Consider the following 53764-nt stretch of genomic DNA (forward strand, 5'->3'; position numbering starts at 1 on the left):
TCTTTCTTTTCATGACGTGATTTCGATTTCTTCCCCATTTTCTAAACCGCGTGATTTCGGCGACAGTCTGATAGTACTATATAGTACAGTGTAGTCTGTCTCCACAGCCTGTGTTGAAGATCTTTCAAAGTTTTGTCGAATATTTCCCGCTCCACAGTGCATCGTGTGCGCTGGTGCGCCAAAACTCGAATGGTCCGAGCTGGCTTTGTTTGGTTTGGTCTTTTCTATGGTTCTCATCCTCCAAGATGTGCAATGTTCTAGCAACAATAACTTGACCTCCGAGCTTGACCTTCAGCAGTTTTACCTTTCAAATATTCTTCTGCTATGCAGTTGAGGTTTAAGCGAAATATGGCTGTCAATACAAACTCTCGCGGTATATTGTAAAGATAATTATGAGATACAAAAAAAAAATGTAAAGATTTTTTTTTTTGGCCATCAAAATGTGCATGAAAGATTAAACGTGCATGCAAGCTACAGAAATTACGCACTCAATGTGTGTCTGTCACGCATAGTCAATGGTGGGAGAGAAGGACTTTATATGCACGTCAAAATTCAATTTCTGTTATTTGCACAGCGCAGTTCGTACTTGAACAGATGTTCCACATAATTCATTAAATTTCAAAAGCCATATTTCTTTTTCTTTTTATGCTTTGCCTTTTAATTACAATCTTTCAAGATGCTTTGTTAATGAGTCATGAATGTAGTTTGAAAGAAAAATGTCATTTGCTGTTCGAGTAGCAGAATTTTAAATTCTTGTTAATTGGTGCTAAATTCACAACTACACATTTTCAGAAAAATACAGTTCCTGTTCCCCTGTCGAATTTGCACTATTTTCAATTCAATTCAATTCAATTCAATTTATTCATTTCATAAAATCACATATAAAATATTTACATAAAATAATGTGTGAGTCAAAGGAGGAAATCACGCAAAAGCCTAAGGCTTGGAAATGGAGATTCCCTTTACAATATAGTTTAAAATCACAGTTTTGAATCCCTTATACATAGCTGCAACAAAGTTCATGCTGTATTCACCAACGGTTTATTTCTTCACACAAATTTTCGGGCGTCTCGCCGCCCTTTCTCAAGTGTTGATACAACACTTGAGAAAGAAATAACAAGATATCTTTTATCAACACTTGAGAAAGGGCGGCGAGACGCCCGAAAATTTGTGTGAAGAAATAAACCGTTGGTGAATACAGCATGAACTTTGTTGCAGCTTTGTTACTTATCTTTTTATCTTGCCAACACGTGGACTACCTTATCAACATATATATATATACATATATATATATATATATATATATATATATATATATACATATATATATATATATATATATATATATACATATATATAAATATATATATATCAAAATAGAACTTAGATTAGAGACCGTTACAAAATCAACAATATATTACGATGGAAACAGGAAACAAAACAACGACTGAACTAATACAATATATTACAATACAATAAAATACAAAACAAAACAAACATGCAGGGTATTTGTCAAAGGTTTGTATGGGAATTGCACAATTTTCATCATTCATTCATATATAACAAACAATCAGTACAGATTAAGACAAAGCTGCTTATATTGAGTCATAAAAAGATTCAATGTGTTAGCAGTTTTCAGTTTCATGCTTAACATATCCCACAATTTAGCCCCTTTGTACTTTATTGAGTTGGATTGACTAATTTTCAGACGATAAAATGGTGAAACATACCATTATTTATTTCTGGAATGAGCCAGTTTCTTTCTGATTAATCATGCAGATACGAATGAATCTAACCAGTTTCATGTAGGTTTTCACTGGTGTGATAACACTGGACTGAAACTCAAAGGTGCAGAAGAAATTATGAAAACATAGTCACAATAATGAATGTATATATATATATATATATATATATATATATATATATATATATCAACTTGATGTTTTATCTTTTTCTTTTATGCCAGAGTTTCCTTTGGGAAATATACTTAAATACGACGTTGGATGCACTGCTTTTTCAGCAGCCTTTAGACAAATTAGTATATAGACAACATGGCTGTATGTTTATAAAATTTATGCATGTGTATCTGTTTGTGCTCTACTGTTGAATGAAACTCAAATACAAGTGTACATGTATCAACATGTGTATTGAGAGATTGCAGCAGTATTTGTGGAACGCATCTGCAAATTTTGACGAAAGTCGATCATTTCTTTGTAAAGTTATGTAATTTCGGGGCAGACACTGATGGAGAAGAGTACTACATTTTGCTAGAAAAGTAAAAATACGTCGAATATTCTTTCTTTTTCATGTCGTTTATCATGCAAATGGTGTAATCTTCTCATCCAATGATGGCGGCACTAACACTTTAAGAGTTCACAACTTCTGAAGATGAATTGTCCGATTTCCCTCAAACTTTGAATTAATATATGTGTTCTAAATGATATTATGTTGCTGCATTCCCTCGATATATATATATATATATATATATATATATATATATATATATAAACAAAGAATGGAAAAACTGACCAGAAACAAGGGATAAAATAGTAACAACTTTGAGCAAAGAAAATGGATTTCCATTTTCCTTTTTATTTCCATTTTCTTTGCTCAAAGTTTTTACTATTTCATCACTTGTTTCTGGTCAGTTTTCCCTTTCTTTGTTTGAATATATTACTAAAAAACAAACAAACAAACAAACAACTGCATCGCTTTGGCAATCCCTCGCATTTATTCCAAAGTTGATTTATATCCTTTGGGTTTATGTCAGGTTAGTGTGTGTGGCACACATACACACGCTATAGCTTCTGACCACACGAGTAAAGAGAATCAAGGGTTTAATATATGTGACAAACACCGAACTAGAACTTCCTATCAATTGCCTATGGCTCAGTCGGTAGAGCGCTGGACTAGTAATCTGGAGGTCTCGGGTTCGAATCCCGATGGAAACCCATTTTCTTTGCTCAAAGTTTTCACTGTAGTATACATAAATATTCTCCTCTTTAATGCAAACATCCTGGAAGCTAACAATACTTTGAATGACTGTTGAAACTCAGGGGAAAAAGAAGAGTCATTTTGAACAGGTTTATTTGACTTTTTCCTGAATTTTGGTCGTGTTTATGCATACATTACATCTGTAGAGTTGGAACTATTAAAGCATGAATATGTGTTAGGGATAATAAATATTGTTTTAATGAACATGAAATGAACAATTATCAACAATTGTATGTGTCTTGATTACTCTTGTTTCTACATGTATTTTCATGTGAAGAGTTATGCAAACATGCTTTCACTCACTACTGTACACACACACGCACACACATTTAGATCATGTCCTGTCATGAGAAAATAAAACACTGCAAAATTCACGACGAAATATCAAATTCAACAACTATAAAAAAATACAGTAAGCTATCAAAATATGTATGTATATACTTTATATATAAATAAATAAATAAATATATATATATATATATATATATATATATATAAATACATTTATATATTACACGACACTATTAATCACAATGCAGATGGAAGTACACATTTTTCACAGCAAGTTTCTATTTATTTAACCCAAATTCATCAACATACATATATAATGTAGTACATAATTCAATTATGATAAAGATACCTGAAATTGCAACAATAGTTTAACACAATTGCATAAACTGAATAATACTATGGCACTGCAAATCTTTTTTTTTTTTTTCATTGTGCAAAAAGACAACTCCTAAAATTAACTAAGGTTGCACTAATTATGGTGGCCTTCATGAACACACAAAAAGTACTTTGATTTAGAGGGATAGAGTCTAGATGAAGCTGTACATGTACTATTTAGTATAGTAATCAATATTGCACTTTTTTCTCTATCTCTATATTCAATACACTCTTGGGATTTTAAATTGAATATACAGCAGAATCTTGATGTAAAGCATATAAATACAAATTCAATAAATTTAAAATGACATAAATAACAATGTTAATGTTAAGGAGAGAATCATTTTTTCTTTTTTCATAAAGAACAACAATCCAACTCAAAGTCATAGCAACCAAGATGCTCGGGAAACTTCAGCTGTATAATCAACACTCATGTCATCAAAATATCTATTGATATCTGACCAGCACATTTAAAACATTTTTTTTTTTAAAGAATACAAGGTACTAGCAGACAAAGAAACAATGGGACAAGCTGAAGCTTATGCAGTGGAACAGTAAAATTAAATGTCCAACATTTGCTTCTGTAAAAATCACCTATCTGTGACTGTTCTTCTTTGATAAAGAATAAAAGTTTCATATTGTAGGTGATGTATTCATATCACAAGCATTTAGAAATTACACATTGCTAACCTGTGAAACTGTGTGTCTGCAAAGAAAGTCAAATGAAATTTCTTTTGGCACTCTCCAAACAAATATATTTCTCAAATTAACGAAATTCACCAATTTCTTTATCAAAGTACAACATGACTACAAAGTAGTACATGTATTTCAAGACTAAGTGTCTTGCACAAGGTCTTCATATCAACATTTTGTTTCTCATTTGAATACAAGGTAAAGTGAAAACATTTTCGGATGCAAATGAACTTAGAAAGAGCACAAGAAACTGCAAAGGTTTCCAAGGTAAATATAAAGTACAGGCCTGCAACTTTCACATTTTCAAGGACGTGTGATATCATAACAATCTTTATATTTCTGGTAAATTAAGGTAAAAGAAGAATTTGTCTCTGATCCAAAATTACAGTTGTACAGAAAAAAAAAAAACTCAACTATTATTACAAAGTGTAAATCTTTTATTTTCACGATGTAGTAATTTGATCTTGCCCTAACTTGAACTGCTACATATCTACAACGAGCAAAACATGTCCATTCTTTTGAATGCTATTTTAGAAAGTGATCAAAATCTGCATCACTATGGGTATATTGTGTACACATAAAGCTACTATTTAATTGCATAAATATTTTGAAAAAATCAGACAAGTACCTTTCATACTAATGTGGCACACTCATTGGGTATGCGATTACATTTCTGTCTAAGTCTTTTTTTTTTTTAATTTTGAATCAGCAACATCTCACTTTAAACAAAATAAACAAGTGCACATGTACATTATGTGAAACAAGAAAAATGCATATATCATTACTTAATCATTGTTCCTTTAAGCTCTTGACCAAACATGAAATGTTGTGCAGTAAACTAAATGTTCGAATGATCTGCCGGACTTTGTCAAAATGAAAATAAGAGGAACATTGACACATGTTAACCATGACATGTTTACCATCCTATCAGGAATATGTGTGTACATGTCAAAGGTTGTATGTGTGTCATATTTGTGTGTGTGTGCACACATGTGTGTTTTGGACAGGATCTAATAAGGATCTGCTCTTCCAGACAATACTCAATACTACTATCCATGGATCATAGTGTATAATCTTGTATCTTGTCACTTATATATTCTGTACATTTGTATCTTTTCTTTTATGTAATACTGAATAAATGAAATTAAAACTGAATTGCCAGAAATCATGCTTTTGCTAGTGAGGTAACATAGAGGAAAGGAGTGCAAATGAACAGATGTCTAAGATCAAGACAAATATTTTGGGGTGTCTAACGAGTGATGAATATAACATCAATAGCATATGGTGCTCAAAGTACATGGCAATGTACAAATGTATTGCATACACTGTGTGCGATTGTGAGACTGATTGATGTTCACATGACCATAATGCTTGTACATCATAATATTGAATTCCATTGCGTGCTTTGAACACCGATTAGCATAGAAAACCCCAAACTGTTGAACACACTGTCCAAAGTCCCTGGCACAGAAAGGGTTAACCTACTGGCCCAACTTCACGAAGGTGGTACAAATGAAACCATGGTTTAAATCATGGACAAAAACCATGGAGCGCCAAGTGTCGCACGGAATATTTCGTTACAAAATTGGACATTTCGTCGATGAAATGATTATTTTGTAACGAAATGACAACATTTTGTACCTAAATGAACATTTCGTCCATGAAATGATAATTTCGTTAACGAAATGGTCATTTTATCGACGAAATGACCAATTTCGTAACAAATTGACAATTGGCGACAATTGGCGCTCCATGGTTTTTGTCCGTGGTTTAAACCATGGTTTCATTTGTACCACCTTCGTGAATTCGGGCCATTGAGGACGGGCTGATTTTGCTACAACACACATTTCCCATAGACACTTGCCCAAGTATACTCTGGACTCGTCTTTAATGGGTTAACATCTAGTTTGCCCACCACCTCAGCAGACTTTCTCTGTGGTTGGATACCTAACTTGAGGGCTGAAGAAATCATCACACTACCCTTCTTTCCATGATATTTGCCATTCTGCAGACATTATGCACTACCAAGACAGCAAGCCAAATTAGTAAACACTATATACCAATCCTTTATTAATTTAAGCACATGTGCAGGCATAAATGTCCACTCAAACTGTCGGCAAACACTTGTGAAGTTATACAAGTTTTGGGGTTTTTTCACCTTGACTAGCATGCTAGCAACCTCCCCACCTCCCCCCCCCCCCAAAAAAAAAAAAAAAAAAAAAAAAAAACAGCATAGAAGCAAAGAAAAGAAATTCCTATGTTGGATAGATGTCTGATCATAATATTCTTAAATCAATGAAAATACGTAATCTGAATAAGGAGGTCCAAAAGTTCACATCTTCAGTAGATGAAACAGTGTCTCAGCATGCAGTAATGGTAGTGATACAATTAGTGGTAACTACAATAGCACTAAAATATGCACTTATATAAATGACTGGCAAGCAAAATCTTAACCCATTAGTAACTGAACTGCACAAAATCACCCATCCGTTTTTTCCTCTACTTTTTATGCTTTACCATTTTTACTGTTTCATATAGAATTTATAATTATGTATTAGGTCAAGTTTGAAGGGACGTAATAATGAAATGGCTTGGCAAGTTACACCTGAGTGCATGGTGCATATAAAGAACTTTTTTTTTTTCTGCCAGTGACAAATTTGCAAAGTTTAATCGCTATATTTCCTGGACTCACAATGAATCAAGTACTGAAACATTTCTATTTTCCAACCAAAGTAATGCACAAATACTAATGTGCTTGAATACAAGTATGCCATGAAAAAAAAAAAAAGTTACATAAAATACATATATGCACAGATGGAATGGTATACATACCCTAACATTGCATAACTAAAGAATAATCAACAAGGTATACAATGTAGCAACTTTGTTTTAAAATGTCCAATAACTTACACATGATTATATGACTTTAACCAAAGTATAGCTTTAAAGGGACTGTACAGTACTGGTTGAGGTGGGGATTCGTGAGATGATGAGAAACCTCTTATGAAATATGAAAGAGCATGTAATATTGAGAAGAATTCAAAGTTTATTTGATGAAAATTGGTTTTCGAATGGCTGAGATATCCAAAAAAGTGATAATAATAAAAGGCGACAGGCCACAACTTTATTAGGATCTCTTTGTTTCACCTTGTTTTTGGATATCTCAGCCATTTCAAAACCGATTTTCATCAAATAAACTTTTGATACCCCTTAGAATTGCATGCTCTTTGACATCTCATAGAGTGGTTTCTGAATATCTTGCAAAACATTAAAAGCTAAATCCTCACCTCGACCAGAACTGTACACACCCTTTAAGCAATTTATTATATGTTCAATCAGTTATAATCCAGCTGGATAAATGTTGCAATTTCACAGGGGTATATGTACAATTGAGAATTTCTCTATCCAATTCATTCTATTTTCTCTGCACTTTTTTGTTTGTTCCACTTCATATTCACCAGAAATGCCTTTCGTTATAGTTCTTTACATCATCATGTCAACATTTTTCAAGGGCAGCCACAGTGCAAGATATTGTAAAACCAGAAGTTATTATGAGCATAAAAATTGTGTGAATTTTGCGAGGAGCCAAGATTTGCGATAGTAAAAATGCCCATGAAAGTGTTGTCTACACAAAGCATTGAATGGCACTGATGATTCACAAAACATTCAGTGTATTTGGTTTTACAGTACACTTTCAGAAGTGTTGTAGCAAAAATCATATTGCATCAAAACTGGTGTATCATTTGATTTTTTCCAAAGGATTTCATCATGCTACTTACATTCTGTGGAATTCATACTTCATTGTGTCTAGGCTGAATGCTGCTGTAATTTTGTATTCTTTTTGGAAGTGAATGTTTCACATACACAGTTTATTATTATGCATAAAGCTGGAATCAATTCATTACCGGCAGGAGAGTCACCAATGTTGACTGCTGTATTTACTAAGCGAACTTTCCACCCCACCCCCCACAAAAAGATCATCATGAGACCATGTGGTTGCCTGGCAACGGGTCAGACCAGCCAGCTGTTGCCATGTACATTGTATTTGTAATGTTTACACTCACAATACCTTATGGCTAAAAAATCAATAATGACATTTACAACCCCAACTATTTACCCTGAATGTGCTTCCAAATGAAAAAAAAAAAAATCAGCATTGTCAATCTACCATTTTACTTGGTAGGAATCACAGAAATAATCTAAACAGTATCATAGACCAAAGCAAAATGAATGAATGAATGAATGAATGAATGAATGAATAAATAAAACTGCATTTTGATCAATGTAATCCAGTTTCAGAAACATAAGAAGATCAGCCTTAAGTGAAAATTAATTGCAAAATAAATAAGGCCAACTATTCTAATTTGTTACAAACAGATTATTCATCATGCAATGCCTTCCCCAGCTGATCAAATAAACTTTCATGTGCACAATTACTATTAACCATGAGTTTTCATGTGTGCAATTCCATGGATAGATAAAATTACTTGGAGAATGTGTCTAGCTTATCAATACTGCAAAGCCATGTGTTAGTGTTAAAGTTATTGTTCCTCCTGTTTTCATGAGGGGATAAACACAACTTTTAAAATTCTATATATATATATATATAAACACCCAACAATTTAGGATGACAGATCTTTGGCAAGTGGGAAAAATATGAATAAATGAGTCATTAGGTCAGGAAAATACAAAACAAAGAAAACTTACAACCTGAAGAAATCCTCCACAAATCATCATTTAAATGACTTTTTTTTAATCATACTATGTAGGATCTTAAATATGAGCCAAGCCCAGAGTGCGCTGATAGAGACTTATTACTGTACCACCCCCTCAAAGGCAGGTCACTGCTAGTGCTCGTAATCCCCAACCATCATGCTGAATTATGTTGGTGTTGTAGATGGGTTCTTTCTTGGCACATACATGTATGTTGAAATTGCACATTCTAGGTCATAATTTGCCATACTCTTTTTCCCAGTAATGGAATCACGATTACACAGACGTTCTTGTTGGTGAAGACATGTATGAACAATTCCAATGTCTGCAAAACACGAGCAAATTGTTTGCTACATTGTTGTACATATACGGCTGCCAATATTCACACTTCCAAACCAAAGAGATTCTCCACAGAGCATTCATTAAGAAGATACTTGCATGTCACACGCATTTCAGTGTGCAAAGACATTTCCCAAATAAGGGAGAGTCTGATATTCTCTTACCCAGATGTGAAAACATATTGACGTTTTCAGGAAACCTCCTGCAGAATCACAAGGCCCGGTCAGACTGACAAAAGATCAAGAAGTTTAAGATCGCGATCTTTAAGATCATCAAGTTTTGCCAGAGAGACCAAACTTTTTGCGAAACTTCCCACTGCAACTAGGGATTTTCCCCCCCCCCCCAAAAAAAAAAAAAAAAAAAAAAAAACTTCTCGATCTTTTGCCAGTGTGACTGCTAGCAACTGAAACTTCGCGATCTTTTTCACGTGACCAGTCCACCACCTGTTTGTGGGCAGTGTCTCCGAAGTGCAAGGTCATTAAATTGTCACATGCAGGTGTACATTGTTATGACCCAATCACTAGCCACAGACGGCTTGCTCTTTCTTCTTTCTTTACATACTAATGACCCAAACTTCTCAATCCAAAGATCGAGAAGTTTGGCCACTAGTGTAACCACACAACAAAAAATCGCAAAGACTTTGCAATTTTAAGCTTCTCAATCTTTTGCCAGTCTGACAGCACCTGTGCCCTGCAAGAAATTACTCAGTCCCACACACACGCATGCATTTCACTTGGAAATATTTAGCATTTAACATCAGCACTGCAGGTGCTGGCATGGCATTATGTCATAATGGCAAACTTCTATTAAACCCACATTGATTTCTTTGATGCCCAGACTCTCCAGTTTAGCCTTACTTCATTCCAACAAAGGTGGCAGTCTTCATTTTTTCTCCCTGGTATGATTGATTGCACTTGAACATACTATAAAATTGCTACTTTTGATGGGACTTGTATTGGCCAGCACCATTGAAAATAAATCAATTGCCATTTCTATACAATTGTAAGTGATACAGCACACTTTTGCATATAAGCACTTCATGAAAGGAAACCTTAACAAAACTTTATACAGTGGGCTCCCATTATAAAGAAGTCCTCGGGACCGGCAGTTTTCTTTTGTTATATTGAAATTTCGTTATAACCTAACAAATATAAAATGAAAATACATCGTTGTATCCGGAATTTCGTTACAACCATGTTCGTTATAACAGGAGTGCACTGTATATTTTCTAGATATATATCTTACATTTCAAGACTTTTCCTGAGGCAGTAACTGGTCACAATTTTGTCTCCAATGCTGCATATCTCAAAAGAAAATATTAAAGCTAATGATATTGCATAGTGGGCAGCACGCACTGAATCATTTCTATGTTATAGAGCAGGACAGTCAAATATTGCCTCTTTCAGCCTACATAGCGTACATCAAGTAAACATGGTCCAAGTTTTGTAATTCACTGATATTCTTCAATGTGCTTCTAATATGCACTGCATCATGCTAATGTGTATGAAAAGATAAACCTGTTTAGCATTCCTTAGTGCATTTTGAAATTCACAGATCTCATATTTTACACACTGCCTTATTTCAGAAGCCAGGAAAACATAAAATTCAGCCTTCACATGGAGAAAAAATAAAATCTGGATGACTAAATATAGTACTTGTACTATAATGTATTTAAAAAGCAACTTGCAAACACCGCCACTTTACATACATAATGAAAGAAAACCTTCCATAGCATGTGGTGTTTGTATCAATTCACATAACACATCTCAATCACAAGGTGTATTTCCTACAGTCAAAGTATGTAATGGTTTATAGCATTTGCTATAAACATTTACATTTGTTGTACATTAGAAAAATCACTCTGTGTCATAAATGCATTCACATTGAATTCATGAACAATTTGTATAATCAGCTCTTAAGGTAATCTTAAAAACATTACTTCATATCAATGATATTTTTTGTTGATGTTCTCTTTTAAATCAGGTCTCTACCTTGACCCACTCATTTTCCATACAAATTGTTTACCAACATTTTCCATTAAATTTGATTTGTGTGTGAGCAACTCATATATTTTCAGATAATATGAAGAGATCATAATGGTGTATAATCTATTCATACATATAGTCTATTCATGCATTCAGATAACAACATCTAACTAGTGGAATGTTTGAAATGGGGATTCACATACAAAAACAGAACAGAAAAGAACAGGACATTCTTTATACATAAAGTATGAAGACTCAAGTCTGATCAGAGGATTATTCTATTTAATGATATTTGTACATGTACAGGTAACAGGTAATTTACCTGTGCTCATATGTTCATTCAAATCAAGTGTTCCTTTAACATCATACATAGGCTATACAAACATCAACATATTAAGCTGACATCTAGACTAAAATCAAAATAGCTACAAACTTAGACATGTCTTCAGTGAAAAAATGATATCAATATCATACTACAACAAAATTCATTCAGGTTTTTCTACACTGATTTGTTCTACATTCATGTGCTGCCGTTACAAATGTTGACGACCTGTTGAGCTCTTTTCTGTGGAGCGTGTCTTGGTGGAAAAATAGACAGTTTGATAACATGTTCTTCCTGATATCAAACCATTCCTTTCACTGTTTCCTACATAAAGTTTACAATCAAAGAATGAGCAGTTCTTGTGCTAGCCTGTTGTTTACATCATCATCATCATCATCACCTCCACTGTCTTTTGTTACCACAAGCATCCTTCTCAACTAACCATCCCTTTTATACAAACTATAGTACAGGCGACTCCCGTTATAACGACGTCCTCCTGACGGGCAGTTTTCTTTCGTTGTACTGAAATTTCTTTATAGCCAAACAGTACTGCATAATTTATAATGATATAATACTGTAAAAGTGGAAATTTTTGCGGTGTTGAAATTTTCGCGCATTTCGCGCAACCAGAAACTAGCGCGAAAATAAAAGCACACAAATAGTTTTGCTTGCCATGTGTTCCAGTAGCTGATGGCTTGATTCCGCGACTTAAAAACATGCGAAACTCTTCTCACTCGGCCAAGCGCGAAAATATCCACTTTTACAGTACACAAAAAGAATGTGATAATTTTGGGACCGGAATTCTTACTTCGTTGCAACAAGAATTTCATTGTAACCGTGTTCATTATAATGGGAGTGCACAGAAATTCCTTCCACCTACCTCTTGCTCAAATCACCAATATTTGTATCAGCACCTTCCTTCAATTAACCACCACCACCACCACCACCTGCATCACCATTTTCTTCCGTGGCTGCATCTGAGTCGGGTCCCAGATCCTCCACCCGGCTCCATCGGCCGACCGTCTCCAGTACCTCTTGGCTCCCGTCCAGGAAGTCGTCCTGCATGAAGATGGGGGCGTACTGGATGTGGTTGCGCGGGTGGCGCCAGGACTGCACCTTCTGGTAGACGGCCCAGGCGCCAATCAGGATGCTGAGGGAGATGAGGATGATCACCACGACGATGCCGGAGACGGCCCTCGGCGTCATCTCAAACTCATGCGGTTTCTGGGTGCAAAGACAGGTGAGTTAGGACACATTCTTTTCTTTACATTTGACTCATTTCAAGTCATTATATTTGGCACATCACATAATCTCCAGAACATTGCCACATTTGCCACTTTTTCATGGGTGTACTACATTGCAAATTGCAGCTCATAAGACAATTTCACGAGTGGTTGAATTCACGATCAACAACAATATTGCGGAATAAAGAAAGAAGTATTATTACTCTTCAAGAGAAATGTGAGATATTTCCCACTTAATCGACAATTTTATACGATGCATTTGTGTTAAAGGAAGTTATATCTTCACAAGTATGTAATTTGGTGAATATGGTTCCACTCGCAAAGTTCGAGAAAGTAAAATCACTACGAAATATACTACCTGGTATGTGTACAGTATTTGGAAATCAAGACTTGTGCACAAGGACTATTTAACAGTGATCTGTAAGTATTCTTTCACCATGAATGTCAGATAATGTCCTCTATCATTCTAGTGTCAGTAATTTCATGAATTTGACATTTTTTTTTTCTTTCTCCAGATTCTTAGCTTTCAATCAAAACGTAATTTGTCCCACAATTTTTCACAGGAAAACAGCAGGCAAACATAGAAAGATAAGGAAGCCATACAGTAGTCACAAACGAAGAAAGTCACCTTTGAAGTGTAGTTGGAGTCAAGCTTGAAGTGATTGCAAAAGAAATATCCCAAATTTTTAAATTTCAAAATATCCTTCTGGAAATAATAGACCTTGAAATTAGAGAGCAAAATAAGATTTTTTCTGCATTTTTTTTTCTCCAGATGAATGCCTGTGACTTTAACATTTATGATAGTAATCCTTCAATGCATGCATAATACAGTGTCAAACACCATAAACATAGAAGGTTCAACAATATCATGATATCAGTGAAGATTTTCCTGGATGTATCTGTCTGAATGAAGAGTATTAAGAATATGAGGTCTTACACAAGGCACGACAAAACACAGCCTCTGCATTTGACTCTCTTTATTACAATGATCGCTGATCAAACATTTTGGAAACATGATTAGAGTGAGCAGTACTGCAAAGATTTGTGGTTTAAAGATATTTGATCAAATGTAGTAATTTTTTTTTGTCAGACAGGAAAAAAAATGCAAAGCTCCCTCGTGTAAATGCACAAGATATCCCTTTGGCCATCACATGATGAGAATTGGCCAATGAAATGATTAGGATTGTGTTCGATATTTATATTACAAGTTCATCCTCACCATAATGGGCCCACTGGAGTGAGTTTTCATCACCTGCTCGGATGTTGTGCCCATTCGGGCGGGGAGATGAGATTCAAAGAGGGCACGGACAGCCTGCGCCTCCGACATCTCCAGCTTGTTCAGCAGAGACTCAAATGTTCTGATGAGACAACATCAACAAACATTCAATGATATGTGATGCCAAAACAACAACAACAACATCAATGATAATAATAACAGACTGACACTTATTCAGCGCAAAATCAATTAAAACTGTTCTTAATGCGCCTTGTATACAGCTCTCCAATGTTGTTATTCATACAATAAAAATAGGTATTGCAACTGATTGACAAATTGCCCTACATCGCTGCATGCTATAAGGATTAAGACTAACACTTGCTGTCGGGTGAAAGCTCGGTGGTCTAGTGGAGTTGATGCCTGTCCGGTGATCAGGAGGTCATAGGTTCGAATCCTGCTCGAGTATGCACGCCCATGATTTTTTGTCATGGCTACTACTAAAACACTGATCAATTCAGTGCTTAATTATGTCGATGTAGGGCAATTTGTCAGTCAGTTGCAATGAAAACATCTCAACAGAAGAATTTCATGAATTTGAATAAAAATAAGTATGTCTTTAAGTTTAAAACAAAGAAATAAATCGAGATTAGCAGACCCCCCCCCCCCCCTGCAGTGCCCCGATATAAACTGCCATCATAACAAACAAGAAGAGAAAAATGGGGAAAAAACTACAAACATTGCACTAGTGTGTCACAGTGTCTCACCTTTCAGAATTATCAAGAGCCGCTTACAAAAATAAAAATAAACTGAGAATAGCAGACCCCCCCCCCCCCCAATGAACTGAAAAAAAGTACTGTGTATTACTATTGTCTCAAACAAAGAAAATGGGGGGGGGGGCACTAAAAACATTGTACTAGCAGAGTATCACCTTTCAAAATTATTGACTGATTTTTCCATAACCCGCTAAAGAACCACAAAACCCAAGGCAAAGCATCTCAGTGAACAGATGAACGAGAAAATAACACCTTGCAGGGAGAAAGAGGACATATCATCCATCCATCACTGTTTTAATAGAGATGCTCATGAAAACAGGAACATAAGGTTAATAAAGCTTCCTCTTTCCTAAAAACAACAACAATAGCAGCAGCAACAACAACACCAACAACAGCAACAACAAAAACAAACTAGGAATAAGTCTCTGGTATGTAATCATTATCACTACCATACACATGTCAAAGGACTTACTTCACTGGATCCACCCACAGATCTGGGCTGCATTTTACCAGTGTGCTAAGAGCATCTGCCTGCATCTGGAAGGAAACAAACATTACAATACCACCTCTTTAACAGACATCCAGTAGTAATACTCTGTTAAATGACAACTACCTCTAGTATGACTGCCTTTCCTAAAATTTGAATGTTACAATCCTCTGGTTCAAGGAGTTGTGTCATTATATTCCTTCATAGCACACTGTATCAAATTCTTGCCAGTAAAAACAAACAAACAAACAAAGAAACACACAAACACACAAATAAAAGTTTTCCTTTCACATACTTATTTTTTTTTCTTTTCTTGTTCCGTTCCTTTTTCTCCTCTAAGCACCTTTTTTCATGGATTGTTGTTCTACAGAAATGTTTACTAACTATTCATCTTTTTTCTTCAGATGAAGAAAAGTTGTTTCCCAAACTTTCAGTGTATTATCATAATCATTATAATCTACTCGACCAAGAAACAACGCAGTACATCAGAACAAATACAATGATTCACACTTGTGTCTTTCATCCAGTGTCTTTAGATACTATATGTGACCCTGCACCACAAAACACACAAAAAAGTTGCCAGACATGGATTTTTAGTTAAGGGCAGATTCTGAAAGTGCAGACTCTAAGTTATAAAATGATGTACACGTGTATAACTCAACTCAAATGGACTCTGCTATTAAACCTATCTAAATACTAGAAAGAAAGGACACACTCTGGAAAAGAGTGAACTGACAAAAGAGGCTCAGAAGTACAGGGTCTATTCAAGCACTTAATCTTCACGAAGCCGTGCTAGCTGTGCAATGAAAGGGACAAAACACAGGAAGTAGACCACCAGAGCAACAACAATGAAGGGATTATCAGATTAAGCTGAAATTGAAAATGTTCTATCAACACATTCTGCCCATGATTACTGCCAACTTTCAATGCAGTAGAATTATTCAGTCAAAAGTTCTTGGACATGAAAGTGAAGAGTGTGTAAAGGATTTCAAGAAATAAAAAGGGGACTGTAAGAAGTACCTAATCATTCTACTCTCCCCCAAAAATGGGTTTTGGAAGAACTGCTGAAAACACACTTTCCCATTCATGTTATGATCCCAAACTTACACATACTATAGAAGAAGAATTGTTCTCCCAGAAAATATGGAAAACCCAAGATTGACTTGGTAGACCCATTTCACCTTTTTTGAGTCCTCACGTAAAATCAAGGGTGCGATTTTTTGTTCGTTTTGTGATGCACGGTCACATATTGTAGATAATTTTACCATGCCTTAGCCTTCATACACCGGTATGTATTCCTCCCTTACCCTGGTACATTTAGATACTGTATCACCAATCCTGAATTGTTATATGGACCATGTACTCTTATTTTGTGTATTTTTGAATTACCAGAGATATTTCAGTAAAGATTTATAATGTCCTACCTCCATTGTCTCAAGTACAGCTCTGCTTTCTTTTCAAAAAGTCATTTATTTATCTACTCTTTTTTTTATTTGCAAAAGACAGCACAGATAAACTTTGGTCAAAACATCAATAACTTTCTTTACTATGGGTATTGATAGTAAAAATGACATTTTTGACACCAAAAATTTTGGTGTGTACTTACACATAAGTACATCTATGAGAAGAAGTTGGTTTGTGCACTTATCTAATAAATAAGGTACATAGTTTTCAAATTTGATTCTCCATAATACTTTGTTTGATGTCCAGTCGAGCCACCAGGCTTCATGTAACACACATGAAATGGATACAACATCAGATATTATCCTCAAAACTTAACAAGAGCAATAATAAATTTATAGGGAGAAAAGTACATATTGCAGCACATTTGACTAAATCCAACATAAAAAAGAAACAAAAATTTTTTGGATCTAGAAACTAAGAAATAAATATCTCAACCTTGTATGTAATGCTTGTTACCATGGGCACCATAAATGCACAACTGATATAAACTGCCAATACAATGCATGTGCTAAACAAGAATTGATGTTCATCTAAGGAATTGTTCAAAATGTCATTGATTACTAGTTTTTCCTGTCATACAGGCTCTCAAAAAGACCTCCGGATAGAGTATTTTGATTGATTTCAGACAAAATTTTGGGAACCATGTCATGGTTTCATCCATTCACCAGTACTGCAAAAGTAGGCCTACATGTGTGACTGTTACTACCCACAAAGCTGTACAGATGAGGAACACTCAAGCGAAGTCCCATTATCCTTGAATACCTTTGAAGAGGTTGGCCCACTTAGAACATTCCATGCTGTGATGGTGCTGATGATGCAGCTATCCAAACCAGATTCTGTGGTATTTTCACCCGCAGTTGGACATGTGGCGTTGTGCAGGACCTGAAGATGACCTGAGACTCTGGTTGCCGAGTCCTCATCTTGGATTAGCAGCTGGGAACAGTGAAAAAGGAAGCAGGAGTGATGTATACTGTACATTGCTTTATGTAACAATTGTGTTGGATGCCACCTACAATCTAAACATCTTACTCTAATAGCACATATTAAGTTCTTTGATACTACATGTAATTCCTTTAAAAACATGCAAACTGCATGACAGTGTAAATCCACTTTGAAATGTAGTTATAGGGATTAGTGGGCTCTTTTTGCTTTCCATTTGATACAAGTTATGTTTAAGACCACAAATAATTTCCCACCATGAACCATTTGATACTGCATGTTCTAAGAAGGTCAAATAAACTAAAAATTAGGAGATAGAATCTGTCTTTGTGAAATTTGCCATCATATCTGAGATAAGCTACTTTTGTGTCCTGGCTTGAGGCATCTTATTGAGCACCAATTTACTTCACAATCTGGAAAAACAGACAAAAAGATGTAAATTATCTGCAAACAATTCAAAATGAAGTAAAATTTGCATATAAATTATTGATCAGGTCACCATACAACATCATGACATAGATCTCTACAGTGTATTTCACAGCATTAGTTCTCACAAGCATTGCAGATGAATAGTCATTACTGGATGTACATGCCCACAACAAACAGGAAGACTGACAATATGAGTGATTAATGTTTACCTTCCCCCACCCTGTCATGGTTGAAAAAGGTTCACAAATGGCACCGGTAAAGCAGCAGTAGTCAAACCACCAAGGTTCCATGCGTTCCGGAGACAACTCCTTCAGGTCATCCATGGCGTAGCAAACGGGTAAAACTAAAATTGATGACCGATTGGAGGAAATTCGCGACCATCTTGACCTAACCCAGGGCAGCTGTGCCCTTCCCTTCTCAGCAACTCTCGCACATTCTTTTGTCACTCTGCATTTTGGCAGCCATTTGCTGGAAAATTCTGCATAGTCTGCGACGACCTGCCTCAAGATTACATCACCATGGTTCTCGGCACTATAACAGGCAGGAAAACCTACCTGGCCAAAACACCTTGACCTCATCACATTTCCGAAGTCAGAATTATTAAATAAAGAAGACGGTCTCGCTGTCACGGGTGCTACCTTGGCCTGTGATCTTGGCACCGGTACCCTTGTGGATTTCCTGCGGCTTGGCCAGGGGCCGATCTCCTCGGGCGAGCCGTCTCGCAGTGGAGGACAGGCACTACGATGGTCATTGGTGTTATACACGGTGTTGCTTCGGCGACCAACTCTGAAATTCAGTGCAGATAATTTTGAGGCAAACTTGGCGAAGAAATAACCAGGCTCAATAGTTTCAGTATCATTTTCTTCAGTACCACCTGAACTTATCGCCTGATTAGTCAACGAGAAGTTGATGGAAATTATAATCGAAATGATGTAAATGTGACGTTTCGGCGTCATCCTGTCCCTGCAGAACTGAGTTCCGGTAGATGTTGACAGCGCTTATCGCTGGCTCCGCATCATCATCCAGTACATGACAGCACACACATGCACACAGCACATCTCTTCTGTTTTCATCGATTTTTATCTATGCAGATAACAAAATCCTTCGATGAAGACCCCTTGAAATTTGTCACATGATATTTTGTAAAAGAAATCACTTAACAGTCACTTTACAGATTTATAGAGGAATTTTATGTTGGTTTCACTTACGAAATTGGAATTGTGACTTATACCATAGGTATTTATTGATGAATAATAGATAAATAAAAGCAAATTTTTAAAGCAAGTTTTCGAAGGGGTTTTCAAGGAGTAAGAAGTAAGACTAATCATCCTCATATGTAATGCTGTCTGATTAATTATTTTGAGTATTAAAGAGGAAGTATAAAACCAAACTTGACAGAAAATATTTACAAATTTTGTATTCACAAGGAATAATCAATTTTAATTTACAAGTTGATTTCATTTTGATATAGAAACTACTGTTGTATATGAAAATATTCTGCTTAACAACAGTTTATAGGAGTTGCTTTATTAGCATTCCATAGAAAGAATGGCTGACGAAAATTTTAATTCATGCTACCTCAGTGTGGCATGTAATCGAGTGCCACACTGCATTCACTGGGGAAATAATGGGAAAATAGCATTCGGGACGTTTAATTCCATTGCTGTAACTACATTTGCTGTAAGTATGTACATGATTCTTATCATCTGATGTCATAAATATCATTTGGACGATGAGGGTGTTTTAGTTTAGTCCCAGATACTGCAATACATGTTACCAATTACATTCGCCGGGCTCTAGCATAGCCTGACTAATAAATTAGTATTACTAGTAACAGTTACACATAAACAGTGCATAGAAGGATCCACGTGCTTGAAGTAGTACGTACATGAACACGATGAAATACTGAACCATGTGAATAGTCTGCTATTCTTCCTATAAGGCTTCTGGCATGGCATGTTATGAATATGCAATATCACTATTATCATCAGTGATTTCATAACTAAAATTTCCGTTTATAATACGCATGGCATGGCTCATGCGTTAGACATTTGTTGATCCATAAATTTACTCTGAATTGTAATGTCTGACATAGAATTAAATTTAAGTAATAGACTGTATAAAAGAAAATACCATTAGTCAATAGACCTCGACCTTTTAAAACAAACAAGGTAAATTCAAGACTAGCAGAACAGTTTTTTTTTTAAATAATCAAAACCTTGATATTTATCTTTAGATACAGTAGTTTATAGCAAGTGAAATTTGATGGTAAATGGTATTGTGCTCTCATGTGAGAGGTTGTTGAAATATCAGCAGCAATGGTGTAATATTTATGAGGCATTGTGGTAGACACATTTATATCTGATTTACATTCTGTGTGATTTTTATTTGATTTATCATCAAGGATGGGGTGACCAGCCCCATATCATCCATGCTCACAGGGCACAAAGACAGAGTCAACTGTGTGAAGTGGATTGAGGTCCGGAGCCAACAATGCAGGGGGCAGCAGGAAGGGGCACACAGGGATGAACTGGTGTCGGGATCTACTGATGGTGCCATCATTCTGTGGGGAGGCGAGGGGAACAAGGTTAGGAGTTGCTGCACGCTGTGATGATTCATATCAAGGATTTGGGAATGAATCAACTTAAGAGAATAAGAAAGTATTTGATCGTAATCAAAATGCATACAATGTCGATTGTGCAGCTGTTGTGCTCTGTTAATTAGGTGTTGGAATTTAAAAGTCCTTCCATTTCATTTGTGTACAGTAAACAGATTTATTCGATAAACTTTGTAATTGTATGATGAAACTTGATTAATGTGCTAATTTTTCATGATTAGCAGAGTTTTTTATAGCAAAATGTGAGTTGACATATAATGTTAGAATGCTGTTTTGCTCTTGGTAATGTTTTACCTTCAAAACTTTTAAGTTGACTTTCCAATTCCGTGCTTTCTTACACCAATCTTTGCATCAGTGAGTGATATCACCATGTGGTAAAGTTTACTTGTAGGTCTTGTGAGATTCCCTAGGATTCCCTTTTATGTTATTTTCCCATTTTGGATATCCCTTCTCAAAAAATATTAAACAAACTAACTGTGAAGAAATTGAGAAACTGAAATGGTAAGAAGCAAAATACCACTATGAACTGTGATAGATTACTGGTGTGTTATTTATGCAATGTTTTGTTTGCTTGTTACCACAGTTTTCATCATTAGCATCTCTCAGTGGACACACTGGATCGGTGATAGCTCTTGATGCTGGCTATGTCGCCAGTGGGAAAAACTCCCACAGTCGGAGAACATTAGTTGTCAGTGCATCTACAGACTCCACGGTCAGGATATGGAAAAGGGTAGACAGAAGGGAAGAGAACACAGGCTCAGGTAAAAACACAGGAGGAGGTGTAGATGGAAAAGGAGGAGGAGGAGGAGGAGGAGGATTTGTGGAGTGGCAGAGCATCTCGTTTGGGTCAGGGTTTGCCTTGGATGTCGCTCTCGGCGAGCTAGGTAGCAATGGTGAGTGGAACAGCAAATCATGTATTTTTGCAAGTGCTAGGCATCAGAATGCATGGATCAAAGTCTTTTCAATTTGCATGTCAATATAGTGTATCGCTTTTGAAGCTCTGGGGGTGCATCACATTACCTCACTTATACACTTCACCTGAATCAGGAATGCTTACATCTTGAATATGTTGTCCAATGAAGTCAGAAATGGAATTTTTGTTTGTGATATCTTTCCAAACTGTCATCATATCCTTCCAACATTTTAACCCCCCTGTGAAGTAAAATTTAATGCATTATCTTTTCAGTACGTCAACTTTTCACCAGTCCTCTAGTGTAGACATGTCCTCTATCGATACTGCTAAACAAGATTATTGATTACTTTTGTTTTACACTCAATTGAAAAGTAATTTCCTCTCAACTATGCTCAAGCCATAAACAATGCTTTGTCACTGTCTTCAATTTTCATACATTTTGCAGTAAGCATCTATCAGTGTCTCATTAGCATTGTATGTCTTAGTTTGCCAGGGATACAGATACATTTCCAAACTTTGATAACTTGAAACAACTGACCAAAAATACTAGTTTATAAAGTAAACATTTAATGTTGAAGACACACAAATGAGAGATTATGGGTGCTAAAATTAGATGTAGAGATATTGTAAGTGTGTTCAGAATCATTTATAGAAATGAGGTGCAAGTGTTATGATAATTGTATCCAGTCATTTGTATGCTGCATATGTATGCCTAAGTATAGATTGGGACAATTATACCCTAGGAAGATTTCATTCATAATTTTTTGGAAAATATATTATGTTAAAATTGTAGTGTTTTTGTGTTTGCTTTTTAATGGGATGTTTCTTTTCTCTCCTTTTTTTTTTTTTTGGGGGGGGGGGGAGGGAGGGAGGGAGGGAGGGGGATACTAGAGAATACACAACTGTTGAGCAGTGTATGTCTGATTTTTATAATCATATCCACTTTCTTCATTAGTGTTACATACATGTAGTCTCATTTCATCAAATTGATTTCAGTTCCAGTTCTTGCCCTGGGTGGAGATGACTGTACGATACACCTGTATGTGGAGAGTTCTGAAGGAAAGTTTGTGAAGGTTCAGAGTCTTGATGGCCATGAAGACTGGATTCGCTGTCTGGAATTTGCATATGATGGTGAGACATTACTCAGCACATTTTCACAAACTGACAGGCACGGATGTTATCTGCACAGCCATATTTGTTCACTTGTCTGCACTTATATTAGTAGTGCAAAGGAGTTCATATCTGTGCAAAACTTTTGGGAAACAAAACTGTGGGGAACAACAAATAATCCACTGTCAGTTTCCGACTGCCCCAACCTGGTGCAAAGTTTGCTTGGCTGAACCCCGAGCATTGTATACATCTCCATCATGTATACTTGTGCTTGGCTCGTCATCCTCATAACAAATTGTGTACAGCTTTATATGCAGCTAAAGAATATTGCTCCACTGGAGTTGACCATTACCAATAAGTGTACTTTGGTGCTGTATGACGGTCAGTTCTATTCTAGCAAGCCCTCGCTAGTCGTGGCTTTGGAAAATGCAGCAGTTTGCCATGAAACAAAATTTATTTGATCAAAGAGCTATGCTATCTGATGACGAACTCCCTTTAACTAATTGTGATGGTACAACATTCCACTCTCAGAATGTTTTTTTTTAAATAAAAAAGCTTGTTTCTGCAAAAGCATTTCATAAATTGATTTTGTGTTCTAAAGCATCATGAAACTCACTGAATGCACAGATTCATAGTAAATGTATTTTTGCAAGGTGCATTATGTTTCATGCAGACAAGAGATATCAGTATATAGAGGTGTTAATGCTGACCTGAAAAAAAAATGGATATAAAAGATCTATGATGGAGATGATCACAAGTCAACAGATTTATATCATCCATGTTTGCAAGTAAACAGATTTCACTCACATGAATATTATTAATACTAATTATTGGACACTGAACATTTCCCTCACTGTGTATATTGAAGACTAAATATTGAATTATACATCTATTTAAAATGAATAATATTTGGTTTGTTAAGATTCATATTAGAAGTTGATCCTTCATCGGGTTGAATTTCAATGTGTGTATTTACTTGCACTTGTTGATCAAGTTCTTTCTAGAAATATGTCATACTTAAGTTAACCTGAACCTCTCCCATGATATTTAGATAATGGCGACCTTCTCCTCGCCTCCTGTGCACAAGACTGTTTCATCAGACTCTGGAGGATTTCTTGCAGTAGTTCCCAAGCAGAAACCAGCTCTGACCAGATCCAGGAGATTCAACTCAAGAAGAATAAATTCTCCATTTCTCATGAAGGTTTGCATCACAGTCCTAGCTGATGAATGAAAACACCCCTACTTTACCGCTACACCCCTACTTTTATCATTACTTCATTCGTTCATTACCTTTATACCTTTATGAGATATTGTGATTATTATCTTAAATATATCTGTGTATATCATATGGAAGGGTTACCATTAAAGCTCTATAGTTAGAGCAAGACACAACATAATTCTTAATAACAGCTGTTTTATAAAGAAAAAAAATTTGAAAGAAGGTAGCTTGGGGTACAACTGAAAATACACATCTTGGCTTGCAGACAGAAATATGTCCTACCACATCAGGCTCTTCTATTCCTTTTCTTTTTCTGCAATTCAGACTAATTTCCAACACTTTTGCTCAAGTTGCAACAGACTATGATCTTGCACTTTCAACTGAGGTTGCACTATGAGACCTGCCATTCCATGTGTATAGACCTCTTTTTTTCTGAAAATCTTTGTGTATTGTTACATGTTAATGTGCTTTTTATTGTGTTAATCTTAATTATCTGTGAATGTGGTTTCTATATATGTTACCTCATCCGTAAGTGTTTCTACTTTGCTATTTTGTTTTGTTTTGTTGTTGTTCCCCCCCCCCCCCCCCAATGCCTTCTTACATGGCTGGTAACTACAGGTGGAGAGTGCCAGTATTCAGTTAGCCTGGAGTCGGTACTGGCGGGCCATGAGCAGTGGGTCTATGCAGTGCATTGGCAGAGATTGGTGGAAGTAGGTGAGACACATCGGTAGAGGAGCGCCCCAAATGATTATGTACAGTGTCACCTAATGTTCAAATGTATGTCAGCAACACTGTCAGTCTATGCCCAGTTTACAATATGATCTGTTAGAGCTTGGTAAATTGATATTGTGTTTCTATCATTAGCTAAACCGTATTTCCGAAAAAAAAAAATACAGACGGGAACCTCCGCAATGATAACTTTAAGAATAGTGAATCAATCCAAATACAATTTCAGGGTATGAAACTATAACTCATTACCCACGTCTTGCAGAAAACTTCATCCAATTGTCTTCAGTGGTCAAAGAGAAATGAGGTTTTTTGTAGAGCATGTCAGGAATCCCTTCCCTCCAAGTTCTGTCCATTGTGTTCACACATTAATATGCAGTTCCAAGAGCATCCATGTACTAAACTTGGAAGAATCACATCCATGACATGCATCACAATGATTCACATTTCTCTGTGACCACTTAACCAAATTGAATGGGGTTTTCTGCAAAATATAGATAAGGTGTTATATTTCTAGACCCTGAAATAGCATTCAAACAGTTTAATCATATTGGAAGTTATCAATGGAAAAATTCGATTGTAATTTTTTGGGGGGACTTACTGTATAGTGTATATACTGAGCTATGAAATCAAGATCGCTGTGTGTTGGGTTAGGAATGCTTATAATGGAAGGGCTGTCCTGAAAAGGAGCACTCAGAATTGAAATAGTGCATTTTCTCTGCCCCCTCCACAGAAGCAGGAAAATGGCACCAGCCCCTTTGTCTGCTGTCAGCTTCTATGGACAAGACGATGATTGTCTGGAGGTTTGACGAAGCAAGTGGAGTTTGGCTTGATGAGGTAAAAGTGGACAGGACATATTGAAAGTGTGTGTGCAAGATGCCTTTCGGTTCATTACAACTGCTTTTGCGAATACTATTCACAGTGACCGATCAGTTTGTGCATTTTGAGATTGTTGCCATGGTATCAGCATCACATCAAACTGATCATTTTTGGTTTTGTTTTTAAATCCTTGCTATAGTTTTAAAGGGAAATAAACACAAGAAAAATGTTGCAAAATGTGCTTGTATCTCCTCGAATAGAAAGTGTGCGTGCTTGCTAGTTTTAGACAGCAAAAAAAATCCTTGTAGACAAATGTTAATAGATATTACTTTCACTTTGTTGGTGAATAGTTCCTTCATTCTGCATATGTCTTGCTCACAGGCAAAAAACAAAACAGGCAAAAAACAAAACAAAACAGCACAAACAAACTAAACTGTTATATCATGACCCCTCTCCAAGTTTCTGTGTAGCCGGAAGATGTTGATGTAGGTACAGAAGAGAGATGATGGTGAGGTGATAATGTCAGCCTACTTTTTATTATGTACAAATGTATATTCACATCAACTTTCAAGAACTGTTTTGCAGATAATGACAAATCATCAGAATTTCGTGATTTCCTTACTTTTAATCTGATTTTTTATCAAATGTTCACACTGTTGTGCTTATAAAATTGTATTATTTCTCTTTCAGACTAACTTTTAAATGATCCAGAATGCCATCTTGAAGTGTGTTGCCATTACCCAAATTGCCATCCAGGTTAATGAAAGATTTTTTTTTTCCAATGTCCAGCTCTTTTGAGAAAGATCTGGCTTCAACAGCTGGGAAGTGTTGTGATAATTTCCTGTAGTTATTATCAAAATGTTGTATTAACAACATGACAAAAATTATCAGTTTAAATGAACTGTCAGACTAATCTAAACAACCATATGTTGTGTATGTCGTGATTGTGCAGTCGACGGTGTTTGTTTTCTCCGTTATTTCAGGTGCGTGTTGGCGAAGTAGGCGGCAACACACTGGGCCTCTATGGGTGCCAGTTTGGTCCCGACGGCAAGGCCATACTGGGCCATGGCTACCAAGGTGCATTTCACGTCTGGACCAAAACCGAACCTGACCAGACCAATAGTCCAGAGGTACAACTGTAACTGTGACTTAGGGCTTATGACAGTCCTTTATTCTTGCAGTGATATTTTCTTTATGTATACCTGTTCAAGTCATAAGTAAGTTTGCAAGATCAGTAGGTTTTTTTTTTTTATAAGGGACAATGGGAGAGGAAAAAAATATGCCTTCACCTCCCAGGTGGGTACGTTTGTATGGATTGTGTAGTCCTAGAAGTCCATTCTTACAAATGTGGAATATGTCAAGCTGTGATGTTAGTACCCATGTCCATTTAAAACATTGTTGAATTTCTTCATGTGGCTTTTTGTTTCTGTGTGTGACCCAGTGTCCATGAGATGAATTCAGACTCTGCCCAGTTTGTATATGATTTATGTACCCATTTCATGCCAAAGCATTTTGCCACCGATTGTTGAGGTATTCCATTTCCAAGTGACTAGATTTTATTTCATACATTTATGTCACTAGAATTAGATTCGTTTTGAATTTATATATCTGTTGTGACGGTTTTGAAGCAATTTTATGAGATACGTTTATGTACATATTGCTCTTAAAGATTCCTTTGTAGGTTTTAAAAAACCAAGTGAGATATTTGGTCACTGTATCATGGACAAAGCCATGACAAAGTGCTTCTGGAATAATGTCATAGTCAAATGATCATGATGGCCTTTTTAAAGTGTGGATGGGGTGCCCCATTTAGACTGATAGAACAAATTGTTGCCCATGTCTTATTTGTCTAATTTTTGCAAAAATTTCAACTCTTTGCACCAAAGTATATTACTTTTAAATCACATCATCCATTCAAGGGAGAGAATGCATGGACACCCTCAGTGACGGTCAGTGGTCACTTTGCAGGGGTGCAGGACCTGGTCTGGAGCCCCAGTGGTGACTTTCTCCTCAGTGTCGGACTGGACCAGACCACCAGGCTGCATGCACCGTGGAGACGGGACAACAAGGAGGTTGGTTATAATTATAGAATTTTTGATGATGAGCCCAAAGTGAGCTTTTGAATCCCTTGACCCATATGATATGTGATGGGAAATTGGCACAGAGACTGTCTGCACACACATGTGTCAGGGGCAGATCCAGAAATTTTGTAAAGGAAGGGGGTGGGGGTGCAAAGCAGTTCATTTACCACTTCTGGGTTTAATCAGCTGACAAGCAAAAAAAAAAAAAAAAACTCCCCAACAGGTATTTTCTTGTGCCACTTCCCGATTTCTTCAACTGAAAAAAAGGGGCTTAAGCGCAACACAATAAAAAATTATCAAAAGGGGGGTGCATGTGCCCCCTTTCAAGTTTTTTGTGTTGTTTCTTTGATTTAAAGAAGAAAAAAAGAAAAGAAAATGGGGGCATGTGCCTGGTGTGCCCCCTCCTGGATCTGCCACTGGGTGTCAAGCTGATTGATGCCCCTAGTCCTGTTTCCATATTTGGGTCATTGTGTGTTGTGGGTTTTTTTTACAATCATAGGAACTTTAATGATCGATGATGATTTTGTGATTGAATTCTTGCCATTGAATTAGAATATAACCAACATTTTCTTTCACTCTGTAGAATTTGAAGTTGTATGGTAATGCAGCTTGCTCAGTAAAAATTGCATTGTAAATCATTTTGGTCATGCAAATCTTTCTTTTCAGAATTGTTCAGAATTAAAATTTAGAGTGATGGAATGCTGCTTGTAGGATTATGGAAAAACGAAGCCAAGTCCAAAGTCTTCTGATGAAACCTAAGGCTACAAAATGAGAAGAAGAAGACATTCTTTGGGCCTGGATTTACAATGACTTGACACCACTCTAACAAATGACATGTTTCATTTGTCATCAAGTCATGTATGATCATATTGTATATTGTCTGTTGGAGAGAAAAGAAATCAGGGGCAGTTACAGTGCAAAATTTTTATTAAAGGAAGCATCAAACTCCTGTCTGAATATTGAAAGATTCAGTGAAGAGGTGGCAGAAACTGTTGAGCAGGGACAATGTTTTTTTGTTGGACAACAATTGAAGGGACATGGGCTAGGAAAAGGAATTAGGGTTCATTGGGCAGCCTTGCAGCCAGGGAGGGAGGAGACTGTATCAAGAACTACAAACGATGGATGGAAGAAAAAGGAAGGGTAATGGATTTCTAATATGTGGGACTATATCCCCAGTTGGGACAGAATTTCCTCCATCATTAGCTACTACAATACCTGAGAGTGTCAGAAATAAGGTGGACCTGAATGCATTTTGTTTCTCTTATTAACTGATGTGGATGTATGCATGCATGAGTGCTCGATGCATTTCTCCCCAGACATGGATTTGAGCATGGATGTTGTTGTTCTTTTTTCGTTGTTGTTGTTCCCAGACATGGCATGAGATAGCACGACCCCAAGTCCATGGCTACGACATGCAGTGCCTCGCCATGATTGGCGAGTTTGCCTTTGTCTCTGGGGCTGACGAAAAGGTGAGCTAGTCATTTGACAGTTTTACTCACGTAATCAACGTCATCTATCTTGTCCACATTGCTGTTATCCTTAAGTGTCAATGAGAAGACAAACAAACAGAGAAGAATGCAGAAAACTAGAGGAAATCTAGGTAGCCATGGTTTCAGTACTTTATCACTGGTATATAAATCAAGCATCAGTTCAGAAATATGTTAGGCCTCTACATGTAGTGGCCCCAGAGCTATAACACTGGTGTCTGTTAGAAAGCCTCCTTATATATATTGCAATCCTTGCAAATTTCATCAAAGTTTATATGAAGAAGAGTGATAATTGAAGACTTGAATATAAGAACGACCCAAGTCCAATTTTTGGCCAAATTCAGTTTGACATGGGAAATTGTAGCTTATACATGGACTCATTTTGTGTACAAGTGTATAAATGATTAATCCTAATTACCCCCGGAAGTGCCTGAAATGAATGAGTTAAATCTTATATCAATGTAAGAATGAAGGACGTGGGTCATTCTTACATTCATATAATAGTGCCCTCTCTCATCCTTCTCTCATCTCTATAGCAGAATAGCATGTATATGAATCAAAGAACGACCCAAGTCCACCACACAAAATGGCCTCTCCACAATTAATGTAAATGTTAATTGTCATAATAATATATGTTCTAATTTGTATATATACCATGTTGCCTTCCCGTCACTAAATAGAATATTATTGGACAAATAAAAAAGATATGAAGTTTTTTTTTGTTTACTCGAAATGGTCTTCCATGGACTTGGGTCGTTCTTATATTCATATACTCAATTCATAGATTACATTGTTCAAATTTGATTGCAGTCTAGTTGCAATGTACTGTAGGCAACTAGAAATTAGAAACATTACTCAAAGTCTTCGTAATCTCCTTTGATTGTTTCAAGATTGTCACGTTGTCTACATCATTCTATATTTTTTGTAAGTGCATAGCATTTGGCTTTTTTCAAACATTTCCTCAATGTTTGGTAAATGAGAGTCTCATCAGCAAACAACAAGATTTTTTTTTTCATAACTTAGACAAGGTTTTGCAGATGTTTATTTCATTATAACATTGGCCATATACAGCCTCAGACATATACATTCACCTGCCAAAAAGATTGTGCTGTCCAGTAGACTATGCTATTATCGCTCATCGAAACACAATTTACATGTGAACAAAAAGTGTGTTTTTGACGTGATTTGAATCACTTATGTCAATATTGTGTACATGACTGTACAAGTTTCTATCATATGCAAATTGGGATCATAGCAACAAAAATTTTTGAGTGACAATGTCATCACAGTTTTTTCTACATCTCTATATTTCTGTTTCACCCTCTGATCTACTTTCAGGGTCAAATTATAAAGATTGTAACCTGTAAAAGCTTTCACAAACATATGTGACCCTGCACCTCAAAACAAACAAAAAGTTGCCAGACATGAATTTTTAGTTAAGACCATATTCTGAAAGAACAGACTTTAAGCTTTAAAATGATGTATAACTCAAATCAAATTGACTCTCCTAACCTATCTAAATATTGGGAAGAAAGCACAAACTCAGGAAAAGTGTGAACTGAGAAAAGAGGCTCTAAAGTACAGTGTCTATTCAAGCGCTTAATCTTTACCAAACCGTGCTGGCTGTGCGATGAATGGGACAAAAAACAGGAAGTAAACCACCATAGTAACAACAATGAAGGGATTATTAGATTAAACTGAAATTAAGCAGGCCTCATTAACACATTCTGTCCATAATTAATGCCAACTTTCAAAGCAGTAGCACTATCCTTTCAAAAGTTATTAGAGTTGAAAGTGAAGAGTGTGGACAAGGTTTTTCAGAAATGAAAAAGGGATTCTAAAGAAACACCTAATCACACTATTCTACCAAAAATGGTCGAGATAAACTGCTAAAAAAACACACTTTCCTTCCCGTTTTATGATACCAAATTTTAGCATAATGTATTAGAAGACCCGCTCTTTCAGAAAGTATGAGGTGCACGGTCACATATGATACACGAATGCCGAAAGAATGGAAGAAAGAAATGTCATGCAATTGAGGTAGAAATATCACTAACAAAAGTTATCATAGTCCTTCTTTGATTCTGTGACGTTCTTTTCTCTTGAAATCTTCAGGAAGCAAAAACAGGTGCCAGAAGGGGGCAAGTGTGCCCGCCCTGGGCCTCTCCAACAAGGCTGTCTATCAGGGGGAGGGGGGCATGCCAACACCCGACCGAGAGATTAATCACCCCCAGCGAGCAGTACGCAGAAATCTACTTTGCTCCAGTCATGCTCAGCAGTGAGTATCTATTGATATTCATTTTTGATACTCCTCCTCTTTAGGTTAACAGTATGTTTTGTTTGTTGTTGTTGTTTTTTTTCCAATTCAGTGGACCAGGGGACCGTTTCATGAAACTTTTTGTCAGTGATTTACACTGACAACTGTTAAAAGCTACTGAAATCCTTACGTCTGATTGGCTGATAGCAAATTTGTCGGTGAAAACCTCCGACGAACTCGTTGATGAAACGCCCCCCAGGTATTGTTTGTTGACCACATTGAAAAAAGAAATCATTTGGACTTCTCCGACAGTTTCCAAGGGAAATGTACAATGGTGTATTATAATAGCATTTACTGATGATGCTTGTATTTGATCTAAACTAGGACCACCCACCGAAGACCACCTCTTGCAGAACACGCTGTGGCCGGAGACGCAAAAGCTCTACGGGCACGGCTACGAGGTCTTCACAGTAGCAAGCCGTCCCGACGGGAAATTTGTGGCATCGGCGTGCAAGGTATGCATCAAATGGGACAGATTTCACTCGGTGATCAGTGTCACATTAGAGAGGTGATGATGGAGACGACAGTGATGGTGATCGATTATGTGGATGATAATAATGATGATGATAATGATAATTGACGATAGTGATGAGTGGTGATGTTGCTACTGATGATGATGATGATGATGATGATGATGTTGATGAGGAGGAGGAAAAGGAGGAGGATGATGGTGATGATGATGATGATGATGTTTATGAGGAGGAGGATGATGGTGATGATGATGAAAGATGTTGATGAGCATGGTAGTGATAATGACATTGATGAGGATGATGATGATGATGACGACGACAACGATGAATGTGATAATGGTAATTGTAATGGTAGTAACAATGTTTTGACCATTCTTATATAGCACATGGTGACTTTATCTAGGTCTTCATGGTCTTTATGTGCTACAGATAGGGGAAAAGAAAAGTGGAAAGTTCTGTTGGCTTTGCGAAATAGAATAAATTCAGACAAATGGAATGACAGAAGTTTCATACAAAATGCATGTAAACTAAAACATCTACACAGTGCTAGGTATCATATGTTTTTACTGATGGTAATATTACCATGAATTAAAAGTGACAATGTCATTAACTCACAATTCTCTCATTGGTTGTGCAAAAAATGTTTTGTAAATTTTATGCTTTTGGTGGAACCTCCCCCCCCCCCCAAAAAAAAAAAAGAAGAAGAAGAAGAAGAAATAATAGTAATAATATACAGATGACATGACAAACAAAATCAAAGATAAGTTTTTCTAGGTTATTACAAGCTAAGAAAGATTTTGTTCACAGAGTACAATTTGTTGTTGTTGTTGTTTTTTGTTTTAGGTTAAAAAAAAAGGAAATGAGGATTTGCATATTAGTCATAGGGAGATGTGTGAAATGGTGACATCTTCACCTTATCTAATTTGAATATGTAAATGTTCTTCCTTCTGATTTCACTGTTGCACTAACTCACATGAAACTTTGATATACCAAAGCTTTTTGCAGTTCAGGTCCAGGTTTGATAAAACCTCTAGCGTCCATTTTGTTACTGTTATTATGTTATTACCCCATTGAGGACAAGCATATTTTGCTATTTCATTTCCCATAGACATCCAGTATACTAATGGTAGTCTTCAGTGGGTTAAAGCCAACTTGAATATGGTGCAGAACTTTACAGCGATTCAAATATTCTGTATATTAGGTGTAAAACGAAAGGAAAGAAGTGTTCCTCTGTATAGAAGTAGTTTGGTGCTTATCACCCAATTTTCCTGTTTCCTTTCACAGGCAGCAAAACCTGAGCATGCAGCCATTCTTCTTTGGGACACATCGTCATGGCAACAGCTGGGGCAATTGATGGTCCACTCGCTGACTGTCACACAGCTGGCATTCTCCCACGACGGCAGCCGGCTCCTTGCAGTTTCTCGGGACAGGACGTGGTCACTCTTCGAAGAGAGCCCCTCTGAAGGTCAGTGGTCAAACTATAACCAGCCACCGACTTGGAATGGAGACTTAGGCTTGTCCTGTCCTCCAAGTAGGATCCTTTTCCACCACTCTTTCCACTCAAAAGTAGTACTGACTCTCATCTGCATCTTTTGGTGAAGATTTTCTGTTGTTCCAAAGACTGCATGGTGATGTAAATGAGGAAGAGAGGTTTGCAGTAGCACCATGTGTAATATCATAAGCTATGATTTTCGCGAGGGTTATTTTTTGTGAATTTTGCATATCACTTTTGTACTGCGAATTTGACAAAACATGAAAATGTTGTCTTGTGCTAAGGCATTATAGTGCACTTATGGTAACCTCGGTGTCAATTCGCGACAACATCTCGCAAAAAGTGTCTGTGACCTCCTCATTTGCAAAAATATCTGTACGCGAATTGACAGCTTATACAGTAGTCCTTGAAAGGACTTGTTTGGCAAAAAAAAGACCTGATAAGAGGAGAGTGGAGGAAGACAGGGATGTAGGGAGGGTGTAAAGAAGGCAAATAGTGAAAGTTGAAGGGCAGCGGTGAGCTGAAAGTTGAGGTTGCAGTAGCAGAGATGAGAGAGGAGAGGACAGGGACATTTGTTAAGGAAGAACAGAGTGAGAATCAGGTAAAGACTGTGATATGTGTTGGTACATGTAGATCATCAGAAAAAAAAAATCAACTAAAGCTACAACAGAGTTATGCCAAAAAAAAAAATCTTTGTCATTACATCATCATCAAATTCTGAGTAAGTTCCTAGTTATTTATGTTCAGATGGTGATCCTTAACCTCAAGGAAATGCTCGCCATCAAGTACAAGTTGTGTATGGGGTGCCAAGTGTCACATGATCACACGAAATAACAATTTTGTGACAAAATTGTTTTTTCGTTGACAGGTGACAACGTCAATTTCATTAACGAAATGACAGTTTCGTTGACGAAATAACAGTCCCGTAACCAAATAACAATTTTGTTGAGGAAATAAAAGTTTTGTCACAAAATGACAACTTTATCAACGAAATAACAATTTTGTCAATGAAATGACAATGTTGAAACTAAATTGTCATTTTCTTGACGAAATAACAGTTGTCATATTGTTGACATACACTGTATTTGATGTTGTCACTTGTCAATGGAAAAACAATTCTGTCACAAAACTGTCATTTTGTGACGAAAGAGACCATGCGACACTTGGCGCCCCATATTTAACTGCAAGCTTATCCTCGAGGTTAAGGATCACCGTCTGAACGTAACTTTTGTCTGTACATATGTGTGTGTGTGTGTGTGTACAGGTGTGTGCAGCAGGACACTACTAAGTATGTCAGCTTTCTTTTGTATGTGTGTGTGTGTGTGTGTGTGTTTGTCACCATGCTCTAAGCCAAGCTGTCATACTGTTGATAATGTCTGTATAAATCATATGTGTCGTATCAACTTTGCTTAATTTGCCCTGACATTGTTGAAATGGCCGGGTCTGCAACTCACCAAGTTATCAATGCAGCCATACACTGTATATTTATGTAAAATTCCGCATCTATCTCTATCTCCCGTCAGGTTGTCCATACCGCCTCATCGCCCACACGGACAAGAAGACGTCCCTTCACGCCCGCATTATCTGGGCCTGTTCATGGTCTCATGACGACCAATTCTTTGCCACGGCATCCCGCGATAAGAAGGTACCGAGTCAGATTTCATTTACTCAAATTGAAGAATTTTTGTATCTTGCTGTTTTTGTTGCAGCTGATTGCCAAGTTACCCTTCATCGACGTAAATAAAGAGTGATTATTTATTTAGTATTTGAGTAATAGCCATTATGAAAATCAATGGTTTATATACTCAGGCGGGATTTGAATCTATGACCTCTTGATCATTAGACAGACGTCATATCAACTAGACTTCCAAGCTTCACTAAAACCCAATGGCCAGTGATGGTTTTGATCCCTTGTAGCAGCAGCTAACTGCATATTTGTTCAAAATTAATGATTCTTCTCATGGCTCTTACTCAATGCACTGAATAATTGTTGTGGTTTTTATGTCAGTAAAAGGCAATCTGTCAATCAGTGCTAAGTTTTCCTTCACCAAAGAGACTTAAATCATCACAGGAGATTGGTTCAGAGTGAAGATGGTGGAATGAGGTGTGGGTTTTTTTTTTTTTTTTTTTCATGTGTTTGTGTGTATGTGTGTGTTTGATACCGCACTTGGTCTTATAGTCACAATCTGCAAAATTCATGACATGTAACAAAAAAATCCAAATGGAATACCAGTGGTAAGTCAATTGGGCAAAATATTTCAGGACTTACAGTGAATTACCCATTCTGTCTTATTGACTAAAAATCGATGTCTGGCAACTTTGTGATAATTTTGTGATGCACAGTCCAATATAGCATCTACTGCTCGATTATAATTTTTTTTTGTGTGGAGAAGGTAACGTCATTTTGTGTAAACAGAAAAAGGGCGCAGTTCATCGTTAAGATTATGTTGATTAGACTTGCATTGCTAATATCATTTCCATAGATTATAAAATGATAATGATGGTAATGGTGAGAGTAATGATGATACTGGGTTGCACAGTAATGTAAAGGTGATACCAGCTGCATTTAGCATTATTAGATTGATTAATGATAATGGGATGATAATTATGAATGTAACAGAATGTAAATATGGTAAGATAGCCATGGTTGTAGTAGTGCTAGATTTCAAGTGGTAACGGTAGTAACTCTGCTTTAAATGACTGTGACCATCATGGCATGATGCATCAATGTTAGTGACAGTCAGTCTGAATTTCATCATCATCATCATCATCATCAAGAGTCAAGATTCAAATTTATTTTCATTTCCATATAATAAACAGAGAAATCATATACAATGTATAAGCAGCACATATTTGTAGTAATTGCAAAAATGTGATTTTACAAAAACATGTGAAAATGAGTGACACTGAAGAAAACATGATTGTATTTTTTTTCAAATATATACTTATCAATGCATATAGTATAGGCAAATTAAAGATGGGAATGGAAATGGAGGGTCCCACTAAAAAGCAAAGCTTGTATGATATGGGACCCTCAAACAACTTTTTCATCATCATCATCATTACCGTCATCATTGCAATACAATAACATTAAATATATATCTAAAAAAAAAAGATGTTGAAGATAGATCTGATTTGCCATCATGCAGACCCAGCTCCACAGAGCATGCCTATAAACCTTCGCCTACTTCTCTCTTTCATGGGCAGCATGCTGGTACTTTACAGCAGTTGGGTTTCACGTTTGATAGCCACCGTTTTCATGCTGGGTGCCACCTGGAGGCATTTGCTTTATTGGAATCCATATTTGAATGGTGTGGCTTTCAACTTGAGCCAGCAGTTCTGTGCAAACAAAGTTGTTTGAGTGTTATTGTTTAATGGCAACGTTCAGTTCAGGTTTGCCCATGGATGTTATCGACCGTGACGTATTTGCCGAATCTTTGCAGGTTACCGGCATGTGGGGATAGTATATCTTTTTATAGTCAATATGATCGATCGCATTTTGCACGGGATGGTCCTGAGAATGTCCTCCGGGGTGAAGGTGCAGGTGCTAATGCATAGTCACCATTTCACATTATCACAGACATTATAGGCTGTTGAATGCTGCGATCCTCTCACGCATTATGGGTTTTCAGCATCTCTTTTCAAATATATAGTGTATCATTTTTTTTGTAGAAACTCACAGCAAAATGTAACTTACAAACTATTTACAATAGTAATAAAAGTGTGAAAATTCTTTGTGTATGCAATGATCTCTTCAAAATTATTTTCATATTATTATCAAAAAATGCACTTAATCCCCAGAAATGAAGTCAACACATGCACACACTCATACACGCAGACTCCATACACTCAATTACACTTGGACAAGCTTGAGCGCGCATCCCAACGCTTATATTTAAATGCATAAAATTTGTTGTAATGTATACAAGTTAGATGAGGCACAATGTCAGTGGCATCAAAATCTCATCTAAACAGCTCACCAAGAAATCATTTCTGTAGGGAAATTGATATGAAATGATTTTAAAAAGTAGACGTTATATACTATAATTATGTCACCATATTTTGGAGCTGCCATGATTTGATGATGATGACCTGTCGATGACAGAGTTATAGCTGCTGAATTAGTATCAAATATTACTTTTTGACGAAGAAAATTGTATGTAAATGCTGCCATGTGTAAAAAATAAAAGAAAATATGGTATGAAAGAAATTCTTTCTTGCTCCTTTGCTTTTAAAGACGTAGCAGGCAAAGTGTCAGTTTCAGCACAGGGTAGTGTGGGCAGTCTGACTGCAAATTTTTCAAGAGCTTACAAGCAAAATTTCTCAAGAGCTTACTAGCAAAACTTTATGAGAAACTTTCTGCATGCACTTGGGAAGTTTGCACCCATGGTGCATTATTTTGCTCCCTGTTGTGCATTTTTAATTTTTATGTGAGGCATGCAAGTTTTGCGTCAAGTTGAGCATGCATGTGAGAAACCGAAACTGCAGGTAGTTTCACATGGCTCAAACAACATGCAAAGGAAGTTTTGTGAGCAGTGTTATAGCCTGCTCAAATTACAGGATGTCATTGAAATGTAAACTATGCATATATATCAGGCCTGAGAGGTTCTGGTTGAAACTATGTGCATGAGGTGACTTCAGTAGTACAAATGTACAATGTACATGTAGGTGCTACAGAAGTCACCAAAGACACATAGTTTAACCAGAACCTTGAACAATGGCCTAGTATAATTCTTTTGTTTCCCTCCCAATGAATTTTAAGAGTAACAGCAAAGTAACATTTTACAATGTCACATGTATGCATCAACTGCGCGATGCCATTTATCTTGCAAAGTGTACACGCCGTGCATTTGGTGGAAAACTTTACTGTGACGTGATGTCTCACGCACTAAAATACGCGCATGTGACAAGAGTGGTTCGCATGCGCTGACAAATATTGCTATGCCAGCATGATATAGTTTGGGGTTTTTTTTCTTACTATTTCCCCAGGGAAATAGTTGGACTAGGATTTTCATTGTGCTGCTGGTGGAAATATGTTTTGTCACTTCCAATGCCCTCAACCAATCAGAGGACAAGGGATAATTTGTGAGGGATATAATTTCACGTAGTCTGACAGGGACTTTAATGGTACAAAAAGTTGATGTTAACACTCTTTCTGAAAGCAGAGTGAAGCCTTGTCAAGAGTTCTGTTTCCTTTGCCTATCAAGTGTTGAAAGGAAAGGAGCGGGAAAAGTGCTTGTAAATCATTTCATACTATGTTTGTTTATTTTTATTTTTTATGCCTCCGCCACGAAGTGGTGCCGGAGGCATTATGTTTTCGGGTTGTCCGTCCGTCCGTCCGTCCGTCCGTCCGTCCTTCCGTCCGTCCGTCCGTCCTTCCGTCCGTCCGTAATGAATTTTGTGGACAGGGTAACTACCAAAACCTTTTGAGGTATCCTAATGAAACTTGGCATGTATGTGTATTAGGGGGTGAAGTTGTGCCTATCAACTTTTGGGTGCACATGCTCTAGGTCAAAGGTCAAAAGGTCAAGGTCAAATGCTTAAAATTTTACTATTTCCCCCATATCTATGCAATGCCTGAAGATATTTTCTTGAAACTTAGTGTATACATGTACTACCCAATTAAGATTCTCTGGTGAAAGTTTGGGGTCATGAGGTCAAAAGGTCAGAGGTCAAAAGGTCAAGCAAAATGTTAAAATTTCACTTTTTTCTCTGTATCTTGGAAATTGTTCAAGGTATCTTCATGGAACATAGTATATATGCATCTACTGACTGGCAGTGGTTATCTAGGGAATTTAGGGTTCATGGGGTCAAAGGTCAGGGGTCAAAGGTCAAGGGCAATACTTCAAAATTTTACTATTTTCCTTATATTTATGCAATGCCAGCAGGATTTTTTTTTTAACTCAATGTATGCATGTATAACCCAATAGAGATTCTCTGGGATTTTTTTTTTTTGCCAAGAACGTCAAAGGTCAAAAGGTCAAAGATCAAGTGAAAGTGCTGAACTTACTTCTTTCTCCATATCTCGGAAGTGGCTCAAGTTATCTTGAAACCTAGTACATGCTGAATTTATGTATGTTCTGCCTGACAGTGATTCTCTTATAAATCAAAGGCCAGATGAAAATGATAACAATTTACTGTTCAATACAGAAATTGCGCTTTTTCTCCATACCTTGAAAATTACTCAGTGCATAAACTTATGAAATGGTCAATGTCAAGTTAAAGTTCTTAAATCCCCAAATACATGCTCTCCTATTCATCCAATTAAACATAGGTCAAGGAAGGTAAACATTCAATACATTTGTGACAATCATGTCATTTTAATATTTTGCCAATTTTGTGAAAATGTAATCACACATTGTCCACATGTACTATAGACCTATTAGGAGAATCATGCATTATGGCGGAGGCATACCAGTCGCCATAGCGACATTTCTAGTTTTTATTTATTTATTTTTTTTTGGGGGGGGGGGGTCCAAATCCAATTCTGTGATTGGTTAGTGTTTAGACAGATATTTTGCAGAGGATGTTCCATACACCAGGATCCAATAGCTTCCTGCAACTAGATACAGTCAGTTGAATATCAACAGCCGGTTTGCTGGTACCCCTGTATGCTTCCCTATTAAATTAGTTATGATGTCATCCTGTTGGTCTTGTGACTGAATGCACGTACTTGTCCCTAATGGCCCTAACTGTAGTAGTCTTCATATCTAGCGATGATGGCTCCGAAACTGTAAAAGTCCATAAACTTTTGAATCGTTGTCCAATTTTCCTCAAACTTTCACTGATGAGTTCTACTAATCTAGCTGCTTTCACTCAATCCACATTATATTCAAGTTTCGGTTTCTTTTCGGAAGCTCTTGCCCTTAAAGAGTAAGGTAGGCACCTCATGAAATCAAATCTAAACAGTAAGCCCTTCCTACACCATGGTCAAGATAACTTGAGTGTCAAGTTGTACAAACAGAACAGTGCAATTTTCATGAAAATTTGATCAGAAATAAGAAAAATTATGGAATTTTAAAATGACAATGATATAAGCAAAGACGGGTGCAGCCATAATGTTATTGGCTAATGTGCTTCCATTGATTTGTGCATGAAAACTTGGGTTGTTGATTATTCACCTCCCTTTTAAAGATTCACATCATTACAATTGTACTTCATAACTACACTCTCTTGAGTTTGTGTTCAGAAAGGTACATTTGATGTAGATTGCACAGAATTGAGAGGCACACTGTTGACACAATTATTTCATCGCCTCACCTCTAATTTGCGAATGAAAGTGTTGCCAATTGTGTTCTTTTTAGAAAACATGTAATAATACCTCATAACTTATAATTTCTGACCAGTTTGGATGAGTCTTTCACTGGTATTTTTTGAATTGGTTTAAGCCAAATGCTCTAAAGGGATGGCATAGTTTATTTGAGATGGGGGATTCAGATATTAACGTTATGCGAGATGATTAGAAACCACGTATGGAATATTTAAGAGAGCATACAATACAAGATGAATTCAAAGTTTATTGGATGAAAATCGATTTGAAAATGGCTGAGATATCAAAAAACAGAGGAAAACAAAGTCGTCCTAATAAAAGGTGGGTCCCACCTTTTATTAGGACCTTTTTATTTTTGGATATTTCAGCCATTTTTAAACCAATTTTCATGAAATAAACTTTGAATTTCTCTAAGAAGTGTATGCTATTTCATAATTCATAACAGATTTCTCATTATCTCACAAAAGAGTCGGAGACCTGAAACCCCATCTCAACCAAAACTATACCACCCCTTTAAAGTCAGCTTAAAAGGTTGATTGTCACATTATTTGAAGTATGCGTCGATCTTGTGATCCATACAGGTGATTGTCTGGGGGAAGGAGCCAGCACCCCTGGACGTGTCTGCTCCAGCGAGTGGCATGGGAATCTACAGGGCCTTCTCATCTCCCTTGAATATTGGTGATGCAGTCACAGCGGTGGACTTTGCTAGACAAATGAGTAATGACAAGAGGTATAGTCTTATGTGGAAGCAGCTGGCCTTGAAATAATCAAGGGAATAAATCCCCCCCCCCCCCCCCAAAAAAAAAAAGAAAAAAAAAAAAAAAAAAGAATACAATTGGACTTTCTGCAATCATAACTTCAAAAATGGTGAATCAATAAAAAAGCAATTTTATGGTATGAAACTATAACTTGATATGTACATCTTACAGAAAAACCCATTCAATTTCCTTCAGTGTCACAGAGAAATTGGGATCTTTGTAGAGCATATCAGGAATCCCTTCCCTCCAAGTTTTGTCCATTGTCCTCACACCTTACAAAATGCCAAGAGCATCCAAGTGCTAAACTTGGAAGAATGGACCCATGACATTCTTTACACTGATCCACATTTTTCTGTGACCACTTACCCAAATCAAATGGGGTTTTTCTTCAAGATGTAGGTAAGGAGTTATAGTTTAATACCCTGAAATAGCATTTAGATTGTTTAATCATTTTGAAAGTTATCAATGCGCAAATCCGATTGTAATTTTTTAAGGGGGGGGGGGGGGATATACTGTACAGTCCATTTTACTTTTATAACTGTTCTCTGTGAGATTTTGAAATCGCGACAGACTTGTCAACTGTCTCAGCTGAATCCCCATAGACTATAGGTTTAAATCATTCTTATGCTATGAAAGTGAGTATGAGCTTTTGTTTCTTGTTTCCATAGAAATTTCTGTTCTACGCTGAAATTTGTAGATGGATGCATGATATTCTTAATTACCTCCGGCAAGGAAGGGGGTTAAGCTATCATTGGTGTTAGTTTGTCTGTTTGCAAAATAACTCACAAAGTTGTGAATGGATTTTGCATGAAACTTGCAGGAATAGTCGCTAATGACACAAGGAACAGATGATTGAATTTTAACAGTGATTCAGGAAATTTTATAGATTTTTGTAAGATTTTTTTTTCTTTTCGCATATAAGGTCAATGAACTTGGAAGTTCAAGCTGTGTGTACTCGAGGTTTACATACACGCATTAAAGCGGTGCTGCGCAGCTGGAAGCTAATGACAAACAGCTGTAAACAAAAGGCTTCTATATTGGGAAATGGCGGAGGTCTGTGCTCTAAGGCCCGAATTCACAAAGGTGGTACGAATTAAACTATGGTTTAAACCATGGACAAAAACCATGGAGCGCCAAGTATCGCACGGAATATTTTGTTACGAAAGTGGTCATTTTGTCAACAAAATGACTGTTTCGTTAACGAAATTATCATTTCGTGGACGAAATGTTCATTTAGTTACAAAATGTTGTAACTTCGTTACAAAATAATCATTTCATCAACGAAATGACTGATTTTGTAGTGAAATATTCCATGCAACACTTGGCGCTCCATGGTTTTTGTCCATGGTTTAAACCATGGTTTCATTTGTACCACCTTCGTGAATTCGGGCCCAAGAGTGCTTTTTTAGTTCTTTAGGCTTTGACATTGGGAATTTTTTTTTCTTTATGTTGTTTTTTCTTTATATATGATCATCTATATCTTTGGGTGCATACATGTACATCAACTCTGCGTCACTTTGGCTTCTGGCTGCAGTTACATTGTTGCAGTTGGGACGGAATCTGGGAACATATCACTTCATGCATGGAGTCCTGCTAGACCGTCGTCATGGAGACATCTCTATTCACTTCCACAACAGTGAGTAAAACGATCTCCAATCTAATTCAAGTTCATGAAATAGATACATCATACGTAATTCTGTCCATGTTGTGCTCTTTTATATGTCAACATTTATTCTCTCTTTCTCTCTCTCTCTCTGTCTACAGGATATATCCTTATATTTCCTCGCGATGAGAATGATTTTTCAAACAACAACGATGTGCTTCATCATTTTATAAAGCAAATAATATGGATCTTTCACTTTCACATGGTACCTTTAAGATAGTCCAAACGCCCTCAGCTATCACCTCTGGCATGTAAGACTGTTCAGAGGGTACCTTGTGTGGGTAATTCTTCCTAGTGCCGTTACTGCTATGTATCATTTGAATAATAAAGTCCTTGAGGGAGACATTAAATTTCACTTTATCTGCTAGGCCATCATGGCATAATCAGTTCAGGGTGAAAGCCTCAGGTTAATTTGTGATAAACATTTGACTCAGCATTAAAGGAAACCCAAACCCAAAGAGCAATGTGGATTGAGTGAAAGCAGCAACATTAGTAAAACACATCACTGAAAGTTTGAGGAAAATCAGACAATTGATGGCAAAAGTTATGAATTTTTAAAGTTTCAGTGTTGGAACTGCTGGATGAGGAGATTACTAGAGATTATGAAATATGTGTGGACAACAATATAAAGAAAATATAAAGGGAATTCCACAAAAATTAATTTTTCATGAAAATTACACATGCCATCAACTTGATACTGACATATGTTAAGGGTAGCAATAATTCCCCCTGCTTTCTGAAAGGGGTTAGTCAAGTGTTCTTTCATTATGCTAGAAAAGTGAATTCTTGTGGAATTCCCTTTATATTTTCTTCATATTGTGGTCTACACATACGTCATAACCTCTAGTAGTCTCCTCATCCAGCGGTTCCAACACCAAAACTTTAAAATTCATGACTTTTGCATCAATTGTCTGATTTTCCTCAAACTTTCAGTGATATGTTCTATTAATGTTGCTGCTTTCACTCAATCCACATTTCTCTTGGGGTTTGGGTTCCCTTTAACAGTAGCCCGATGACCACTTGAACTAGATGCTAGGCCACCCTTATTTAGAGAATTACAGTGGACTCCCATCATAACAAAGTGCTTTGGACCAGCAGCTCATCATATCAAAATTTTGTTATAACCGAACAAACAAACAAGAAATAACATAGAACGGATGATGTTGCGGCCTGAATTTTTACTTCGTTGTAACCGGAATTTTGTTATAACCATGTTCGTTATAACAGGAGTGCACTGTATATGTTTTGGTGGCTCAATCAGGCCACCAAAAATGTGCCGATGTACATTGTTTGTATGTATTATTTCATGTAAAAAAGAGAGAGAGAGAGAGAATACTCGTAGCTCAGTGTTTGAAAAGTGCACATACAATGTATTTCAGCTATCTGTTAATAGTCATCATGACCAATGTTTTCCAGCTGACTCGGCCAAATTCTTGTTTTTTTCTTATGGTCAAATTTTATCTTTCTTAAAATAGAGGTAGGTATACCCCTATGTTGAATATAACTTCACGAATGTGTGGTGTTGTTTAAAAATTGTGTTAATGCCTCAGAACAATATTGCATGATAGGTTACACTGAGTGAATTTTGTCAAAATATGTGGTATTTGAAATCCTTCATCATTCCTGCCAATATTCACATACGTTTCATAACTATTAAATATCTTAATATTAGATCATTTCATTTTTAATGTTTTTCTTCCTTACTCCTTAAAAATGTAACAACATATGGTGTTTGAAGTACTTTTTCATACCTGCCAATTTTCACTTGATTATCAGAGTTTATTGCGTTAGTTTGATGTTTAGTTAAATTATTTTAATTTTACTGATTTTCTCTAGTTTATGGGGCCACCAAATTTTATCGTTGGGTCACAAAAAAAAAAAAAAAAAATGAGATTTGATGATTTTGGTGGACCAGCCACCAGAGCAAAAACTTAGTATCCAGCATTGTATATAGGCATGTGTCCATGTTCACTACCCTTGGCATGAAACAGGTGACTCTGCGATAATAGTGGTGGATCCAGGGGGAGCACACTGAGCGCGCGCCCTTTATTTTTTCAAAAACAAAAGAAATATAAAGAAAAAATGGGGGGGCACCTTTAATTTTGTAAAGGCACCCCCTCTTTATGGAATGGCTGGATCCGCCCCTGGATAAGTATGTATGTACAGACTGTATGTAGTCTCCTGTCCATGGGTAATCATGTGCAGTCAGTCAGTTCATTCCATTGAAACACAAGTACCAGCTGAACAGGCCATGATGGCCAACTCGTGCTGCAATATGATATTGCTTATTTATCTTCTTTTTTTTGATAAAAAAAAAAGAAAATACAGTGAACCTTACCTATTAATGTTGAATCTATTCGAACTGAAGATGTAGCTTTGACTTGAGAGAAAATTTGACTTATGAGGGATAAAAATTAATAGAATGTAAAGAAAAGAGGATTTGAAAAGACCTTCGACTTTAAAAGCAATTATTTGACTTAAGCAAGGTTGACTTTATATATATTGCTCATATACATGTACATGTAGTAGCTGTCATTCACATGTACATATATTGTTAGTGAAAGGGTAAGCATCAGTGTGTGGCTGGTCAGTTCATCAAAATGGATTGCAACACAGTGTTGTGATGTTGGAAAGGTGACGGTCTAAATTTTTCCCATTCTTCACACAATGCAGTATGACACACACGCAGACTGTCAAGAGACTGAGGTGGCGCCCACGGCACGGAGAAGGGGACAAGCCCTGTTCAGAGAGGCCCCAGCGAAAAGACCGCTTTCAGTTGGCAAGCTGCGGTGCAGACGGAAGTTTGAGGATACACACATTTCAGGAATCTCTCTTCTCGTGACATGACACTCCTTCTTCCCCCTCCCCCTCCCCCTTCCCCTCCCCCTCCCCACCTCCTTTCTACCACCCCACTCCCCCTTAATAAATTCTGGTATCGTGCAAAGCAATCATTAGTAAACCAGACTGCACAAAAAGCATGACATCGTAGCTCTGTTGTCATGGCAATACTCCTGTGGTAATTATCATTATTATTGGCATGCTTACTACCGGTATTTAACCCCCATATGCCTTTAAAGTGGTGTGCTGTGTCTTGCATCTGTCGAGAAATTACCATATCTTGGGTGGCAGAAGATTAGAATATCTCTCTTCTCAAAACCTTAACGTATAGATCCTAATGGGGAGTGTCATGTGTTACATAATATTAATCGCAGTAAGGTTTGAATTCAGATCCTTGACACAAGTTGATTCTGGGAGATGCGCTGTGAAACCCACAAACCTTGTCACCAGAGTGACAAGTAGTCAATATTTGTCTTATATACCGAACAAAATTAGGAACTTTGTTATGAAAGCAATACCAGGGTAACCAGGCATTTGTACATACAGTCAACCATGGCAAAGTCGAATTGATTTGGACTGCAGAAATAGCTTCGCAAGAAAATTCGACTTGAGGGATTAAAATCAATAGAATGTAAAGCGAAGAGACCTTGAAAGGACCTTCGACTTTGGCGATCATTCAACTTGAATACTGATAGTCCAGCGGATCTAGAAAAAATCATGCACTTTATGGTAAAAGCACCATACTTGGTACACATGTACATGATGCCAATATAAGTCATTTCTTATATGGAAGCCACTCTGATTCTCCCTTTGGCGGCCGTGGCGGCCATTTTCCAAAATGGCCGCCATGTGATATAGCAATGGTGTGTATTTTGGAAACTATAAGTCCGATTGTCGTGATTCTTGTACCTAAGTATAGGTTTTGAGGGTCAAGGATTGCAAAAAAAATAATTTTTGAGAGGATAAAACCATGGCAACCAACTTATTGGCGGCCATTTTGAAAAAAATATGGCCACCATGTTAGATAAAAACATATCCTTAAAACGTATGGACAAAGGGTCATGACTCTGGTACCAACTTATATGTTTTTGGGGTCAAGGACTCCCATAAATTCAACTGTAAGTGAATATGAATCGCTTCATCCTTCGTTTTGGCGGCCATTTTAATGCATATGGCTGCCATACAACAGAAAATGAATATTGTGTACCTTCGAACTCAAAAGATATATAATCACGATTCAAGTGTAAAAGTATAATTTTGGGGTGAAGGTTTTCAATTTAATGATGTTTTAGCAAAGTGAATAGGTTCATCACATCCTTTGTTTTGGCGGCCATTTGATAAATATGGCCTCCCTCCAGTTATATAGCGTACGAGTGTTATGAAAGCGGGATGCCCATTGTGGATTGATTCTGGTGTAAGCGTTTGTCTTAGAGTTCAACAATTACTTATTCACTCATTTTTAGTATTCTAATGTGGAACATCTGGGCATAGTTAACTTTGGAAGCATTTTGGAAAATATGCTCAACTTCCTTTATAGGATTTATGTGTGTACAGTGTATGTGAAAAACATGATCTTCACAATTTCATGTCTGAAGTACATATTTCTCACGATTATACAGTTTCTAGAAATATAGACTCTCGCTTTCTCTGGTCCCTGGACCATGGAATGAAAATCATAGTTTCCAACCAATATAGTACATCTGTTTCCTTTGGAAATATGACACTAAGTGTGAGAAAACTTCTAAAGCTTATTGGGTCACTTACATAAAATGTAAACACACTACAATTATGTATGCCTGTGATCTTCACAATTTCATGTCTGAAGTACATATTTCTCACAACTATACAGTTTCTAGAAATATAGACTCTCGCTTTCTCTGGTTCCTGGACCATGGAATGAAAATCATAGTTTCCAACCAATATAGTACATCTGTTTCCATTGGAAATATGACACTAAGTGTGAGAAAACTTCTAAAGCTTATTGGGTCACTTACATAAAATGTAAACACACTACAATTATGTATGCCTGTAAAATTCATGATTGACCAGGCTGTTCTGATACTTACAACTACACTGAATCTTATACATCAAACGATAAAGTAAATACAATAGGTAGTATACAATACATCTTTATAGGTTTACATCTAATTGTAATTTGCAGCGTAGTGGGTAAAGAATCAGCCTCATGAAAAGAAATCAGATCTTCTGCCAAAGTTTTGTATCCTATACCAACATCATTTCTTTTAGACAAAGCTGTACATGATAGGTTTTTTTTGTGTGTCATCATCTTGACATATGAATATGATGTACTTGGTCCAATCTGTTTCTTTCCTGGGAGCTGGTTTGTCTCGGTTGAAATGAGCTTTGTTTTTGAAGCCATGTTATCCTACAAATAAACCCAATTACCAATTACTTAAAAAGATAACATTTTATGTAAATGTGCTTCACAGAGGTAAAGCAAAAAAAAATTATGTGTACATTTTTTCTAGAAATGTGACAAACATTTTCGTTAAATGGATTTGTGGTTGTGAATTTTACCTTTTGATGTACAGTAATTTGTAAAGAACAAGAACAAGGAAAAATCAAATCATCTGTTTCTGTGTGTAGTTCTACTCTGAATACATTACTTGTTATAGTTGATCTATATGCATTAATTTTTATCAATGATGTTAGCCTCTTGAACTGAATTTCACCCTGCCCTAACCCCAAAGAAACTATACAAATATATATTTCATGCATTTGCCATTCTCATATGGAATAAGGATTAAGGTTTCATAATTCAAAAGCAACCTCTACAGGTAAATGGACAGTGGGCGTTTCAACGCAATTTTATAACGTAACAGCACCCATCCAAAATATAAACTACAAGAAAAATTATGCTAATTTATGAATTTAAGGAAAACCTCAAAGAAATACAAATGTTGGGATTCATAATTATTGGAAGATAAAACTGCAGAATGAAATATTCAGTATATCGATCTTTCTACTTACCATCAGCACCAGTAGAAATACTTAAGACATTCTCCAAAGCGCACCTGCATCTACGTAATTATGCATTAACGTTCATCACTGCTCATCAATGGATGATCAGGAACAATAATTGTTTTGGATTGTCAGAGCTCATTCGATTCCTTTATATGATTCCTTATAATTTTGTGTAACAGTTTTGACAAGGTCATACTATGAAATAATGAAAAAGAACTGAGAACTTTAGAAATCAATAGGTCTTATAAGACTGCAATAATCATGTTTTTGTGGCTGGAAACTATGACATTATACTTATTGTGCTCTCCTGTCTATGCATCCAAAATTGGGGGGAAAGTCTTCTATTCCATTCTCACCATTTACTCTACCTAACTGATATTCAACATAATTATCTTTATAGTATTCCAGTTATGTAACAATTGTACTTATGTGATGTTCAATACCTATACTTGAATAGTGAATGTGATAGAGGTATGATCAATCAACAACAATCAATGAACAATAAAGAACTAAACGCCGCAACAACAAAGGAGGTTCATTTACCAATAAAAGGTGAACGATTCTTGTCAATGGGACAATACATATGGCAAGTGAGGGTGTATATATATATATATATATGTATATATATATATATATAATAATTATATATGGTGGCCCCTCAGAAAACGGAAAGGAATATTTTTTTCGAAACCAAAACGAAATTGTCCAATTTGGTTGAGTTCTTTTCTTTCTAGACATGTTTTTGTTGATCATTAATTTTTTACTTTATTTTATCAAAGCTCAGCAACGGAGACTACCCAACAATTGAAGGTGAATTTTCGACAATAATCCTATTCAAGCATTCCACATTGTGATGTGCGGCCTCAATTCTCTGTTAGTCTCCCAAGGCAGTGGCTTTTGCTCGATGCTGAAATTTGTTGAATTGAGCTAAGAAATTTACGCTCAACCCGTCTTTACAAAAACATCTGTAGAATAAAAACTACTCAACCAAATCGGATGATTTTGGTGTCATTCTTCTTCTAGATAAATTCTCTATAACTTTATGTCATTCATTTTTGCATAAAGTAATGCAAATGTGCAAATTATTTGCGAAAACTCGCGTTTCCATTAATTCTATGCCACACTGTTTATAATGTGTGTGTGTGTGCGTGTGTGTGTGTGTGTGTGTGTGTATACTCTATGTAGTGTCGCAGTCATATTTATCAAAATGGACCTGAAAACGAGATGTGTTAGTTCTATTCATCAGCAAATGCTTGTTTAAAATCATTGACCCAATTAGTTTCAAAGACGTACAGTATAGTATTGCGGTGGCCATGTTTTAAAATGGCAGCCAAAACATATAGGATGTGATGGTTGTATACACGAAAAGATGTATCCATATAAATAATTGAACCTCAAAAACATATTTTTGTACCAGAATCATGAAGATGCATCCATTGGTTTTAAAGATATATGAATGGAATGTAGAGCGGCAGCCATGCCTTTTTTCAAAATGGCCGCTAATAAGTAGGTTACCATGGTTTTATCCTCTCAAAAATTATTTTATTGGAATCCTTGACCCTCAAAACCTATACATTGGTACAAGAATCACGACAATCGGACTTGAAGTTTCCAAAATACACATCATTGCTATATCACATGGCGGCCATTTTGAAAAATGGCCGCCACGGCCGCCACAGGCAGAATCAGAGTGGCTTCCATATCAGAAATGACTTGTATTGGCATCATGTACATGTGTACCAAGTATGGTGCTTTTACCATAATGTGCATGATTCACCCTATATGTGCTCTATATCCGCTGGACTATGAGTATGCAAGGTCGACTTAAAGGACAAGTCCACCTTCATATACATAAGGATTGAGAGAATGCAGCAATATTAGTAGAACACATCAGTGAAAGTTTGAGGAAAATTGGACAATCCGTTCAAAAGTTATGAATATTTTACGTATCTGTGCAGTCACTGCTGGAAGAGAAGACTACTACAGTGTATGATGTCACATGCGTACAACTATATAAGGAAAATAAAAAGAGAATTTCACAAAACTTTACTTTTTGAATAAAGTGCACATTTCTTCGACTCGCTAGTGACGTATGTTAAGGGTAATATTATTCCCCCTGCCTTCTGAAAGAGAGAAGTCGAGTGTTCTTTTGTTATGCGAGAAAAATGGAAATATGTTGAATTTTCTTTATTCTTTCCTTATATCGTTGTACTCATGTGACATCACAAGCTATAGTAGTCTTTTCATCCAGCTGTGACTGAGCAGAAACTTCAAAAACTCATAACTTTTTAATGGATTGTCCGATTTTGCTCAAACTCTCACTGATGTGTTCTACTAATATTGCTGCATTCACTCAACCCACGTGTCTATGAAGGTGAACTTGTCCTTTAAGCAAGGTTGAGTGTATATTTTTACTCTCTCTCTGTGGCAAGGAGATATTTTTCAGTGTAAGGAGATTCCATCTGCTCTGGCAGTTGAGCAATCAGATAGGAGCATTCCAAAAGTGAGTTAATGTATACAGGGTTCCCACAGTCATGGAAAATCCTGGAAAATCCTGGAAAATCCTGGAAAAATTTGTGGTCATGGAAAGTCGGGGAAAAGTCAGGGAATTTGGAAAATTTGTGAAAAGTCATGGAAAAGTCATGGAATTGCATTTAACTCTTGGCTATGGCAGCTTTCCAGTTTGTCGTGTCTTGCAACTCTCATACTCTGTAATCATACTCTGCTATTATAATTGGTGTTCATGATTTCCATTTTTCCCAGTTTTGTGACATCCCAAATTCTACATAACTCCCGGGACATATACTAATGATAATAGATGTACTGTACATGTCATGAGTAAGATAGTGGGTGGAATGGATGGCTGTGAGGGGAGGTGGAGGCCATCATAACGTGTCTGATTTTGGAAACCGTGCCAGAAAGGAAGTCATGGAAAGCAGCAATTTAGTCATGGAAAAGTCATGGAAAAGTCATGGAATTCTGTTTTCAAATTTTTGTGGGAACCTTGTGTATAGGACATGTAGTGTGGACAGTGTGGGAAATGTCAACTGCCACATCATCACCAAGGAAGTAAAAAAAAAAAGAGTGTGTTTTTCGTGTCACGTTACCTCATTGCAGATGAGTTCATGAAGTTGTCACTCAAAAACTCTGTCATTGGTTTGAATAAGGATATTGAAACAGTTTTTGTCATAAAAATGAAAATGGTGTATGCAGGAGTAATGAATGATAATCTTGGTTTAAGGAAATGATAGTAACAATAATCACCATCAGTTTTGTTATGATCGTTGAATTCCTCCATCATTTATTTATTTCAGTCATTTTTAATAAACCTCCAGAGCTGTGATGAAATCCATATTCAATCAATAGACTAAGTCACTCATCAAATTTGTTTAATCCTGTAAATTTTGCAGCTTTGAAAATGTACTTAGCAAAGCATGAAATACAGTTCTTGATACACATAAGCACAACTTTGCACAGAATGACCACATCATGTATTAAAAGAGGGTCTGTTAATTCCTACATCAAGAATTTTTGTGAAGCCTCCTACTGCCTTGCAACACTACATCATGCAACAAATATGTTGTTCAAATATTTCCTCAAAACACACAGTATGGGAAAGGATACATTCAATATTATAGACAACCTATGTTTCAACATACAGTTGTATAGTTGGTCCACTAGGATAATGCAGTTGTGTCAACTTTACACGCATAGAAAATGCTATGATATGCGAATACACCATATTTGGTACTTGGTACTGTACTGTGCTTGATGTCAGAAGTGAATTTTGTGCACAATTGTTTAGATTAATAAAACTCGGCAAGCGAATCATGAAATGGAATGAGTTTTTTGGTGTTTTGTCTGGTGCGGTGATTATTAGCTCACCTATGATGAGTCAAAGGCTCAAGTGAGCTATTGTGATTGCTCTTCGTCCGGCGTCCGGCGTGCGTCGTCTGTCATCCGGCGTTCGTCGTGCGTCATGCGTATTAAACTTTTTACATTTTCATCTTCTTCTTGACAACCCCATGACTAATTTCACCGAACTTGGCAGGTAGCATCCCTAGGGGAATAGGATCTCAATTTGTTCAAATTGGTACCGTGTCCTACCCTGGGGCCCCAGGGGAGCCCAACCCCACCCCCGCCCCAATTAAGGAATCTTAAAAAATCTTCTGCTCTAGAACCAGAAGTGATGGAGCTAAATTGATACTGTGAGTTGAATAGTACATTGATGACTGTAGTTTCAAGGTTGTTCATGCGGAATCAGGGATGCCCCCCTTGAGACCCGGGGGGGGGGGGATGTGGGGGGGGGGCCTAATGGGGGCCTAGATTGTACATTTGGTGCTCAAGGCAGGGGGGCCCAAACCTCCCAAATTACAGAATATTCAGTAATATTCTTCTCTACAATAAAAAGTGATAGAGCTTTAAATCTTTTTTTTTTCCAAACTGTATAGTCCAACTTTCAAAGTACATGTATAGTGTACTTGACAGGTGTATTTACCAGCGTGCAAATGGACACCATGCCCCCAGTGCTCAAAGGCCCCCACCCCAAGTTTCCAATTTTCTCGGGTAAGAGTCTGCAAGAATGCGTGGAAGGTAAACTTGCGATACTCGGGTGAGCGCAAGACCCCCTAGTCGTTTGTATTTTGCATACTTCAAAAATATGCTCTATTTGCGTGACTAGATTTGATTTTGTACCTGTGTGCGTGTGTGTGTGTGCGTGTGGCGCGTGTGTATG

At 36.8% G+C, this 53764-nt stretch overlaps 1 protein-coding gene and 1 pseudogene across 1 annotated transcript; one reads left to right on the top strand and one right to left on the bottom strand.

Moving 5' to 3' along the window:
- Window positions 1-12636: 12636 nt before the first annotated feature.
- LOC139732746 (uncharacterized) lies at window positions 12637-19237 on the bottom strand. The gene is made up of 5 exons (XM_071643597.1): window positions 18474-19237; window positions 17659-17829; window positions 15418-15482; window positions 14176-14314; window positions 12637-12936 (listed from the first exon to the last, which is right to left on the bottom strand). Exons 1-5 carry the CDS (start codon window positions 19218-19220, stop codon window positions 12637-12639), a joined length of 1422 nt encoding a protein of 473 aa, XP_071499698.1. The 5' UTR covers window positions 19221-19237.
- Window positions 19238-19812: 575 nt separating this feature from the next.
- On the top strand, window positions 19813-46048 carry LOC139732747 (elongator complex protein 2-like; annotated as a pseudogene).
- Window positions 46049-53764: the final 7716 nt, after the last annotated feature.

This window comes from Diadema antillarum, unplaced genomic scaffold (genome assembly GCF_040938485.1).
Source record: "Diadema antillarum isolate AM-2024a unplaced genomic scaffold, OU_Dant_1.0 seq00000445_RagTag, whole genome shotgun sequence".
Taxonomy (NCBI): domain Eukaryota; kingdom Metazoa; phylum Echinodermata; class Echinoidea; order Diadematoida; family Diadematidae; genus Diadema; species Diadema antillarum.

Bases quoted from the DNA above. Each gene is read 5' to 3' on its own strand.
- LOC139732746 (XM_071643597.1), bottom strand. From the start codon at position 19,220: ATGACGCCGAAACGTCACATTTACATCATTTCGATTATAATTTCCATC. The intron at 17,830-18,473 runs GTAAACATTAAT...CACTGTTCCCAG, and splicing joins CCATGACAGGGTGGGGGAAG to CTGCTAATCCAAGATGAGGA. The intron at 14,315-15,417 runs GTAAGTCCTTTG...TTGTCTCATCAG, and splicing joins CTGTGGGTGGATCCAGTGAA to AACATTTGAGTCTCTGCTGA.